Source organism: Gobio gobio (assembly GCF_949357685.1).
Source record: "Gobio gobio genome assembly, chromosome: 16".
NCBI lineage: Eukaryota > Metazoa > Chordata > Actinopteri > Cypriniformes > Gobionidae > Gobio > Gobio gobio.
The window spans coordinates 24,975,068-25,040,325 of NC_137109.1; the positions used below are offsets into that span (position 1 = coordinate 24,975,068).

At 40.6% G+C, this 65,258-nt stretch overlaps 3 protein-coding genes across 6 annotated transcripts; all 3 read right to left on the bottom strand.

Moving 5' to 3' along the window:
• Positions 1-8,860: 8,860 nt before the first annotated feature.
• Positions 8,861-17,977, bottom strand: emx3 (empty spiracles homeobox 3). Its single transcript, XM_079838261.1, has 3 exons — positions 17,116-17,977; positions 11,482-11,666; positions 8,861-10,116 (listed from the first exon to the last, which is right to left on the bottom strand). The coding sequence occupies exons 1-3, from the start codon at positions 17,462-17,464 to the stop codon at positions 9,949-9,951; spliced, it is 702 nt and encodes a 233-aa protein (XP_079694387.1). The 5' UTR covers positions 17,465-17,977; the 3' UTR covers positions 8,861-9,948.
• Positions 17,978-22,134: 4,157 nt separating this feature from the next.
• On the bottom strand, positions 22,135-35,670 carry b4galt7 (xylosylprotein beta 1,4-galactosyltransferase, polypeptide 7 (galactosyltransferase I)). 4 transcript variants are annotated; one of them, XR_013818104.1, is made up of 8 exons: positions 35,073-35,670; positions 30,048-30,377; positions 26,644-26,869; positions 26,459-26,542; positions 26,235-26,339; positions 22,734-23,129; positions 22,610-22,652; positions 22,137-22,399 (listed from the first exon to the last, which is right to left on the bottom strand). XR_013818104.1 is itself a non-coding variant. In XM_079838167.1 (7 exons), the coding sequence occupies exons 1-7, from the start codon at positions 35,123-35,125 to the stop codon at positions 22,974-22,976; spliced, it is 993 nt and encodes a 330-aa protein (XP_079694293.1). In that variant the 5' UTR covers positions 35,126-35,670; the 3' UTR covers positions 22,135-22,973. The 4 variants fall into 4 exon arrangements, 3 of the variants coding, with proteins under 3 accessions (XP_079694293.1, XP_079694292.1, XP_079694294.1); XM_079838167.1 differs by adding an exon at positions 32,942-32,980 and having other exon boundaries at positions 22,135-23,129; XM_079838166.1 differs by adding an exon at positions 32,942-33,010 and having other exon boundaries at positions 22,135-23,129; positions 35,073-35,268.
• Positions 35,671-36,215: 545 nt separating this feature from the next.
• Positions 36,216-40,268, bottom strand: tmed9 (transmembrane p24 trafficking protein 9). Its single transcript, XM_079839409.1, has 5 exons — positions 40,080-40,268; positions 39,307-39,407; positions 39,093-39,218; positions 38,080-38,226; positions 36,216-37,925 (listed from the first exon to the last, which is right to left on the bottom strand). Exons 1-5 carry the CDS (start codon positions 40,258-40,260, stop codon positions 37,776-37,778), a joined length of 705 nt encoding a protein of 234 aa, XP_079695535.1. The 5' UTR covers positions 40,261-40,268; the 3' UTR covers positions 36,216-37,775.
• Between the last annotated feature and the right edge of the window lie 24,990 nt (positions 40,269-65,258).

Here is a 65,258-nt window from a genome sequence, read left to right on the forward strand (position 1 = left end):
GTATATAGCTAAACGCGTATCCGTGTGGACGGGGCCTAAGAGTATGAGAATTACCAGAGTCAACAGTGTTTGGCAGCAGTGTCTCGACTGCAGAGCTGGGTAGTGACGAATTACATTTACTTCGTTACATTTACTTTTAGAGTAAGTTATATTTACAGATGGGTACTTTTACTCCTACTCAAGTACATTTCTTGTGAAAAAACTGTACTTTTACTTTGTTACATTCGGTGGCGTTCCTCCGCTACTGTCAAATGGTTAATTAATGAAAAAAAATATATATATTTTAAAATAAGTTAATATGACTTGTTCGCAAGTCTCGCGAAACTTTGGGGCTGCTTCGCGATTTGGGGTGGCTACGCATCACCCGCTTATAATTAGCGCGCATTTAGTCGGAAGATGATGGCCGAAGCAGAGGAAGAGGTGTGTGAGCTACGGGGCCTCAAGTTCAGTCTCTGTTTTCTCTTCAAGATGTCAAAAAGAATAGTTTCATAATGCGCTGCATGCCGTGTGCACCCAAACAAACTGACATCTCAGCATACAAGAATTCCAGCTCCAACCTGAAAAGAAAAAAAAAACATGTAGCGATAAGTGTCACAATGATGCCTATATTTGAACACTACTAATGGTCATTTAGTAACTATGGGCACTTTTCCCTTATTGTAATACTATTTCACACACTGTACGAGTGTTTTCCTCATATGTGCTCTTGTGCAAGCAATGGCAAATCGTTTGAATCCTCCAAACAACACAGGTCCACAAACAAACGTTCACATCTGCACATTTACATATCCTTTTTTTCACAAAACGAAACAAATTGAATAGCTTAATGTGACATCTTGCATGTATACACAAATCCGGACAGACACCTGTCTGAAGTGTAGAAAATACATACAAATAAAATAATTGTATTCCTACCTAAAGATGCTTATAAATATATAAGAACAAACTGTTTTAAAAAAAGCTCTGGTTAGCCCAGCACACCATTCATTTACAAGGAGAGGGGTGTGAAATCTCTCCAAGTAGTCTGAAATTCAGGGTTTTCGCTTCTTTTCAATCAGATCGAAAGTAACTAGTAACTAACTACTTGAGTAGTTTTTTCATCGAATACTTTCTTACTCTTACTCTAGTAACTAACTATTACGATTGTTACTTTTACTTGAGTAAATATTTCCGTAAGTACTTGAGTACAGGTTTTGGCTACTCTACCCACCTCTGCTCTACTGTAAGTTTATCTTCGCTAGTGAGAAATATCATATAGCTTTTAAGTTGATATTTACTGATAAAATCATTAGAGCATCGCTGACAACACATTTCTGTGTGAGAGTGTGTCTGTACTGTATGTGTGTGCGTTTGAGTGGGAGAGCGGGAGAGAGTGGGTATGTGCTTTCCGTACATAATAAAACATGGCAAAAACATGGAAATAATTTGTTGTTTTTAGGCCATGTCCACACGAAGCCAGAACTTTCCCAATCCGATCTTTTTTTTCCCTCATTTCAAGAAATATCTACGTACACACGAGAGCATGAAAACGGCTCAAAACGATGTAGTATACATGCCAGGCCAGTATGTGGCACTGTAATTCTGCCACAGAAATACACTAAAAACGGAGAAGAGTTGTGGCTAGAAGGGGTACGGCAACAGTCGGAGGTGAGGTAAAATCTCACAATAAAATAACAATAAATAAATTTGCTACTTACCAGATGTGTTTTATTAACGTATACACCTATCCCAACCCTAAACATACCCTTACTATAATGCAAATACAGCAATTAAACAACGCAGTATTGATGTGCGCATGCCCAGTGCCCGTAGTTGTATTCCTTTTAGTCTTCCCTGCGCAGGACGTGGTGTGATGACATCACTGTTTCACAAAATATACGGATTGGCTGTATACACGAAACCGCAAGGGTGTCGTTTTCAGATTTATCCACTTTAGGACCCGGTTTCAAAAAATAGCGGTTTCAGTCTCCCAAAACGCCGGATCCGTGTGGACGAAACGCCAATACGATAAAAAATGTATACGTATACAGTGATACGCGTCTCTGTGTGGACGGGCCCTTATACTATTGTTTGCTATATTTATTTGCTTGGCGCCGTATATTTCTTTTGCTGTTGTAGGCTGTAAGAACCTTTCAAATAACGGAAATCATTTGGCAAAGTGATATGGAACTGTAATGCGGTCAAGACTGGAACTAGCTGTCCGTTTACACCTTAGAATGTTCATCAACCAATCAGATTCAAGCATTCAACAGCCCCTTAAGCTATAACAATATATGCCTAATATGTATTATTAGGAGCTAAGCAATACATTAAGTATATGCTTTTCAGCAGCATATGATGACCCTCAGAAAGAAGTGTAAGTTCGGTGTAAAGTTCTCAGCCTGATGTGACTGTCAATGGTCAGTCTCTTTCTTTACTGTCATCCATAAATATAGGAATTGATAAATATAGTCACAGCAACCGGATGGCCGTGATGCTGATGCGCTGATTTTCATCATAACCAGAACCAGACTGGGCCCCTTAAATAGTAATGTGCTAGAACACAAATAGGGGATGCGTGATCACATTGGAGAAAACCTGCTGTCGGGTGTTGATTCGCGCTGTCTGGTGAGTGCCAATAGGGACGCGCGTCAGTTTTATAGCTGAGCTGGGAGGAGAGGCGTTGGCAGGGAAAGAAATGCGCTCATCAATGTTTATTAATCACCGGCGTGATATGATACTGTAGAATTGCGGTATTTTTACACGCGTTAAGCATGCACAATCGTCTTTAGCTACAAGTCGATTACCTTAATTAGTCACAGGTTTGTGTGAAAGCCATGCAAAACTGTTTCTAGTATAAGCAAAAAGCCCTAAGTGTCATTCTATCAGCTGTCAGTCAAAGTCATCTGCTGGGCCTGCTTTTTCTGTTTTTAACACGCACGTCGGAGTGTCTCAAGCTGTTTGCAAGGACTCAACCACTGAATTTTCTACATGAACCGCATGAAACAGGAGCAACAGCTCACACATGTCAAAAAACCCACTGTGTATCCATGCAAATGACAAAAAAAAAAAGGCAGGACGGAAGTGATGGGGTCAGGAAAAAGATAAAAGAATTAGGAATAGACCTACCTATATTTAAGAAATATCATAAATGCAAGTATGATATTACTTTTATACAATGGTTCAATAATCAAGAGGTTAATATCAAGTAACTGACATTTCTGGCAAAGTTAGTTATTCTTTGCAAATTAGAAATACCCAGATCAGGTGTAAGATTATGACCACCTTCCTAATATTGTGTTGGTCCCCCTTTTGCCGCCAAAACAGCCCTGACCGGTCGAGGCATGGACTCCACTAGACCCCTGAAGGTGTGCTGTGGTTTCTGGCACCAAGAAGTTGCGTGGTGGGGCAATAGATCGGACTTCTTTGTTCAACATACCCCATAGATGCTCGACTGGATTGAGATCTGGGGAATTTGGAAACGAAAACTCGTTGTTGTGCTCCTCAAACCATTCCTGAACCATTTGTGCTTCGTGGCAGGGCACATTATCCTGCTGAAAGAGGACACAGCCACCAGGGAGACCGTTTCCATGAAAGGGTGTGCATGGTCTGCAACAATGCTTAAGTAGGTGGTACATGTCAAAGTAAAATCCACATGGATGGCAGGACCCAAGGTTTCCAAGCAGAACATTGCCCAAAGCATCACACTGCCTCCGCCAGCTTGCCTTCTTCCCATAGTGCATCCTGGTGCCATGTGTTACCCAGGTAAGTGACGCACACGCACCCGGCCACCCACGTGATGTAAAAGAAAATTCATCAGACCAGGCCACCTTCTTCTATTGCTCCGTGGTCCAGTTCTGATGCTCCACTGTTGGCGCTTTTGGTGGTGGACAGGGGTCAGCATGGGCACCCTGACTGGTCTGCAGCTATGCATCTTCATACGCAACAAACTGCGATGCACTGTGTATTCTGACATCTTTCTATAAGAATCAGCATTAGCTTCTTGAGCAATCTGAGCTACAGTAGCTCGTCTGTTTGATCGGACCACACGGGCCAGTCTTCGCTCCCCACGTGCATCAATGAGCCCTTGGTCGCCCATGACCCAGTCGCCGGTTCATCACTGTTCCTTCCTTGGACCACTTTTGATAGATACTGACCACTGCAGTTTTGGAGATGCTCTGACCCAGTCGTCCATCACAATTTGGCCCTTGTCAAATTCGCTCAAATCCTTACACTTGACCATTTTCCCTGCTTCTAACACATCAACTAAATGTTCACTTGCTGCCTAATATATCCCATCCACTAATCGGTGCCGTGATGAAGAGATAATCACTTCATCTCGGTGGTCATAATGTTATGCCTGATCGGTGTATGTACTCTCCAAATCAAATTAATGTAAATTGTTTCTTGTTTCCGCTGAAAAATAGGCCTACTAGTTAAATCACTTTGGGTTATGCAAAATCAAATTCTTTATATTTGAGCGTTTATCAATACAAAAGGACAAAGTATATGAACAAATGAGTCATTGACTGATGAACAAAGGTGTCTACATATTTCATTGGCCCTGACATGTGAAAGACAAGATTTCGATCGGCTAAGACGTGAATGATTGTTATGATTCTTTTGACTCCCTCACCGTCTTTGTCCATTCAACACGCTATTAACTGATGTTTCTGTGTAATTACTCTGTCTGTGTGTTTTACAAACACACAGACACTCACAAAAGAAGCTGGTATGTTTTCAAAGAAGCGAAGCGGCATGTCTGCAATAATTCAAATATTTGTAATCAAAACAGAAAACTCTCACTGACTGTTTTGGGTACACAGAAAAGCCTCGCCAAACAAAATATTGTTGCGCAAGCACAAAGTCAGAAGCATTTTACTTTCAAAAGATCGATCTATTTAACCACTGATGAGCGTGTTTGGTTTAGCGCATGGATTTTGGATCGCAACAGTCATTGTGCGTTAATTAGAGCCCCTAACACTGATTCACAAAAACCAATCAATTACTCTTCTAGACTTGACTGGCAGTACCCTATAATTGGGTGACTGCTTTCCTTTTCTCAAGTGCCCCGCAGCCAATCGGTGCAGACCAAACAGGTGGCAGCAGAGGAAACAAGCTCTTCCAGTCCATAAAACTGGCTAACTAGCTCCTGAAAGTTGCCAGCCTGCAATTATCATATCATTTGTGTTGTAAATCACACTGCTTCTTGTCATGGTATCATCAGATGCAGCAATTTCATGCGGCACGTCTACCCCCCACCCCTCAAAAAAGAAAAAATGCTGAGGAAAAAAAAGAAGAAGACAGTCAACACATTTCAGGCCATTTTCGCAGATAATAAGAATCAAAAGTATGTACTGGATTATGGTTTCAGTTTCAATAAACGCAACTGGATTGAGTACGTGTGAAATGGTTCATAAATCGGACATTGTCCGATAGGCAAAATAGATCAGTAGGCCTCCCTACTGTACATTGCACAACTGACTCAAAAACGCAGCTAGCATGTACTTCCCCCTTCTCAAGTCTAAACATCCCCAATTCCAGCATACCCACCCACATACCACATTTTTACCCTGTCATCTGTACACAGCAAGGGTGTACAACATTTTTATAACGCCTTTTGTACATTATATCCCAAATAATTCTGCCTCAAGTAGGATCTTGCATCGTTTTCCAGTGGATTTCGTAATTATGACAACCCATTAACTAATAGCAGAAGTTGTTAAGTTTAGTCATTTGTTATTATTCAGATAATTGTATGAATACTTGTGATTAAAACACATACAGCATTGAACAGTGCCCCTGTTTATTGCCTCGCTGAGGTACTGTATGTTCTCACCCTCTAAACACATGGTAATTGCTCAGCTGCAGTTGATCCAGCCACAAATGAGGCAAATGAGTCACTGTTAGATAAACAACTAGATAGGTTTTTTTTAACCTTTCGAGACCATAAATTACACCAACTTATAAAGAAAACATATTTAAATCAATAATTTTAACAGCAACATTAGTCATTAAATGACTGTCTATTAATATCTTATGCGCCAGAGAAACGACCGCGCAGCCATCTTTAGAATGTTGCGTTTGAACTTCCGTTTCAGCGGTAACTGTATATTTTTATGGCATCACTGTCAGTAATTAGCTAGTGAAGTGGAGGAGTGGATTTACTTTTTGTAGAGTTAATGAAAGTTATTATAGTCATTGTGATGTTTGAAGAGGATTTCATAACAAATGCTTACCTTCATGCTATGGAAATATGAACCGGAAGACAGTACACCAAGACGAGCGCAGCGCTGAAAAGGGGCGTGGCAACACACAAATAGCTACATTTTAAAATGCACCTAAAAAATTATAATCTCTGTTGTACACTTTCATTAAAAATGCTGAAAAAATGATTAAGCACCACAAAAATATTAAGCAGACAAACATCATAATCAGCTTGAGCAGCAAATCAACATATTAGAATGTTTTCTGAAGGATCGTGTGGCATTGAAGACTGGATGCTGAAAATTCAGCTTTGATCACAGGAATAAATTACATTTTAAAATATATTCAAATAGAAAATAGTTCTTTTAAATTCGAATAATATTTCACAATTGTACAGTATTTTTGCTCAAATAAATGCAGCCCTGGTAAGCATAAAATCCTCTTTACCGACCCTTTTGAACAATGAAGTAATTTAAATGATAAGTTTCACTCAGATAGCACAAGTACATCTTGGAGACATCTATTTGATGTCTGCATTTACATCTGCAAGATGTATTTTGTTGTGTTTGCTCATCTGCAATATATATATAGGACATATCCTATTAGATGTCTAATAGACATTTACAAGAATGTATTTAAAACAGTTTTTCAGATGTTTTACACAGCAGATGCTTTATAGATCTTTAGCAGGCATCGTACAGACGTACATGTGCTATGCAAAAAAAATGAAAACTAGAAGTTACCTGCCATATATTTATTTCACAATGTAATTGTTTTATTTATTGCAATGAGTGACCAATTTTGCTTTCAACATTCATGAGGATTAAACGCAATGAGCAAAGCTTGCCAGGTGAATTTTAGTAACATTTCCCAGACAAGGACATACAAGAATTGCGATAACTGTCATGTTCTTGGTTTTTTAGGACAAATAAGAAGCAGCACTAGTTGTGATTTACTTGATGAAGCCTGATCAGTGGCCCACTCCACGCTTGGCATCAGTCCAGATCAAATTACTGTGAGTTAGAGGAATTATTTCACTTAACATAGTTGGGAAACATCACAGACTGCTCTATACACCTACATGCTTTCAACCATCTGTTCTTTTGTTTACACCTCTTCATATCCATGGCAACAACATGGGGGCAGGTAGCTAGTCGGAAATATTTGTAAGTAACATAGCCCTCATAAGATTAATGAGCATTTGTTTAAAGCAATGTGCTTTGACACAGAAGGATATTCTGATATTGTGGTTTCATAATAAAGCTGCATGCGACTCCAACAGTAAAGCAATCAGTCAGCCTAAAGTTTTCCTTTCTTGTGATTGTCAATAATGTTGCATTGCATCATATCTGTGATAAAATCCCTCTTGCAGTCTTCAGAGTTATCCCAACCTTCTATTGAGCATCATGTGTTCTGTTTAACACTGCTAGCGTCCTGTCTGCGCTACCATTACGCATACAGGCCGCCGAGAGTGGTAATTTTGCATACACAAACACTGTGACTTCGGTGGTTACGTTACATTAGTGTAAGTTTGACTATGCCCACACAAAATGTATCGGGAGGTACACACAATCATTTGCTATTCTCGGTTTTATTCCATTACGACACGCTCGTACACAGGACTAAGAAAGATTCGGTAAGATACTGTCTTTGTTTACACTATAGTGTTCGAGTGAGGTATGTTTTTCATGGCGTGGGTGTTTCAGAAGTGTTGTTTCCTGGATTTTTTCTTCAATTGAAGAGAATATGAATAAATTGTTCTTACATTATCCTTCACAGTTTATAGGCATTGAGACTGATAATGAGGCTATGTATTAACAAATGTAACATCTAAGGTGATGCAAATATGCTAATTTAATACATTTCTGTCGCTCAGGCCCTTAAGGATTAGCAGGTGTAAATTACAGTACATAAAGGTGACATTAATGCATTTTTAGCTGACTGAAATATATGCATACACAGTTAAAAAAGATTTCTCACCAAGGCTGCATTTATTTAATCAAAATTACTATTTAAACATATTTTAAAATGCTCAAGAAACATTTCCTATTATTATTATCAATGTTAAAAACAGTTATACTTCTTAATATTTTTGTGAAAACCATGATACGTTTTTTTTTTCAAGATTATTTGATAAATAGAAAGATCAAAAGAGCAGTATTTATTTGAAATAGACATTGCTGTCACTTCTTTTTTTTTTCTTACTTTTGAATTTTAGTGTATCACAGTTTCCACAAAAATATTAAGCACTTTTCAACATTGAGCGTTATCCATAGAAATGATTTCAATGAGCCAGCAAATGAGGTGTGACGAGATGCTGTAAGCGAACAGTTAAATGATACAAAAGACAAATTAAATCAACAAATTTATAAGTATTTTCACAGCCCAGTGAAGTAATTGTGTTTGATACTGCGCTGTTTTGCGCAGGTTTTGACGTGACACTGTTTGCACATGTAAATCCAGAGGTGGGGATGTTTGTGTTCACTTTCAAACACTTATATGTTCAGTGAGCATGTAGGTACGCTATTATTGGAAGGATTTCAGTCTAATGATACCTGTCTGTTTTATGTAACTGAACAAATTGCAAAAGCATAAAGCTACTAAATGCGGCTCCTGAGCTAATGAAATCCATCCGGTATAATAACTAAGGATAAATAATTTCCAAACAGTCTTTAAGTTAAAGTTTTATTATCTAATAGTCTGCAGGAAAAAAAAAAAAGTTAAACAAACACATACCAAAAGATTCCTGAACAATGAAGACAAACAGATGGGATTACAGTGCTTATCACCTTAAACAAAAACCCAAAAAAGAAACAATCTGCTATGAAGTGCTACAAACCATTCTGGGTCTTGGAGGTTAGACTGCATTTTTTTTCTTTTTCTCTAATCGAGTAAAGGAAGAAATTCAAACATTTCCTAAGCTTCTCTAGTTCACTGATATTTGATCTCAGTTCAAGAGCCGTTGTAGTAACAAACAGGAAAAAGAAAGAAAATAACTCACACAATACATGTAAAATCTTCAGTAAGCTTTCACCCAAAACACAAACTAAAATTTTGGGTTTAAAGCTCAAATGCATAGAAAGGTTCACTCATTCAGAATAAATAGAACCATTTCGAATGTATATCCGACTGTGAGGATATTTCACCATTTTGTGTTTACCTGGTTCGTAAAAGAATGACGTTTTGCAAAATACACACATCCAGTTGTAAAGTATCACAACATTTTTTAGAAGTACATCTATGAGTGACTTTTCATTCTCACGCTGGATCGACCTATTGTTGTTAGACTGTGGCCACTGAATGTCTTAATCAATTTAACACTACAAAACATGTATCAACCTATTCGTGAAGGTGTTATTTTTGTCATCCAGTATACTTCTTTATGATGGAAATGTTCTGACTGATAACAAAGGAGCAAGAGAGAAGTGAAAACGTACAAAACAAAACAAAAAAGCGTACAAAAAAAGTCTTCATTGCTCTGAGATGGAATGCGATCCAAAATGAAGAGATCCATGTGTATTGCATACATGTGTAAATCTTACAGTCAAGTCTTTATGAGCAGTTCAGCTGCTGACGTCCTCTCTTCTGTTGTGCATGATCAGAAGTCAGTGGCAGCCGACTGTGACTCAGTTCCTTAGTTTACACACCAAGTTCAATTCATGGCACTGTCTGTCTGAAAAATATCTTTCTTTCTTTTTTGTGTGGCAGAGATCCATCAACATGACTGATGTTTATTACCCGAGATAACGCAGCCGTATGATATCAGTCTTCTGAAATGACGTCAATGTCCTCAGGGCTGCCCTGCTGCGTGGCCACCCTCCAGCGGCTCACATGTTGACTACCCTTCCTCTTCTGCTGCGGGTCCGGTGACTCTTCCTCCAGCTTCTGTCTCTTGTGCTTGGTCCTTCTGTTCTGGAACCAGACTTTCACCTTAACGAGAACGAGAAAGAGAGGCCATTTCAATATATCAGCTTATCTAGCCACAGCAAAATAGTTACATAATATATAATAATAATAGATCATATAAATGAGAAATGAACTAATATGTTTTTAAAATGCATGTTTTATTTTATCCTTTTTTAATTAAGAAAAAAAAAAAAACATTTAACCAAAGTTACAAAACATATCTCCCCCATACTGTGTTTGCTATTAAAATACTTTGGCGCCACATTATTATGCCATATAAAAACATGCTTATGCCTGCTGCTCATTTGAAATATGATTGTTGACGTAATCTCTCAATCTGGTGAGGAAATCATGTGTCATGATGGCACGATATGTGGAAACGTATTCTAACTATGTGTACTTGATACAGATAAAATGGTATGTAAAAAAAACATCCAAAATAAAAGTAACCGTACATACAAAATAACTAATTGCAAAGGTGTCCAAAAGTCGCTAGTGAAAATGCTTTGCATTTTTATAATGAAAATCATTACAAATGATATTATCAGTATGAACATTTCAACAAAACTTTTAATTAAAGATGAATAATTGGACATTTAAAAATGTATCAGAATACGGATTAAACTGAACGTTAAAAAAACAAACATCCGAAATAAAAGTTGCTGTAAAACGTAATAACTAATTAGAAAGGTTTACAGGTTTCATTAGTTCACATGAACTAATAAGGAACTGCACTTATAAAGCATTTATTCATCTTTGTTAATGTTAATTTCAACATTTAATACTTTATTAAAATCTTGTTAACATTAGTTAATTAGCACCGTGAACTAACATGAACAAACCATGAACAGCTGTATTTTTATTAAGAAAGATTAACAAATACAGTAACAAATCAATTGCTCATAGTTATTTTGTGTTAGTTATTACATTAAGTAATGTTAACTAATGAAACCTTGTTGTAAAGTGTTACCTAATTGCATATTATATTAGCAGCATGAACATTTGAACTAAAGTTTTAAAGAAAAAAAAAAAAAAGTTTTATTAAAAAATGTATCCAGATGAAAAAAAAAAAAAACGTAAAGCAGGTTTTTCACAGCAGGTGTCCAGCTTCGGAACCCCACCGTATGTCACAACAACAAGTATTGCTCAAGCCTAACAATCCTACACAAGTACGTATGTGAATGTGTGTGAGGACGATTGTGAAAATAACCAATAAATGCACTGGAATTTATATGGCCTATCCCAAGGCAATAAATGATGAATTACTTCCGTCCTGTGAGGAAACTAGATGAGTAAATGCGTGTTCACATCCCATACCGTTAGCGAGCAGTGTGTGTGTGTGTGTGTGTGAGTGTGCGCGGTGGAATGCAGCCGTCTCTGCCGCCTTACCTGTGTCTCTGTCAGGCACAGCCCGTTGGCTAACTGCTTCCGCTCGGCTCCCACCACATAATGGTTCTTCTCAAAGGCACGTTCCAGCCGTAGCAGCTGCGACGGGGAGAAGGCCGTGCGGATGCGCTTGGGCTTGCGAGAGAAAGGCCCGTGTAGAAGCAGGTTTTCCGGGCTACTGTCGTCACCTGGAGACAAGAAGCAGGGGAATAAAAAGTGCATGTTAATTAGCCAGCGGATACTTTTATAGTGGGATTTCAAATAAATACATGAAAATCGAAAACTTTCAAACAAAAAGATTTTAAGTATCGTGCTGTTGAAATCCTAATGACACCATTGGACTGCTTCTGAAATGTAAGCATTTTCCTTTAAATTCCATATGTGTATGCCACATGCTTTCAGCGCTTTTGGAATAATAATAACTGTCTTATGACAGCCATTACATTGACATTTCTTCATTTAGCAGATGTCTTACCCAAAGTCTCTTATACTTTTATACAAAATAAGTGCTTTACATAGGCATAGCAATGCAGACATTAAGCTCAGGATTGCATGTCTTAATTGAGGCGCATGAGATGATTTGAATAATTCCAGGTCAGTTCCAGACACGGCTGATGTAAAGTGTGTTCACACTGCATCATTCATACCAACCGAATGTCTCTACTCTCAGAGACATTCAAAGACGAGTCTTTAACCTTTTGCCCTCATAATATATGGCATTACCCTGATTTTCATACAAATGCAAGGCTGCTAAAAAATAAATAGACATCCATGGTTGAGAAGATGCAAAAACATTTGTGATGAATATGTTAATTGTCAGTTAAGCAAATCTAAATCCCCTACATTTAGTCTGATTATATTCAACATGAGGCAATAGTAAAATTTTGCCTGAATCAGTATCAGGGCAGACGTGATCTTTTCTTGACCCCAGACAACATCTGCCGTTTATTGCAAACACACAAAGAGAGAAAAACATTTTTCATAAACAAATGGATGGGTAATTTGTGTGACCACTTTAGTGTTTGGAAAGCTATGCTTGAAAGAATCTTCAGAAAGATGATGACCGCAATCACGTATAAACAAAATATTCTCGCAGAGCGGTTACAGGGAGGAGAGAAGCGACAGACTAATGATCTTTTGTCAATGATAAAATAACCAAAATGTTTCAACGTTCGCATCAGGTGTGCAACCGCAAATGTACATCGGTAACATGCAAACGTCTCCAATACGTGTTTGCTTCAATAACGACTTTTTCTGAGCACGAAATTTGGCTGTGTCCATGAATGCGGTTGGTCCATGCCCACGCATAGGCCGAGAAGATGTTTAAAACATCAGTGGCAATTGCTAAAAGCATGCTAATATATTATAAAATATATTCGCTCACCCAGAAATACTGACTAAAGGTGGCTGACTAAATCCTCCGACCACAAATGTAGATACACACATTTAATCCAAGTTTGCACAGAACCCATTCACATTTTTAACACTGATCATCAAAGAAAGCACAATGATGTACCAATTCTGAGCACAAAAGCTCCCTAATGGCATCACCAGAAGATGAAAAAAGGGATTAGCATGAGGCTGTTCAGACTTTAAATCTTTAAAAACTCCAAAACCAAGCCTTTCTCTGCAGACAATAGCTTTGAACTGACTCCTTTCAGAGGAGCATTAAGCCATCACAGAGAAGCAACTTCAACTCCCAGCCTCAAACGCAGCAACTTCTCTTGCCTGCTTAATACCGGTATACGCACACATTTCTAGGCATCCCACTGCTGAAAAGACAGTTGCAACATTGCAGAGTGTTTGTTAGCCTGCACAGAATGACTCGTTCGTAATGGTCGCTGTCGCAAGCCTTCATTAGCAGAGACTTCCCAAAGGTCCTGATAATGTGTGCACTTTACTTCTATTTTACTAAAAGGTGCATATTTTCTGTCACAGCACTGTCATTGACAACTGCTTTCAGCTGGTGTGCTGAAAACGCTTTGAACACCAGAGGCAAAAACAATGGAGACATCTCCGTGCAAGAAGGTGGAAGAATGTAAATAATGAGTTCCACGCGGTTGGAAGGTGTTGAAAAGCCCTCCTTAAACCTTCCTTAAGGTGCACTGAGCGCCAACCGACCAAAACCGACCTCAGTGTTATACTTTTGGAAACTTTAAAATCAAAGTAAGATCGTATTCGTGCACGCTCTCTGTGCTCTCGGTCTGGCATCATCAGCATGTGTCGCATCACCTCCGTGTCTCTCGAGAGAGGTGGTGGATCAGACTAGTAGCAGGCCAGAACACTGACAGAGACTCGAGCCTCCTGAAGAGCTGGGAGACCCTCCGGGGGATTGGACTCAAACACACACACTGGCCTATCCACGGCAAGAAAGCCCCCAAAACGAGGAAAAGGGAACCAGATGGCACCCAGATCAGCTTTACTACCATTCCCTTGGCACAAACAAGCTTGGTCTTGTCAGTGCTGTTCTCATTAGAGGCAGGGAGAAGGGTGGCCTATAGTGGGAAAGAAAGAGACTGTACCCTTTTGGTCTCTCCTACAGAATGAGTGTTCCCTGTTGTTGCGGTGCTATTTTCCAAGCAATTTTGAAGGAAAGAAAAAAATCAACAAAATATATAAATAAATATATATATATATATATATATATATATATATATATATATATATATATATATATATATATATATATATATATATATATATATATATATATATATATATATATATATATATATATTCCAAAAATACTTCACTGTTATCTGCTATTATTGTTATTATATTAATATTACATTATTTTTTATTACATTATGCTTTGGAATTGAGGCCTCTAAAGAAAGACAATCAATCAATCTATACATCGTATTAAAAGTCTGCTGATAACACTGTTTATATACATATTAGTGCTGGGAGAAAATTATTCGTGATTAATCCCATAAAAGTGTGTTTACATAGGCTTGTGTTTACAATATATGTTTGTGTGTACTGTGTATAATTATATATAAATACGCACACGTGCATGTATATATTTAAGAAATATTTGCATGTATATACTGTATATATAATAATAATAATAATAATAATAATAATATATAATATATATAAATATATATTTTTTATAAAAAGATAACATATTTTTCTTAAATATAGGATATACATGCGTGTGTGTGTGTATGTGTAAAAAGTGATCAGTTGACATAACTTAAAAAAGTGAGGAAACCCATTGCCTTGAAATTATTAAGTAATAAACTTGGATCAAAATAAATTACTGTTATATTCCACATAACATAATTTTTTGTAAATATTAGTAAATAGTAAATATAGTTTATTTACTTAATAATTTTAAGGCAACTGTTTTTTTTAGTTAAGTCAACTGATCACTTTTTACAGTGTACTGTGAACTTGAATCAAAATGAACTTGGATTGTTTAAGTAATTTCAACTTAAATTGCATTAAACTGACTTAAAAAATTATCTGAATATTGTACAACTTATAGGCTAAAAAAAGTTGAAAACTGTTTAACGTATTTTGATGAGTTAAGGCCATGTAAAAACATATGTTGTATTGATCATAATTTTTTTTTACAGTGTGTGTGTATATATATATATATAGGCCTAACTTAACTATTATTTTTACATATATTATTACATTATTATTACGATGTTCCCATGCAGTATGTTTTGGAATGCGGCCTCTAAAGAATGACAGTCAACAGCGTTGAGTCTGCTGATGACACTGTTTATACATCTGGAACCTCACAGATTTTTATTGTAACCTGAGAGCGCACAAATCTCAGAAAAAAAATGCATCAGTGCCACTGTCAGAGTCTGTGAAACAAACCCATAACACCAAACCCTGCTCATGTACAACAGCAGGCCGGTCTGGGATCCTGTTTACCTTGTCCCGCATGACGGATTCGAGGACATGGACACATCTCTTTTCCCATTCAGAAAGTGGTAGAGTTAAAACCCATGGACACATTAGCGCTGACACTCTCCTCGATAGGTGATCCTTTCCCACCCAATCCCCACGGCTGCATTTAGTCTTGTCTAAACAGTAGTTTTCTAGGTTATTGGACACCATCAGTAAGTGGATCGGCTCTGTGTGTAAACAAAGAGGCTCTATCTGAACCCCGGATCTGAGTAATAGTGACAACAACCCCTGACTTCCACCAATTACCTGAGCAATGCCCTCGAGGACTGTGGTGCAGCTCAGCACCCTAACAGCAAATGTGTCTGTGCTTCCCATCACAGCCCTCCATGCAGGCAATAATTCAGACCGGCCAGAGCTACTGATAGCAGCTTTAACAAATTGCCTGGTAAATAGAAGCTCCCAGTATCAATTACAGTCCTTTTAAAGGACTCTACAAACAGGACTATCAAATGATATTCAATTTTAATAATAATAGTAATAAATTAAAGAAGTTTGAAGAAATATTCATCTCACAGAGATGGTGATAAAATGTAAAAAAATAAACCTCTTAAGGGAACAAACATTTCAAGGTTGATTTTTGAAGTATAAGTGCTTGTCCAAATAATTGTTTAAAAAAGCTAACATATCATTAACAGTGTTATAAATGTTTGCTTTGTATTATGGTAATTTTAAGAGCTGTTAATGAGCCGTATAATAACAAACGTGTTTACTCTGTGGAAGAATCACGAACATAAATTAAAGTTGTTGCATGAAGCACAGCGACTACCTCATAAAAATATTTACATTTAATTGTAATTAGTTTTGTCCACCCACAATAGTTTAATATAATTATTCAAATAGTTTATGTAAATCGTAGGCTACATAAAAAAAAAAAAACTGGAAACGATGTAGAAACCCGGTGCATCTAAGAAGATAGGCCTACACAAACAAATATTTACAAATTCAAATAACAGTAAAATGTCCTTTAGATATTTTTTTATATTTATTTAGACATTTACTATTTTTATTTTAATAAAATGATCCTAAAACGGTGAAAGTTTAATTTAAGAAAAAAACCTAATTAACAGCTTACATTTATCTTATCAATTTAGGCTACTTAAAATGTATATGCTTCTGAAAATAATGCTTTAATAATAAAGTATTTATATTATAATACACAATGGCAGCTAAGAATGTTTCGAACAAACTAACTAGCACAAAAAAAACCGATTTGTAGCCTATCGAACAACGTTCCCTTCTTTAATAACACGGGCTAAATAGGGATCAAAATAAATTAGCGGTCTTTCGTAACGTAGCCTAATGGCGACTAACCTACATAATTATTTTGCAATTCACGTTTATTGGTAATTTGGTCAGTCATTTAATTTAAAGTCAACCCGTTTTTAAATGGGCTAACTAACACACATCTCTCTAGCACGGCGTCGTTTTCTGGTAATCTGGATATAGCCTAGGCTACTTCTCTTTTTTAAAATCTAGCCTATATTTTGTTTTTTAAAATATATAATATTCATATGAGAGACATTTATGACATCGCCCGTGCGCATCGCCATATATAACATTTTTAAATGATGTTAAAATAAAACATTGAACTCAATATAGGCCCAGGAGCTGCTGAAAACATTGACTAATATTTTCAATGTTTTTGTAGCCTAGTTAATTAAGCTTTTCTTAACTTAATAACTTAACATAACAGAATCGGATCTTTACCTTGGAATCGATGTCCCAGATATCTGTTCCTCAACACCCAGGGGTAGAAGTTCAAGGTTTCCCTCTGATGAGGGCTGAAGAAGGGCTGTGTGGGGATCTGGAGGTGACGCAGAGACAGGCCGGGGTTGGCGGAATGAGTGGCCGGGTCTGTAAACATCATCTCTGGGCTGCTGCTGTACAGTGTCCTGCCTGAGTTCTGGAAGCAGCTCCCAAAGGGAGATGGATGGATGGATTCAGTGAACCTCAGAGCAGTGGGTCTGATGGGCTCGTCCGCAGCGGCACTTGAGGAATTGGAGTCTTTACCCACAAGAGATTCAATAGTGAAGCACTTTTTATTGTGCTGGAACATTGTGATGAGTTATAAAAAAAATGTATAATAATAAAACAGGAAGTCAACAAGTCACTATAACCGATGATGGAGTGAACTCACGTTTAAAAAAAAAAGTCAAAAAGACAATATTTATATAGTCCCTCTACCATCCATAACTTCATACGGTTCCTTTGGCTCCTTCAAATTCGTGGGTTGCAATACACTTCCAATCTCTGCAAATAGACGAGCGAGTTTCTGTCACCAGTTGTGTTCAAAGTCATTCAGAGCTCGTCTCATTCATGTCCCTGTCAGAGCAAAACTCGTGCACCGTCAGCTGTCTCGTGAAGCAGGCATCAGCTCCGCCGATGCAGTCAGAATCGCTGCGAGCTCTTATGATCGATGATCCGTCAGCTTGTGTGGCAGGGCTTGTCATGATGAGCCAACTTCAATACCTGCTCGCAGCTCCGACGGCGAGGTGTGGTGCGCATGCGCAGATCGGCGAGCGTCGCACTCGCAGTCAATTACAGCCATTTTGTGTTGTGTAAAGAAATTCTGTATTTGATCAGAAAGAGTTCAACAACATATGAACGAATGTGTCAAAACAGAATCAATAAAGGCTAGACCTATGCATTTAAAATGAAACAACAGGCGAAACTTCTAAACGGAATCTTTATGATTAGGCTACTTATTGATCAGCAGGTAGGCTAATTGCTCTACAATTTGTTTAATTTTATTACTCTGTCATTGTTGGTTTTTTAAAAACATTTTCATTTTATTTATTTAGCTATTTTGGTGAAATAGGCGGAAGCAGCTGAAATGGTTTCATAGATTTTTGTTTTGCTCGGCTATAGTTTAAATTAACGGCCATAATTCGTCCCGATTTTCGTTTAGGCTATTATTAGCTACTTTTCTTGTCTTCTTATAGCCTAGAAATAGCCTATTTATTTCCGTTTATAATTTTTCAAAAACAGTGATTTTTTTTTCTTTTTTAAATCGTGTCGTAGCCTATAGCATATTTAAAATATTCTGTTAGTGTTTCTTTGAGCTGCATTTGAATGATTTATATTGTGTGGCTATAGCTATGCTACAATAGTTTACAAAGTGCTAACATCGGTAGGCTACGACCAGTAAGAATTAAATAAAAAAATAAAAAAAATAAAAAATCGTTAATAGCAAATATTATTATTAATAATAATAGGATAAAAATAATACAATATTCCAATAATAATAATAAATATAATTAAAACCACACCACATGCATCAAGCCATTATCATTTGCAGCATATAGCCTACTATTTTTTATACCCTTGTTTTTGTAGCTATCAAATAATTATTATCTTAGAGGCTTAGGGTAATGAGGTTTATTAAAGGATTAAGTGAAGAAAATTATAGAGGAAATTCGATATTTTTTAAGTTGATAGATGTGTTTGATTTATGGGCTATTAGAGATTCACTAGTGAAATCTTGAATATCACATCAAACACTAATTTTTAATTTCATGGATAGAAATGGTCACCATATCAAGAGAACTCGGGAATCTGAACTCAGTTAAGGAGTTTATGAAGGTGTCTTAATGAAGCAGACATAGATCAAGGGAACCAGGCATTGATCTCTCGGCTTGACATGTCTCGAGTGCCTCTCCTTGTCTCATTTGTCAGTTACAAACGCAATAAGTTGTTGAGAGAGGATGGAGGCTAATGGGGTGGATCAGAGTCTCGGAAACCCTGGACAGATGTCACCCTTTTGAGAAGGAACAATCGTGGCTCAGGAGCCACACAAAAGCCCCCCTGCTCAGGCCTTTCACAATCCACCCAGCGGAAACCCATGTGAACCACGCAGGGCACAGACCCCATTGAGCCCCAAAGCAGCCCGTCTCCAGCCCTCTTGTGCCTCCCTTCTCAGTCCCTCTGCATATAATTAATAGCTTTCTCTGGCCAATTTTGTCCCCTTTGCCTCAAATACAAATGGCCATTAACATCTATTAATTTTGCCTCTGGCAATTGATTGCAGAGTGTGCACAGCTGAAAGGCTATAACAGTTGGAGTTTTTGTAAGCACTCTGGGTGTGAAGGCGAGTTAAAATGTGATTATTGTTCCCCTGCCTGGAACTAACTGGTGTTAAACCCTCTTTGAACATGGAGAAGCCAAGATTGGTTATTTTACTAGTCATTAGCTGACTCAGAGAGGGTAAATTAAATGGATGACCATCAATACCTATTGACTTGAGGAACATGATGAAAAAATAGCATGCTCATGAATTCCCCTATTCACGATAAAACAATTTTAGCAAATCAAAGATACGTTACAAAAAAGGTTGAATTAAGCTAATTGTAAAACTTCTCTTCTCAGACCGTGAATAGAACTCAAATCATTTCATTAGTGTTATGAGACAGCCACAGTAAAAACCTTTCTGCCGAATACATTATTTGCAATAATGTGAAAAGTATTTGTTTAATAGAATGTTAATATTTTTGCAATAATTCAGTTCTTGATTCTAGGATTTGGATCTAAAAGAAAGAGTAATAAATGCTAAAAAAAAAAAAAAAACACATTTAAGAGCTATTATATGATGATGATAGAAGATTTTCAGAATTTCAATTAAAAAGAAAAAAGTCCTTGTTGTAGATCAACTGTAAATATAATAAAAAATAGAAATATTATGACATTCAACAATACTTGCATGATGTAGGCTATGCATTTGGAAACTAAAAGAGTCAGTTAAAGATGCCAAGCACAATCACTGTTTACTTTACTGGCACTCAGAGTTATAATCGCTCATGTCTGTTTATTCAATATCTAATAGACTACACAAAGTAAATGTCATGTTGTACACGTCATAAATGCAGGGCAAATACAAGGATCTGATGCAGGCTTTTTGTAAGATACAGTTCAAAAATAAGCGACTGAAATGACCATGAGCACAGGCAGATGTGTGTGGAGATCCTCATTCTTTACAAACAACGCCCTCTAGTGCCCCAATGTGTAAAAGACACCCATTTACACACTAAATGTAGATATTTAAAAATAGGTAAATTGAAAATAGATATGGTCGGCACTTAAATGTTTAAAACTATTAAACAGTAAAACGAACGTGGCATGGTGTATAAGTAGCCTATATGAGCTGGTATTTTTAGTCTTTATCGATCATCTCCATCTCTGGACTGTCGAGCGCGCTGGGGCAAGAGATTTTCTCTCGGAAGATCGTTAACCACTTTCAGTTTCTGTAGCAGCTCCAGCCTCCAATTTCTTTGATATTTCTACAAATTCAGCAATACTTTACTAGCATGGCAGTTTATCATCTCCCGGTGCCAAGTGTAGTTTACACTGGATTAGGTAAGATATTTTATTATGTTGTAGGCCTACCTAACCTAAGCTATTTTGGAAGGATACCATGGTAAAATTATTTTCTATGACACCTGAAAATAAGTAGGGCATTACTTAATGGAAATAGCTTAGAGATCACAGAAATAGTTTTATGCCTGGTTTAAACCAGGACAGACAAATTCACAGACAGGGCTTAGGTCAGGAATTCAATTAGGACATTTAAGTAGCTTTTATAAGCTTGTCTTTAAAAACATTACTGGTGTGCATCTTCAGACAAAACCTGACATCATAAGATATGTCAGTGCAAGTTGCTTTCAGTTAAAACAGCTCAAACAGGCATTTAGACAGTGAAACCGGGGGCTAATCTATTCCGTTCCAGATTAGTCCGAACAAATAGGCTACATCCGCTCATGCAACATTATATAGTAGCCTGCTAGCTAGCCTATGTGAATCATCGTTGAAGCCCTGTTTCTGTTCAACATGCGACATTGTGCGTGTTAATCACTGAGGTTGAAGGCCAGAACGATGCTTTATTCTCTTTGACGAAGATACAAGTGGAGAATTAAGTGACCTTTTCCTTTTATAGCATTTTTATCACTGATATTTCAGCATTTTAGAGTAAAAGCAAAGACATTAAAAGTACAAAAAAAGATGATACATTTTCAAAATCAAAACTCCTATTAAAGCTTCATCAAAGACACACCCCTTTGACTCCAGCTTTACTTTGTACACTGTTTTCTCTCTGGTCACAAAGTATATTTAACTACTACTTTAAATATTTCAAAATGAGCTTTTGAATAAATATTCATGAAGTGTGTCCAAACGTTTGACCCTTAAGGACGCTTAATAACCCATTAAAATGACTATCAATAGACCAAATTAAGGAACAGTTCATGAAAGCACAGCAAACTTCATTAACAGTTCAATATTGTGGAGCTCAACAGGATGCACTAATGGCATGTAGCCTATACAAACCTCCCTTGAAATCCATTTTCTTTTTTCTTGAAGCAGCTCCACATAGAACGGAAGGAATCAACCGTGTTAAAGGGATAGTTCACCCAAAAATGAAAATGTTGTCATCATTTACTCACCCTCAAATTGTTCCAAACCTGTATGAGTTTTTTTGTTCTGCTGAACACAAAAGATTTTTTAAAGAATGTTTGTAACAAAGCAGATAAGAGCAACCATTGACTACCATAGTATTTGGTTTGGAACAACTTGAGGGTGAGTAAATGACAGATGAACTATCCCTTTAAAGAATATCCAAATAAACGGGGCAGGCATGACAAATTCTCTTTCCACACTCAAAACTAATTTTATTGCTCTGCTGGTGAATGTGAAGCAATACCTTGTATTTTAAAAAGACAAAGTAATTGTTGCATTGGTATAGTGTCATATTATCTTTATTTTTTTGGCAAACATGTTCTGTGCGGTTGGGTAGCAGTTTATTGCCACAGGCACAATAATTCATCTTAGTTTAGACAGAGCTCATTCAGTTTATGTTCAGGCATTGCTAATAAAAACAAGTATGGTGTGTCTGAATTATTAACATTTGCACCGAAAGCCATTTTTGGATATGGCTTCATGCCTCCAGTTCAATAGGTCTCTACATAATCCTGTGAGTGTTTGTTGTAACAGCATTCCATGCGTTCTGAAACATGGGGCAAAAAACAAAACAAAAAAAGAGACTTGAAATTAGGAAATAGTTTTTTTTATACAAATACTGAATATTGTGCAAATACAACCAAAGTACCCTTAAACCCATTTTTATATTATATTTTTATATAATATTGTCCTTTTTAAAGACATAAATTCAAGCAAAAAAGAAACTTTTTCAAGACAGGGCTGAGCAAATACTCACAATTGCACTAAGAGAAACCGTCCAAAACAGGCCACCGCTACAACTAAAATATTATAAACTCGTTAAAAATCTGACATTTGGATGATCGAATTTGCAAAGTTGATGATGAAACTCAGTGCAGTACCTGACATTGGTCCATAGAGCAATTCAAAAATGAGGCAGCTCTTCATCATGGATGAAGACAACAACACTGTTCTATAAAAATAAAACCTCAGAGAAAAGTTATTTCCCCCCAGTCACAAATTCAAGTTCTTTTGGTTAGACAATCACGGTGTGACTGGCACTGATAATCGGTGAAAGCTTTCCTGCCACCACAGAAGGACAATACGCGTCATTCTGGCGCTACATGTCCTGCTCGAGCATATTAGCTGGACTGGCACCATGGGGTCAGGCTGAGATCACACTCTAGAACGGTGCTGATGACAGTACATGGAGCTCCACTGATGGTCACTTCCTTTCTGGACTCCACCTTGTAGCGGAGGTTAGTGAGGCCACCCTCAGGGTCCACCTTAAACTGCTCCTGCCGAAAGACGACATGTATGAATCCAAACTTTTGGACAAGAGGCTGCATAATGACAATGCTGTCACAACAAAGACATCTACTGACATCTAATGAACATCTACTGAACATCTGACTTGGTTTCATTTTAGGAAGACTAAGTATATTTGTTTGTAATTTCAGTTAAGCTGTCGACAAACCTAGTCTTTATAATTATCTTCCCACACCGTACAATAATAATGATCCACAAAATAAATTGAATCATTGGAATTATGTAGTGACCAAAACAGCATTATATTTGATCATAGATATACATACATAAATACACACACACACACACCGATCAGGCATAACATTATTATTATTATTATTATTATTATTAATATTGTATTGGTCCCTCCTTTGCTGCCAAAACAGCCCTGACCCGTCGAGGCATGGACTCCACTAGACCCCTGAAGGTGTGCTGTGGTATCGGTCTTCTCTTTAAGCCCAGTAAGTTACGAAGTGGATGGACTCGTTTGTTCAGCTAAAATCAAGCACCTAGGCATGCAGACGCTTCTACAAACATTTGTGAAAGAATGGGTCGCTCTCCGGAGCTCAGTGAATTCAAGCGTGGTACCATGTTAGGTTGCCACCTGTGCAATAAGTGCATTCGTCAGATTTCCTCACTACTAAATATTCCACGGTCAACTGTTAGTGAAATTATAAAGTGGAAGCTATTGGGAACAACAGCAACTCAGCCACGAAGTGGTAGGCGACGTAAAATCACAGAGCGGGGTCAGCGCATGCTAAGGTGCACAGTGCACAGAAGTCGTCAACTTTCTGCAGTCAATAGCTACAGACCTCCAAACTTTGTGTGGCCTTCAGATTAGCTCAAGAACAGTGCGTAGAGAGCTGGAATGGGTTTCCATGGCTGAGCAGCTGCATCCAAACCTTACATCAAGTATGTATGCAAGTATACACGTATGTGTATGTGTTTGTGTATTTTTCACATACACATACATTTTTCAACTAAATATCCAAATAAATCTAATTATTAAACTAAATTAACCATATAAACTAAATTACTGATCTAATTACTGATCTAAAGCCCACACTGTCACTGTATGATAATTGAAATGAACTGATGACATCACCTTTTTCTCCGGAATGGCTATACGGCAGAATAAAATTCTGTTGCATTATTTTCCTGTTTAACACTGTGAAGCTACTTTGAAACAATCTGCATTGTTAAAAGCGCTATATAAATAAAGCTGACTTGACTTGTATGTGTGGGCATGTTTTTGTGAAATATCAGGTGTGTGTGTGTGTATACGTCTGTGCGTAGTGGTTCTTGAAGCACTAACTCCAGCTGCAGTCCACTCTTTGGGAATCTCCCCCACATTTTTGAATGGGTTTTGTTTCACAATCCTCTCCAGGGTGCGGTTATCCCTATTGCTTGTACACTTTTTTCTACCACATCTTTTCCTTCTCTTCACCTCTCTATTAATGTGCTTGGACACCGAGCTCTGTGAACAGCCAGCCTCTTTTGCAATGACCTTTTGTGTCTTGCCCTCCTTGTGCAAGGTGTCAATGGTCGTCTTTTGGACAACTGTCAAGTCAGCAGTCTTCCCCATGATTGTGTAGCCAACAGAACTAGACTGAGAGACCATTTAAAGGCCTTTGCAGGTGTTTTAACTTAATTAGCTGATTATAATGTGGCACCAGGTGTCTTCAATATTTAACCTTTTCACAATATTCAAATTTTCTGAGATACTGAATTTGGGATTTTCCTTAGTTGTCAGTTATAATCATCAAAATTAAAATAAATAAACATTTGAAATATATCAGTCTGTATGTAATAAATGAATATAATATATATCACACTTGACGTCATGCAGGTTCAACTGTGCATGTCGGCTGCAAAAGACGATCAGGAAAAAGTTATAATGTATGAAACATTGGTTTAAATCGGGCTTTAGGCTATACATATAACAACAGTTGAATGATTTCAGCAAATAAGCAGTTAAATTTGACTAAATGTTTGATTAAATTGCTGCCACTGAATGAAAATAATGAAAATTTGAAAGTTTAAGATATATATATATATATAGAGAGAGAGAGAGAGAGAGCGAGAGAGAGAGAGGTGCTCATATGCCGCTTTGCGTGGATAGGGATGTGGGACATGAGCAGGAAAGAGAGCATCGCTATTCTAATATTTTAATTTTTTTCTCCTGATGTTCCAAAACGAATAATTGTAGTAAAAGGTGCGAAGAACGGAAATATATTTCGCAGGGTCGAGAACTTTAGGCTTTGTTTGATTATGAGCTGCGAGAGAAAGCAAAACTAAAAATCTCCGGCGTGTATGAAATGCGCAATACACATAAACTTGACCCTTAAAGGTGAACTATGTAGGATTTTTGCAGTAAAATATCCAGAAACCACTAGGCCAGTGTTATATATTTTGTTCAGTTGAGTACTTAGAATATCCCAAATGTTTTCAACTATTTGTAAATCGTGAGAAAATTGCTATTTTAACCAAGGAACCGGGACGTTTGAGCTATGCTTGTGAGGGAGTCGCCTGTCGATTGCGTCATATCTGCGTTCCCCTCGGTCTCCGGTTTTATTCAGTGAAACACTTTACTCTCACTGCAGTGTGAACAAGTGTCATAGCAGCCGCTGAGTGAACGTCATAACTTCCTTTTCAACACACTCAGATATATCTAATACGATAAACAGAGTTGCGTAACCTCAAACTCATGACTGGAAAAGAGGAAGTGGCACCAGCAACCGTGTCATAATAAAAGTCCCGCCAGCGACTATGCCATAATAACAGTCCCGCTCTTCAATCGCTCCTGCGGCCTTGCTCAGCTCCACAACACTCGGTCCTGCTCTGCTTCACTACAGTAATGTTAATAATCGCATCCATGAACATGATTTCTGCCCGAGTCCTATCCTGACTGTTTCCCACCGGCTGTGAGGTGAAGACCACATGTCCCGAGATTCTGCGCTCAAACGTGCCGTCATCAAACTACGCCTTTTCTCAAACTACGAAAAGTTACATAGTGTAGCTTTAAATGCAGCCTTGTTAAGACTTCTGAGCAGGTCTGGGGTGTTTTTATTTTTAATAATAATTATTATTTTTACCTGCTTTTGTGCAGCAATCCGCTTCTGGTCTCTCTTCCTCCAGGCTGGATCATGGATGTGTCTAAATGTTTTAGTTCCTGTTGTAATACCGGTTGGCCTAAAAAGCTGCAGAGATTTGAACTGTTACGATTAACTAATAAATAAAATGGCACCTCAACTCCTTATAAATCCTATAATGAGGAGTGTAGGAATAAATAGTGTAAAAGTTTTCAGTTCTTCTGTACCTCAAGTTTAGCTGTTTTTAGTCTTCTGAAAAACTCATCATCTTCTCTTCCCCATCCCCAAAAGCGGTTTGACATCCCATTGCACTACAGGGGGAAAAAATAAATCACAAGCAATTGTAATTTGCAATGAAATTCTATAGTCCTGGAATCAGTGATGAATTTCCACACATATTCAGGTTTCTTACCATCTGATAATGTTTCTTGGTGAGCAGCAGGATCCCTCCCACATAAGTCTTATAGTGATATAAGGGATGGAGCTCTGGTGAGGCCACATGGAAGGGCCCCTCCTCTGGGAATCCATAGTCCAGATCATCATTTTGGGGCAACAAGTCCACATCATGCATTGCAATGTAGTCCGTGTCATTACCACTTTCCATGTAACCAACATTAATAAGAGAGGCACGATTGAACCTGACAAACATGAGAGTCAAAATCCAAATGGTTTTCCTCCATAATAATACAACTTGTGTAATGGATATTGCCTTCAACAAAAGTAACAAATATGTATCCTGCAATGATTAAAGTGCCCCAATTATGCTATTTTAAAGGTTATTAATTGTGTCTCCTACAATAGGTTTACATGCATCTAAAGTCAAAAAACACTTTTCTCATAATACACATTGTAACACATTGTATCACCTCTTTTCTCTCAGTGTCTAAAACGGTTCGATAAAGGATTCAGTCTCTCTAAACCCCTCCATTCCGAGTACCTACTCTGCTCTGATTGGTCAGATGGTCCAGTTTGTTGTGACTGGTCTACTCTGCTCTGATTGGTCAGATGGTCCAGTCTGTTGTGACTGGTCTACTCTGCTCTGATTGGTCAGATGGTCCAGTCTGTTGTGACTGGTCTACTCTGCTCTGATTGGTCAGATGGTCCAGTCTGTTGTGACTGGTCTACTCTGCTCTGATTGGTCAGATGGTCCAGTCTGTTGTGACTGTTGTGAAAAATTGGAATTTCGAATATTCGTCGAATTTACACAAAAAAAGTTTTACACAAAAACTTTGCATTCAAATTTTTGGTTGAGGCACGAGAGACATGATGACGTAACTGACGCGGTTTGTTTATCCAGTACAGCGGTGCGGCTGTAAAAAGGCGTAAAAATGGGCAACCTGTTCAACGCCGTATTCAGTCAGACTCAAAGCGGTGCAGAAGAAGGCAATCAGGGCTTAGGAGCATGAGATGGATATAAATGAAAGAAGAATCGATATCTGCTGACGAAAATCCTCTCAGTTGGTGGCAAAAATCATGCGGTATACATGTATCCACATATTGTGCAGCTGGCAAAGACATACTTTATCATACCTCACCAAAAAACGCTCAGCACTCGCTGCAGGTCAAGTTGACTGTTTGTTGTTTTTCATCACAATGTGTAGATGTTTAGTGAGTGGAAATGGATTGTTTCTGAATGTCCGTTTGCTATTTTGTGTCCACATTACGTTGCCTGTTGAAGCATGTCTTCTCAGGTAGCAGTTTTATGCACTTTTGTTACCCAATTTTCCTTACATGCTCATTAATGAAATTATATTTTATTTAATAACAATTAAAGTTAAAAAAAGATAAAAAAAAAAAGTTAATGCACTGTAAAAAGTGAATGTCATTTAATTTCAATAAAATATGCGATGCTTGATTTGGTTTACATTTGCTTGTTGCGCTCGCTTGTGCCCTCTTGTGGCCATAGGAGACAATACAGCACATTTTCCGTCTAACATTTAAATATTGCCTTTAGAATTCGAATATAATTCGAATTTTAATAATATTTATGAAAGAATTTCGAATTTAGCTTTTCAGACATTTTGACAGCCCTAGTCCAGTCTGTTGTGATTGGTCTACTCTGCTCTGATTGGCAGTCTGTTGTGATTGGTCTACTCTGCTCTGATTGGCAGTCTGTTGTGATTGGTCTACTCTGCTCTGATTGGTCAGACAACCCAGTTTGTTGGCCCAGTCTATTGTGATTGATCCACTGCTTACAGTGCCAGTCGGAAACTAAATGGCCATTTCTGAATTTCATCTGCAGAAGCTTCCTCAGCACTTGTATACGCAGTGATATGAATAGGGTTGGGCACCGAAACCCTATATAACCGTTATGTAACAGGACTGAATCAGAATGCAGATTTCGGTTTACACGCTTTCACGCTTTGGCTGGCACCGAGCCAGAGACAGACTGGCTCAGTGCTTGTCACGTATCACAACTACTCAGTGTTTTCAACCGCATGTTTATTTTAGGTTTCAGACATTTAAACGTACATATGTACCAGCAAAAAATAGACACACTGTTGTCTATGGAAGCAGCAATGACAAGCCTTTCAGTTATAATTTGGCTTTGTGTCTTGTTTATATCAGATAAACATTATATAGTCAACTATATAGTTTACTCTATTCTACTCCCAGTTCAGCGGTCACTTACTTTCATGTAATTTCGTGAGACGTGGATGAATTTACGTGATGTAAATCCGACAGATCCGATTCTATGAATTGCGGCGCAAACTAATATGGCCGCACCCATCGCGCATTATAGGTCAAATAACATGAGGGTTTTAAAATGACAAAACACATTCACTTACAGCTCATGACGGTTAATACGTTTTTGAATTTTATAAAAAAGTTGAAAAACCAAATAAAAGCAATACATCTGTCATGCAGCACTATTGTGGCTGCTATGTGTCATGTAAGACGCATGACGCGTCACCATGGAAACAATCAGGCGATGCGTTCTAAAATATTTAGCCAGAGAATGCAATATGGTCATATTTCTGCAAAATAATTGCTGAAACTTGAAGCTGATTTGTAGCATACCAAGAATACCGACTACATTGCTGTTATTAGTACTGTAACTGTTATTTAGTGTTAAATTAGGCCTGTTGTAGTTGGGTTAGATGGCTTAGATTTTATTGTGAATTTGTTAAGTAAATATGTTGCGTTTTGCATTTATTTTTATTTAAACTTTTAATTGTTCAATTTGAAAGATTTTTTTTTCACTAAAAGGCCATTCTAACATGTCATCATCACCATTGTTTTTTTTTTTTTTTTTAATTTTTTTTTTTTTTTTAAGTATTGGTTCAGGCACCGATACAGTTTTAAAAGTATCTTTTTTTGCACCGGTATCATAAAAAAAACCAAAAAAAACATACCCAACCCTAGATATGAACAGTAACGATGGCGTTCGTGCCCTCATCCATGCAAAGGGGATTTGCTTTCGCAGTGAAGAAAACTGCATCTTCTCAATATGATGATAACACAAACCAAGCTCTTCCAGTCTCAGCTACAACGATAGAGTTTGAGGGCGGGTCAAAGTAGATGGTGTTCTCAGGCAGCCAATGAAGACTATAGGCTGACATTATGCAAATTTGTTGCAACCCTGCGACCGTTCAAGAATGAAGTGAGACTGGAATGACTGAGGACTCGTTTCAGCAGTTCAGAATGGATTCTTTCATTTGGGAGACAATAACTCAATTTATCCTCACTTCGATTATTGAAACTTACAAAAAGCTAACACTACATGAAAGGCAATATCTGAAAAAGTATAATAGGGGCACTTTAAAGAATCACTGGCAAACACAAAAGGTTAAGACAAATAGTAAAAATACTCACCGAAAGCGATCCACTTGGTTTATAATAAATATTTTATGACGTATTTTCTTTTTGTTGAGGAAAGTGTGCATGTAAGGGACAAATACAAGCAGCTCTTCAAAGCGCTCTCTGAATGGCACGATGAGGGCCAATTTGTGAGGGCCCCATGAGGGGTCATCAGCAGAGGAGGACTGTCTCTCTATGGGACAGGGCTGATGAGGGAGGTGGCTGTATCCGACAGTCTGGCTCATGTCTCCTGAACAAGTCAGCTGTACCCAAAGAAGGGACCCCAAAACCAACACCATGCAGAACCCAAAGAGCTTCCAGACAGTGCATTTCCTTGACAGAAAACTGAAAGCACAAATGCATGTGTGTGAAAAATAAAAAATTGAGGTAAACCTGATACATCACCTGTAGCACTCAATACAGGGACAACAATAGTCCCTACAAACCAGAAAGTCAGGGGTCAGCATTTTGTGGTTGTGTGGATGCAGTTACAGACACACTCAAACCATGTTAAATAACCCATGAAATTGCTTAACTGACATATTTCCCTTTAAACCAGTTAGTAAGTGCTGCAACAAATCAAAGTGCAGGTTAGAATTCAGGTGAATACAGGAAGTATTAGAGGGAGGGACACTCTCAAGGCCTGTTCACACCGGGACGATTTTCGCGCGCGTTTATCGCCGACGTTTAACGCTTCGTGACTAAAAAATGGGCGCCAATGTGAGTGTTCACACCGACGCGTAAAACGCCAGGCGTAAAAGCGTCATTTAAAAAAAAACGCCTCGGGTTCGTTTTTTTATTTTGACGCGGCGCGTTAAAAACTGGCCGACCAATGAGATCAGCGCTTTTGTTCACGTGCCTGGAGCTGCTGAAGTGACAGTAAAACACGACTTGGTGGCGCTCAAGCACAAAATCGGTCTTGCCGAGCACACATTGATACGACGAAGAAGTAGTAAGTAGACAAAGAAGAAGATGGGCTGCTAATGCTGCTTGCCAGTTAGCAAAAAGTGTGTGAATGCTTTTGCCATAGACATAATATATCTGTGGTTTTGGCAAGCACGTAAATACTGTCTCCTCTTCTTCTGTGTGACAAGCGAGTGTCAGAGGCTTAAAGTGCCGCAGCACCACCTTGTGTATCGGGAGCGCATCTACTGAATGTGCACGTTCACTCGGCGCATCGCCAGTGGAAATCGCTTAGGTGTGAACACTCAAGACGCGCCGAAAAACGTCACGGAAAATGCTGGCGATAAGCGCGTGCGATATTCGTCCCGGTGTGTACAGGCCTTCATTCTTACGAGCAGTTGATTGGACAAAATGAATAAGTGCAAGATGAGTCATCAATACTTTTGGTTGTTTTTCATAGAATAAATACTGTCAATTTTAAATGTGTATGTCTACTAAAAGTGCAAAGCTAACAGACATTGCCTAAAAGTCATACAATAAGAGTTTCAGAGATTAAGCTTTCAGTTAGCCAATCAAAAATAAAAATAAACTTACAATATACACCAGCAAGCATTAGATATACGTTAGATATAGATCATACTTTAGATGATTGACAAACGTGCTGTTGGTACTCAAGAAGCCCATGCATCTGTAAACAACTTGTCTTGCTCAACCAGACTTAACCCCATAAAGTCTACTGCATGTTTGATCATTTTCCAGCATGATAAAACCTGTACTGTAAAAACTCTCGTTATGTAGTCTGATCGATGGTTCACACTTTTTAGTAAGTAAATGGCCTTTTAGTATAATTGTAAACACATCTGCAGTCTGTAAGTTTTGCCTCTTTGTCGCCATCTCTATTTGAAGCCTGCAATTGCAGGTATTTGCGAAATTATCATCTTTACGTGGTTTGTGCATCGGCACAGCTCCTCAGTGCGGATGAATCAAATGTTTTGAGGAGTTGTGTGGCTGTCATTTATTCACCGCAACGGAGTGGATACTGTTCTTCGGAATCACAGATTCTACGTCTTGGAGTATGACCAAAAGAAGAATTTAAGAATTTAGATTCAAACAGTGATTGAATCTAACGATCGCTTGGCTCATATCACATCAAACCGTGCAAATTATTATTATTATTATTGGTATAGTTTGTTCTCAAATTGTTAATGTAAACAACATCAGCATTGCGTGACTACGTGTATTTAGTGTGTATTAGTGTTACCTGTTGATTTCTAAACTTTTGCTTTTGACTACGGGTGAATCTCCAGGTGTCACTGGCGATTGTCGTTTGGTCCTTTCTGGATAACAATCCTCCATCAAAATGATACGTTTAATTATTCCAGCTGCTGTGAGAAAAGGCTATAAATTATCCGCCACCTGCAGCATCTTCATATGCAATTCTACAACTAGCCGTAATGATGCAAATACATGCTAGAATTTCCCGTGAAAATTCCCCAGTACCACTCAAATTATAACTATTATTATTAGAATCTTACCATTGTGAATTGGGCTAAGGTAAGATTATCGTTTTGAACACTGGCTGGATGTGTACTTGCTTAGAATTATTTTGGATAATTTTTAACCAAAAAAAGTCACAGACTGCAGCTTTACATATCATCTTACTAAGCGGTATTATTGGGAGATTAGAGTGACTACTGATATTATTTCTCATCATGCTATGTGGGAAGTCAGTTATAAAGATCTATTAATTTTCATCTTACTTTCTGGCCCTATAAACATCAGCAACTGCTCCAAACGGTTTGTTTGCTCAGTTTGGGTCTCTGAATTGAATGAGTTTTATTAACCTCCTAGAGTGTGAGCTCCATATTTAGCCATAAAAGCTTGATGCATCAAATATTATACTCTATTTAATATGTTTATTTGTTCGTTTTTATTTCAAATGGCAGGCTTTACAGGGTTAAAATTCTTCACACTTAACAACTTCACACTATGCCTCTCATACTCACTGAATCTCTCCATGCCGCTGCACCCTTTGACTTTCACTTCTTGAAATTTTGAAACACATGAAACAACTACTGGCAAATGAAAATACTTTTTTTTCCACACACACTTGAGATTTTTTACAAACCCACTGACCAACATTTCAAAATAATTACAGCAATTCAGCTAATTTAAATGTGTTTATATGGGTTGTTGACGTGACATGGCATTTTCACGGTCACACAAGATAGAAGTTAATATAATTAGTATTGTCATCATTTAAAATGAAGTAAATGGTTAAACATTTATTTGTCTTCCATGGACCAGTTCATATAAAAACTGCTATGTCTTTAGATGTTTTACATTTTTGAGCCAAATCTGAAAAATTGTCCTACACACCTACAGGGAGTGCAGAATTATTAGGCACGTTGATTTTCTGATCATATTTTTTTTCCTGGCACATTTGACCAATTCCAAACCACAGTAATCCTAATAACTACTATTGATTTAGTATTTAAAAATGTATAAGTGATATATAATTGTTCATGAAGGCTGGAAATGAAAATCACCTTATATTCAGGTGTGCAGAATTATTAGCCATGTTTTCTTTTACAGATAAATTGAGCCAAAAAAGAGATTTAACTCAGACTGAAAAGTCAAAAAGTATTAAATGCCCATGAGAAGGATGCAATACTAATGCAATACTAGACATTGCAGTTAAGGCATGACCATTGGACAGTGAAATGCTCGTTGGGTCAGCAGGATCTGACAAAAACAGGTGGTGAAGAAAAGACACCTGTTAACTGCAAAAGAATTAAGAATTAAGGTGAAGAATTAAGGGTGAAACCATCAGGAACCCTTTAGTCTCCAGCGCCACCATTTTCCAGAGCTGCAACCTACCTGGAGTCTCCAGAAGTGCAAGGTGTCAGGATCTCTGAGACTTCAGTTAGGTAAAGAATCCTAAAAAATGACCCCCACTAGATAAGAATCACAAGCTGAAGTGTTGTAAAATACATGAAGAAGGTTTTTTTATAGGCTTTATGGACAGATAGGTTGAGAATGACTCTTGAAGGACCAGCACCACATCCTCTAGTACCACTGTTTGAAGAATTCATCTTCCAGAATCTGGCAGTACGTTTTGGGAGTTCATTTTAGTCCATCCTGAAGTCCGTTTTGCAGAGATGGACTAAAAATGAACTCCCAAAACGTACTGCCAGATTCTGGAAGATGAATTCTTCAAACAGTGGTACTAGAGGATGTGGTGCTGGTCCTTCAAGAGTCACTCTCAACCTATCTGTCCATAAAGCCTATAAAAAAACCTTCTTCATGTATTTTACAACACTTCAGCTTGTGATTCTTATCTAGTGGGGGTCATTTTTTAGGATTCTTTACCTAACTGAAGTCTCTTGAGATCCTGACACCTTGCACTTCTGGAGACTCCAGGTAGGTTGCAGCTCTGGAAAATGGTGGCGCTGGAGACTAAAGGGTTCCTGATGGTTTCACCCTTAATTCTTCACCTTAATTCTTAATTCTTTTGCGGTTAACAGGTGTATTTTCTTCACCACCTGTTTTTGTCAGATCCTGCTGACCCAACGAGCATTTCACTGTCCAATGGTCATGCCTTAACTGCAATGTCTAGTATTGCATTAGTATTGCATCCTTCTCATGGGCATTTAATACTTTTTGACTTTTCAGTCTGAGTTAAATCTCTTTTTTGGCTCAATTTATCTGTAAAAGAAAACATGGCTAATAATTCTGCACACCTGAATATAAGGTGATTTTCATTTCCAGCCTTCATGAACAATTATATATCACTTATACATTTTTAAATACTAAATCAATAGTAGTTATTAGGATTACTGTGGTTTGGAATTGGTCAAATGTGCCTGGAAAAAAATATGATCAGAAAATCAACGTGCCTAATAATTCTGCACTCCCTGTATATTCTTTCTGTCACACCATAGGACACATTTCAGTAAAAACTTTAGTGAGTTAGTGACCCCTTATATTTTCCCCTATCATCAATCTTCACACTACATAATATGCATTTTCTTTTCTTGAAGAAATTTTTTTTTTACTGCTTATTTGTCAACTACCCATACATAGAGAGATTGATGACAGGTTGATATGCTTGTATGTTATGATTAAAGCGTTTACCTTCTATCATCTTTGAAATACAGCACAGGTTTTCTCCGTGACGAGTACATCATCTTTGTGCCTGTCAGTGCAACACTGTACCACGCCGAACTGGGCAAGCAGATCCTAAATATCTTCACATATACAGCCTTGGGCTCAAAACGATGGCGTCTACATGATACAAAATCAAATTTCTCGTTTGCAATAGTGCCCTTTGTCTCTTTCCATCATAAACGACCTAAAACTTTAAACCACATTTTCCCTAGTTGGCTGTTTAAACGTTCTCTTGCATAGTAGGCACGACGCCATTCACTCTAACAAACGTAAAGCACAATCACAAACCTAATTCATCCTCGTTATGTCTGATTAGAGAAATTCATGAGTTCAGTTACACGTCACTCATAACGGTTCGACAAATGAAACGCGAACGGAACGAGCTCGTGTAATGATGTTAGGGCGACGCGTGTTACAAGCCGCAAACATAGTTTGCCCTTATTTTATACGGCGCGTCATTGCCGATAAACGTTCAAAAACTTAACAGAGAACTGTGTCTGTGACAAAAGAAAAAAAATTACACGCTGGCTGGAATCGTCCGGCTTTAAAATATTCCTCTGGAAACAGCGTACGGAATAAAGTTCCTAGGATTTTCTGACCTGACAGGTAGCCCACATTTAGTTTAGAGACATGATTAGACAAATATTGTGAAATGTTTAGTTATATGGACAAAGCGAAGGTAACCAACCAAACAGTGGAAATATGAGTGCAGTGTGTAATGTAATACATGTACAAATATGACTAACGTTACACTAAAGAGCAATTGTTATGTGAAGTTCGACTCTTTTCAGCGAATCGGTTCTTTTGAATCGTTCGTTTTAATGAACCGCTTAAAAAATATGTTCTGTAATTATTTTACGCTATCGCATGGTCACCGCCATTCCCACACAGTATTATTACAAGCTGTTATGATGCCTTCACGTGCACTCGGAATTATTGGTAAAAATTGCACATGAATTTCCCATTTCAAAATTTGAATGCGATGAGCTCGTAATCACTTCAGAAGTGGGAATTATCAAATTTCCGATAGCACGTGAAGGCGGTATTAGGCACAAACTAGCCTACCTATTCGGTAAACGGGTGATGCAACTATAACATAACTCGTTGCTTGGATAATTTGTCTTTTTATTTCTAAAGGCAAAGAGTCAACTCATCCCTCCAATTATTTTAAGGTTTTAAATAGTTTACATAATTATTTTCTAGAAACCCTTCTACATCATGAAAATAGCATCAGTTAATTTGGTCTAAACGTTTATGTTTGGAATGTACTGTAATGTCAACACAATAGTGTTTCATATTATTAGCCAATTTGACCAATGTGTGTAGTAGCAGAGAAAAAAAAAACTTAAGTAAATTAACAGACAAATGATGTGTACATTAAAAAGGAGCCAATGTTGGGGGGAGTGGGAAACTTTATTTCTGAGTGCAAGTATGGGTTGATTTCTCACCAACAAACTTTTCCCTCCCCTATCCCCATTTAAAAAGGTAAACCCATTTCCCTGTGGCTGCTTATGAACTAAAATTACCAAAGAAAAGAAAAAACAATAAAATGTGAGGGCAAAGCAATTCAGCGAGCAATAATATGTGTAACAAAACACTCAAAAATGCCAAGAAAATACAGCTATGGTAACTGAAAAAGCAAACAAATCACAAATATTTTTTTCAGATTTTTACAGTGTATTCTAGGCAGATCACTTTAACGGGCAAATAATCTGTGATATCTCTACATCAACCAGAGCAATTGGCACCAGAAAAGAAAAAAAGATGTGAAATAGAAAAATTACGATACTGTATGTGCAAGATGGCAAAACTGATTTCACAGGGAATTGAGGAAATCTCATTCATTTAAAATCTGTCAAAACTTAATAGACAATTGGGGATTTAAGTATTTGTGAGAAAATAACTTTTTGATATAATTTCTTTCAATGTGCCAAGTACTCACAATTAAACATTTTACCTTTTGATAACTACATTTTGCCATTTATTTAGATATATACACTTTAAACACATGTACACTTATTCAAAATCATTGAGGTCACTGTCAAATTGTAGCCATCAAAAGGGAAGAACGCCCAATACTAACATGTTCTTGTTCACAATGATGCTTAAAAATAAAGGGGAGGAGGAATAAAAAAGGAAAACACCAAGAAACATTCACTCTGACCAAAACTTTAAATATCATACTAATTACTGCATAACCAAACAGAAGAGAAAATTTACACCTGCCACCAGGATAAACGCAGTTATTTTTGTCTTGTAAATGTTTACGCAAATAATCCAAGGTAATTTAGGAAAACATAACACTCACATCCCAGTTAATATCTTCATTAGCTTTCTGAAACAAATATTACTCTTAACAACATATGGGGATATAAAAAAAAAAAAATGGCAAGGCAACCACTATGTAATGTGTTTTGAATCCAGTAAACTATCACCTCCAAAAAAACTGTAATGCATTTCTGAACAGAAACTAGATTCACATTACATGGGGTGCGGCACTGAAACGAGCAGTGTAAAGCTAAAGAAATCGATGCAGTATAAACCAGGGGGATTTAGGGTGGGAACTGAACAGAGTATGTTGAGTTTTCAGCAGTCTTGACCACAAATGAAGCAGGCGATCTTCAAAATTGTGTGTACTCTATCAACAATAAAAAAAATCCAAATGCAGTTCTATACTAATTTCTTGGCCTCGAAGAAGCTCTTGAGATGTCTCATTTGCCAAAAGCCAATGGCCACCAGGATCAGCGTCTGGACGATGGACCACCACAGAACCCTCTGATTGGTGCTCTCACTGGTTTGCCTGAAGCGCTCCTCGCGATACTGAAAGTTAAAAGAAAAGATTCACGTAAGGATCATTCTTGTGCACAGAAAATAAGGCAAAGGCAAAAGTGGTGCTTATGCATGTATTGTAAAATTTGGTCGCGGTGGATCTGAAGCAGCCAGATCTCAATTGCCAAACCTGCAGGACACTCACCCTCTGATAGTTCTGCTCTTTCTGGACCTGATCCACCTGCTCCATCAGCTGTCGAACTCTCAGCTGCAGCTCCGTGAGCTTGTCTTTGGCAGCAATTTCTGCATAGTTGTTCGTATGCTCACCAACTTGGATGTCCAAGTGAACACGCTGTATTGAAAATTCAAAAGAAAAAGAAGCCAAAAATTACTCAGACACTTTGACCTGACCATGTTTTGGTTAAGTGTTTTTTTCTTTAACTGCTAATGTGACCTTTTACACCACTGACTGAACACAATTAAGCATTGCTTGGTCATTGGTTGACCCTAAATTGGTATTATCTAATTGTGTACTTAAATTTAACAGCTGATTGGTTGATTGTAATCCATTACATACCTTTCTATCAAAGTTATCTGACATTATCAAGATGAATTTGTTCTGACAGTTTAACGGAGTTCTAGTCATATTTTATAACCATTTTCTAAACTATAGCAAATAAACTGTGATAATGTGAGAAACTGTTGAAGAAATTTTGGTTTGACTGTATATACACATGTATATAATAATTAGTAGATTAACACATCCTTACTTACAATAATGTTTTGTCGATTTATGTGGATTCCACTTGTAGCAATATACTTTAAATTTGGCATGAAACATAGGTTGTGATAGACTTTCCTTCAATATTGTGACGTCTGAATGAAACGGCTTCCCAGACAAGAAAAATTGTCAGGCGAGGTTTGATTTTGTCCATCAGGAATTGACAGGATGGTTGTGGTTTGATATTGCTGTGATCTCGTGTAAATGACAGCAGTGCCAGTAAACACATCATCAGAGAAGAGATGTTGTTCCAATAGGGAGGGGAAGTTATTTTGATTAAAGATTATGAGGGCACATGAATTTAAAAATGTTGTGCACCGATAAATCATGTATAATAAATTCTTCAATATTCCATAAAATAAATAAAAAAATTGTCAATTTTAAGTTCATGGTGACTTTAAGGAAACCAGAAGATGTGATGCACAAACTGAACTCACAAGCATCCCACCAGCAAACAGAGCAAATTTGGAGGAATTTGAGTGCAAGCAGATTTGATGCTCTCCGGGTGTGTGGGAGGTGAAAATAAACCTGCCCTCAGATCCATACTGCCGGGACAGGATCACCTGAAACCCACAAAAGATAAGCAAATGAGCATGATGAAAAACACACACACTGGCCTTTTATTATTCACACATGTTTAACCTAACAGACCTTCTCATCAGGATCTTTCACTTCCACGAACATCCCAAGTCCTTGAGTTGCAGGCAAATACTCTTCTTTCTGCTTGTCATAGAGCTGCGTTCGGTAGTTACCTGTTTAAAACAGAATTACATACTTGGAAGGAAATAGAGCAAAGCAATTTCATTCTGTTCAAAATAATCCAGTGATAGAAATGCACTAAAAACAAGAAATCATTAACATTGAATCCAGTAAACAATTGTGTTGAGTACCTATGCCTAAACAGGTTAGAACAAACTGTAAGAAACACACTAAATTAATTATCTTTGAATTCAACCAATTACTTTGTTGAGTTCAAACTGTTTAGACTAGAGCAAACTGTAAAAAGGTGCACTAAATTGACAGAAATACACTAACACAATTTATCTTAAAGTTAGATGAGGAGTTGTGTCATATTAACTCGATGCTGCAATATATAATGTCACTTGGGTATTCAGGATATATTTCAACATCAGATTCTTCTCATAAGTCACCTCCTCGTCTAACTTAGTCAAAGTGGCAGCAGGACGGATCACTGTAGCGTTACAGTTACAAAAGCGCATTAGGTAATGTTGCTTACCCAAACCAGTAAACCTGTAGATGTCTACATAAATGTTAATTTGTGTAAATTATCTTTTGTAACTTCTTTTTTGTTAACTGAAGTAAAGCTGGTTATCATGAACTCTACCTGACAAACCTGCTAGTTAGCACTAGGCTAAGCATTAACGTGCACTGCAAACTTGGCTTATTCTGCTTCTCTTACTTACCTATTATCATGGTTTCGTCTGGTATTTCTTCTATGAAGCATTTCTTTTCAGTCTCGCCGATATGAAAGTACAACGCAGACACAAAACTGTTGTAAATATTTAACAACACCACCAAATAAAGTGTAAACTGCATTCTGATTGCCACCATCTTGACACTACCGGCGATTAGGACACTGCGCATGCGCAAAGACTCCAGTGCCACGTAACCCCTCGTCGGCCATCGTCCAATCACGAACGGGAAGTGCAATGCCGAGATTGTTCATGGTCGTTGTAGTTTCAGTAAGTGCTGTTTTTTTTATACATTTAACTCAGTGAGTCGAATCTTTTGAATCTTTCAAAAGGATTTGTTCAGATCAGTGGCCGCTTTACATCGTTACAGGAAAAAGCAATAGATGACACAAATTCTCATCTCATCACTTTTGATAAATGGCTACACTATATGTAATTTTATAATTTCATCGGAATATCAACATTTGTGAGATTTAATCAGTAAAAACAGTTTTGAGGTTAATTGATCTAGTGTCTCCGGAAAATATGATTGTATGTTGAATATCAAAGTTTGTCTATTTGTTGATGAGGGATTTGTGGACATATTTTTTTTTAGATTTGTGGAAGTGACATATTGTAACTTGTGTTATTATTTTTTAATTATTTATTTTTTGTAATTAAAAGAGTTTATTATTCAGTATTTCCATTAATTAGATTAATATTTCCGACATCTTTGCTTCCATTAAAACCTATAGTTGAGTGAAATCATTCGATTTGCATTCATAGTGATGCTTTTATGACATTATCTTCAATTAAAATATATGAGCAATTAAATAAGTAAATATTCAAATGCTTGTAGGCTACATAAGTCACAGAATAATTTTACCTTCAAGATGAATCTCTTTTACAGGGATTCTGCTTTGTCTGTCATCGGTTATTCGATTATTATCAACTAAATTGTCAAAATTACATTTTAAATAGAATAGCTAATTTAGTATTTTATTTTAATGACACTTTAAAAATACATCAAAAGTCATTTTAGGCATTCTGTAAAAGTTTATGACGTATACAAATCTATTACTTATGGACTAATAAGATCATTCAGTGCATTTGTTTAGTCATTACAAAAGTGAGTTCTCCGGTCTTCGGGGTCTTTTCTGACCCCAAAGGATGTTTGTTCAAATTTAAAAAAAATTTTTCCCTTTATCCAAATGGCATTAGACTTTGTACAGTTGTCAACACACTCTAGATCTACAAATAAAAAAATAAATTGGATTGATATCTGTTTTTATGTTCGTGTGACAAAAAAGATCACACTCAGGGTCTCTGGAGACCCCGCTTAGAAAATGGACAAAATTCATCCTCAAAAACAGAAACAACACAGAACATGCATACAGAAATGAAGTGGCACACTTCCAAAAATGCATAAAACATCCACAATGCAAAATGATCATGCTCACACACACACACACACACACACACACACACACACACACACACACACACACACACACACACACACACACACACACACACACACACACACACACACACACACACACACACACACAGGAATACATTTGTTATTGCTTGTTGTTGCTGTTCAGTTCATTGCATTTTGATGTTCATGTTGTGTATTTTTTACTCAATATGTAAACTGTTCATTTCTGTTCATTGTTGTTCTGTTACATTTAGTAACTGAAGTGTAGATTAAACTTGTAGAATTATAAGAAAATCAGATGTTTGAAATAAATGATAACCTCTAAAGACTTTTCTGCAGGTTTGATTCTAATCATAATGTAACATCATTGAAAAAAAAAAAATTTCAGTACAAAAAAAATGCTAAACTTTGACAAATTTAATTAATTTTAATTGTTATAATTGTGATTCCATAACATTGAATCCAACAGAAAAATACTTGATGAAAAGATGTCTTTCAGTCAGTCAAATAGCACTTAGCAAATAGTGGAGCTCTGCAGTCATTTACTGGTAAAAGTCTTTTTTTAATTTTGACTGTATTTTCCAAAAGATGGGCAAAAATCTTACACTAAACCATGTCAAATTATCCATGTTATCCCCACGAATGCAAATGTAGGAATTTGAGTCTTTTATAAAGTGAATTTTACATTAAAAAAAAAATATTTTGTGTGAAAATCCATAATATTTTTTTTTCTTTTTATTTATTTATTTATATACATTTAAAAATTATTACAAATACTCCAAAAACTGCACAGATGTTGAGTAAAAACATTAATAAACAGAGTAAAATTACATTTGTTCTAAAAAAAAAACAATTGTTTTGTTACAAAATTACATTTTGTTGCCTGGGGTCTGTGGAGACCCCAAAGACCCTGAGTGTAATTCCCAAACGAAGACCGTACAAGGGTTAAAAAAATGAGTTAAGGGTTAATATGCTTTAATTAATTAATGATCTTATTTTAGTGACCTATGTTGTATCATATTTAGGCTGTAAATCAGAAAGTAAAACAAATTTAAAAGATAACAAAATAGGCTCTGACCAAACTACACCTTTTGCCACACAATGTAAAGAGTATTTTTTTAAATATAAATGACTACGACATCTAGCTGACTAGCCAATCAGCGTGGTAAAGTTAAAATTTCCAAAGAGAGCATTTACGTTATCATCGGCTTAAGTATTTTGGTCGTTTGCATTATTAATACGAAAATATATTGTTGGGCGTCATTGATTTTTAGTTGATTTTTAGTAACATGTATCAAAAACTCACTCCAGCCAGGCAAGCCAAGATTACAACCTTGCAGCAAAAAAAAAAAAATCTTTATGTAATTGTGCAGGAAATGTCAGTTTTTCTTGATTGCTTTGACCTGGTTAAAGAAACTAGGATCCACATTCCACTCAGTTTTCATCATCACAATCTCAGCAGAGCAGAAGACATGTCTTGCAAATTTGTTAACCCTTTCTCATTGCTTGACTCATTTTCCCCACCCTTTTGCAAAACAGTTAGCACGGATGTCATTCAAGCGGTCCAAACTCCATTGTTTTAGCTATGGTAACCAAACAGAAACCATTTATTGCTAACTATTAGAAACTGTCTGCAGGGCTTATAAAAAAAAGGTGCCACGTCAATGTTGTTCTTTGCCGGCATGGATGGAGGAGGTCTAAGGCAGATGAGAGTGAGAGGAAGAGGTCGAGGGTTCCGAGGAAGAGGAGTCTGTGTGCGAGGTTGAGGTGTAGTTGGAAGGGCAGACCAGATGCCAATATGTGGAGGTAAGGAAAACAAGGAGGTAAGGAAACAATACTAATGCAGGGCCGTGCACAGACATTTTGAGGGGCAGTGGCCCAAACCAAAAAAAGGTGGCATTGGGGGCGAGGATTGGTGCTTGTCCATACAAATTATCCATCTTCTTACTAGTCAGTCAAAACAGTTTTGATCTAATTTTGTGTCTATCGAAAATAGTGATACAGGCCTATATGCCATTGTATTATGTTGAATATCAAAGTTTTTGTGTCTATTTGTTAGAGGGATTTGTGGACACAATATTTTTTGGCTTTGTGGAGTAAATGTTATAGCTTTTATTTTGAAGTAAAAAGATAAAATTAGACTCTTGGGGTAAGATGACCCAGCCATATTTGGCACAGAAGGCCCCAAGTGGCATGATGTTACTGGTGTTTTTGTTTTTAAATGTAATATACCTATTGTAATTAATGGGGCTATTATTTAATATTTTCATGAATTAGATGTACATTTCAGGCATCTTCACTTTCATTAAAACGCTTAATTGAGTGAATTCTATTATGACAAAATCTATTATGTGTTTATTTTTTATTATGACATATCTTCAATTAAAATATGGGCAATTGAATAAATAAATATTGATATGCTTGTACATAAGTCATAACATTTTTTACCTTTCAGATGATTATCTTTTAATGGGATTCAGATTTTTCTGTTATCAGTTATTCAATTATTCAACTAAATTGATAAAAAAAATGTAAGTAGAAGATTTTTTGTATTTTACATTAATGACACTTTAAAATATATAAATAGTAATAAGAATTATATCAAACGTAATTTATACATTCTGTAACAGTTTATGGGTTACTATATGAAATTAGGCCTATATATATATATTCTACAAAGTGTGCCATCAACAGCAAAGTTGATGTTATTTATATTAGATCAGATCGGGTACAAAAATTTGGTTAGACAAGAATTATAATTCTCTTCCAAGAACGTGTATTTTGTACAAGTTGTTAGCACTATTAGAAGATCAGAAGCAAAATAATACCACCAGAAATACAAAAACAAACTACCAAATTACTAAGTCCTCGGATTGTAATGCATACCGTTAATGCGACGACATTCTGGAACTGTCATCTCCGACTCTGAGGGACGCTGGGGAGCGAGCGGGAAAACACGGGAGCGGATTCCCGGAATTTAAAGGAGGGAAAACGGAACACTTTTAGCAGGGATGGGTAGAGACCATAGACTGCGAGAGGGGCACCTCAGCTGATGAGGGCAGAGGGGCAGTGGCTCTAGCCACCGGGCCACCCCCCTGTGCACGGCCCTGCTGTAATGCCTTGTCATATCATGCAGTTAGAGTCAACTGGAGTCACCTTTCATTGTCATTTTGCTTTTTTTACTCAGAGAATAATGGAGCTTGAAGTTGAGGGGGCACATCATGTCTTAATTTATGTTGATGAAGCCGGCTTCAATCTCAGCAAAGTGAGGAGACGTGGAGGGAACCTCATTGGGTACAGGGCCACTATCAGTTCCAGGACAGAGGGGTGCCAACATAACCATGTGTGCTGCCATCTCCAATGATGGTGTCTTATGCCATATCCCCGCTCATACAACACCGTACGCCTCATAACATTCCTGAATGCACTTCATGAGAGGCTGATCCCACCTGAGGAGAGAGGGCTGTTGAGGCCTGGCATGCCACTCTTCGTCATTATCTGGGACAATGTGGCGTTCCACCACTCTCGCCTTGTCAATGAGTGGTTTGGGGTACACCCTCGTATGATGATGCTGTTCCTCCCAGCATATTCCCCATTTTTGAATCCCATAGAGGAGTTTTTCAGTGCTTGGAGGTGGAAGGTTTATGATCACCATCCCTATGAGCAAATGCCCTTGCTGAATGCAATGACTGCTGCTGCCCAAGAGATAGGTGCAGAGGAATGTCAAGGTTGGATAAGGCAAGCAAGAAGATGTTTCCTTAGGTGCATTGCAAGAGAGGATATTGAATTTGATGTGGATGAGGCCATGTGGCCCCGTCGTCACGACAGAAGAGACTGAGTATTAATAGTGGCTATGTCTTATACTCCAATAGATTTTACTGTATTTTGGTTTCTTATTCTGGATCCAATTCTTTGCAAAAAGGCAAATTTGACACAGCCTATGTAGAAAGACAACAAATGGCACTGGTAATAGGCTACAATGACAAGCAATGGTGCACTGAGTTCTGTATTTTGTTGTCCTTTGTGTAATGATTGACTGAAAGAGCTCATATACTTGTTTGCAAGTTGTGGTGTTTGAAGGCAAAATTTGCTTTTGTTGCATATTTTAAATGTTTGGACGCGGTTACAGCCTTTTGCAAACAAAATGTGTCATTTTTGACCACAAGTGCCACTGCTTAGGCCTGTGTGTGTTAACGGTTTTGAAAATGTGGAGTTTGAGTTGACGGCTGCATCAAGAAACTGTCACAGATGCATCAGCGTCAGACCTCTACACTCCGCCCATCCGCTCCACTTCACCCGAGTTCTGATTCATCGCACCTGTGTTCATCACCTGTCCCTAATTCCCCATCACTGCACTTCCTGTTATAAGCACCTTCAGTTCCTACAGTCATTGTCAGGTCTCGTCGATACTACATCGCCATACTGACTCACTCACTCGATCCTTACCTTCAGAAGACTTACCTGTGTTCCTTCATCCGACGATCCTTCCTCAACCAGCCTGCCTTCTTCAGATCACCAGCCTTGAACTTTCACCATCCCGACTTCCATCCTGCATCAGATAAGAGACTCATTCAGAACACTTCATCAGTTACCGCTCCAGTTTATCTCATCACTTCTTCCTGTCTGCCGTGACCATTATATGTTTTGTGTTAAATAAATATCCTTTCAACTTACCTGTTTGTGTCATTCAGCAACCCTGACAGAAGACCTGACCAAACATGCACGAACCATCTGGTCACGGCGACGGAGAAGCTTCCACGCCGATCTTCACCACTGGATCCTCACCTGTCACTTCATCACCCGCCATCAATTCTTCTTCGTCTGCCTCTGTCAGTCCCATGGCCCGGCCAGCGCCCTTCTCTGGCGAGGAGGGGGAGTGCAGCGGATTTCTCCTGCAGTGCGAGCTGTTCATGGAGATGAACGCATCACAATTCGCCTCCGAGAGATCTAAGGTAGCTTTCTTCATTTCCCTTCTCACTGGAAGAGCATTGCTTTGGGCACAATCGCTTTGGGAAGCGAAAGGAGCTGTGACTGAGACTCTGAACAACTTTATTAGTCACTTCCGGGTTGTATTTTCTCCAGTCGCTAATGCTTTATCAGTTCATGATCAATTATTTCATCTACGACAAGGCAAGTCATCTGTTTCTTCATATGCCCTTCAGTTTCGAACCCTAGCAGCCTCTAGTGGATGGAATGAGCCGGCTTTAATCACCGCCTACCGGCAAGGGTTAGATCATGAGATCCGGTTACAACTCACCATTCATGATGATGCCATTGGTTTGGAAAGTCTCATTCAGCGTTCCATCAGAGTGGACCAACGCCGCACTGCCTGTCTGCTCGCTCAACCTGCACTGCCTCCTCCTCGTCCTTCCACCACAGTCAACCCTCTAACACCAGAACCCATGGACCTCAGTTCTGCACATTTATCAGCAGTTGAACGCCAGAGACGTATCTCTAACAACCTGTGTCTATACTGTGGATCCGCTGGCCACCTGCTAGTCTCTTGTCCAGTTCGTCCCCCACGACCGGCGGTGAGTACAGTACATCTTCCATCACCCATTTCTCAACTGAAATACACTACTGTTCAGATCTCACATCGTCAGCACTCTCTTCCAGCACAAGCGCTAATCGACTCTGGGTCCGCTGGTAACTTTATCTCCCGTTCCACTCTTCAAAAGCTACAAGTCCACCATGAATCCATCCCGCAGTCTCTTCAAGTGCATTCCATCCTCGGCAGACCGCTCGGTCGTGGGAGGATATGTCACCGCAGCCCCTCTGTAACAATGAAAGTTGGTTGTCTTCATCAAGAGGAATTGTCTTTTCTGGTGTTGGAGGGTTCTACGGCAGATATCATCCTGGGACGCCCGTGGTTGGAACTTCATTCTCCAGATATCAACTGGTCTACGGGAGAGGTTCGTCAATGGGGAAGTAACTGCTTTTCACGCTGTTTATCTCAGGTTAAAAGGGTGTCTCACCATCACTCATTACCCGTCCAAAAGATTTCCATGTGTACTACCTCAATTGAAAGCCCAGCTATTAACGACCATCATGAGATTCCTCACAGTTACCGGGCGTTCCAGGATGTCTTCGATAAGCAGCTGGCCACGAAACTTCCACCACATCGGCCATGGGACTGTGCGATTGACCTACTGCCTGGGGCGGTCCTACCGCGTGGTAAAATCTACCCACTGTCCATCCCAGAACAGAAGGCCATGGAGGAGTACATCGAGGAGGCACTTCACCAAGGATACATCCGACCTTCTACTTCCCCTGCTGCTTCAAGCTTCTTTTTCGTCGGTAAGAAGGACGGAGGCTTGCGCCCCTGTATAGATTACCGGACCCTCAATAATTCCACCGTCAAGTATAGGTATCCTCTTCCTCTGGTCCCAGCCGCCTTGGAACAGCTTCGTGGTGCAAAGGTATTCACTAAACTTGATCTCCGTAGTGCTTATAATTTAATTAGAATTAGAAAGGGAGATGAGTGGAAGACCGGATTCATCACTCCTGCAGGCCACTATGAGTACCGCGTCATGCCCTTCGGGCTGTCCAATGCTCCAGCGGTCTTCCAGGGGTTTATGAATGAGATATTTAAAGATTATCTGAACCAGTTCGTTATAATCTACATCGATGATGTCCTTATATATTCTACCAGCCTGTCTGAGCACCGCCTTCATGTCAAGTCAGTTCTCCAACGTCTTCGGGATCATCAGCTGTATCTAAAACTTGAGAAATGTGAGTTCCATCAAGAAACCCTCCACTTCCTAGGGTATGTGATCACTCCTCAGGGAGTCACCATGGACCAGAGGAAGGTGGATGCCGTTGCCAACTGGCCATTACCCATCACCATCAAAGAGCTGCAACGATTCCTGGGCTTCGCAAACTTCTACCGTAGATTCATTCAAGGTTACAGTCAAATCAGTGCTCCTATCACCTCACTCCTGAAAAAAGGGGCCAAGTCTCTGTCCTGGACCTCTGAAGCCACCCAAGCGTTTGATGTGTTGAAGCAATCATTCAGTTCCGCTCCTACCCTTGTGCATCCCAATCCAGATCTTCCTTTCACCGTCGAAGTGGATGCGTCCAACACTGGGGTAGGAGCGATCCTCTCTCAACAGCAGGGGAAGCCTCCTCGACTCCATCCATGTGCCTTCTTCTCCAAGAAGATGTCCCCGGCGGAGCAGAATTATGATATCGGCAACCGGGAACTGCTGGCTATCAAGCTAGCTCTGGAGGAATGGAGACACTGGCTGGAGGGAGCGAAACATCCCTTTATAGTCATCACAGACCACCGAAATCTGGAATACCTTCGAGAGGCCAAAAGACTCAACACTCGTCAAGCTCGCTGGTCCCTTTTCTTTACAAGATTCAACTTCAAGGTAACATACCGTCCAGGGGACAAAAATGTCAAGGCTGATTCACTATCTCGTATACATCAACCCGATACCTTCACTCCAGAACCAGAACCTGTCCTCCCTCCAGCCTTGATTGTTAGTCCCATCCAGTGGGGTATAGATGACCATATAGCCGACGCCACCCGAACCGAACCTGCTCCGCCGGGAGGGCCAGTGGGACGGACTTATGTTCCCACGCGTCTACGTCCGTCCCTCATGGACTCGGTCCATACTTCGCTGGGCTCTGGACACCCAGGCAGTCAACAGACCCTCTCGCTCCTTCAACGTCGGTACTGGTGGCCCAGTATGAGCCAGGATGTGTCCCAGTACGTTAAGGGCTGCTCAGTCTGTGCCATGGCCAAGGTCCCTCGTCGGCTCCCAGAAGGTAAATTAGTACCCTTGCCTATTCCAACCAGGCCGTGGTCCCATCTGGGGATAGACTTTGTTACCGATCTCCCTTCTTCTCAATCTCAAACATGTATTCTGGTGGTTGTTGACCGTTTCTCGAAGGCCTGTAAACTCATCCCTATGCCAGGTCTACCCACTGCCTTCGAAACGGCAGAAGCATTATTTAACCAAGTCTTTCGTCACTTTGGGTTACCAGAAGATATCGTCTCCGATCGCGGACCTCAGTTTATATCCAGGGTATGGAGAGCCTTCTTCAACCTTCTGGGAGTCACAGTCAGCTTGACGTCAGGATACCATCCCCAGTCCAATGGCCAGACTGAGCGGAAGATACAAGAGGTCGGACGGTATCTTCGATCCTACTGCCATGACCATCAAGACTGCTGGAGCAGGTATCTACCCTGGGCCGAGTATGCACAGAATTCCCTTCAACAGTCTACTACTGGTCTCACGCCGTTTCAGTGCATACTCGGCTTCCAGCCGCCCCTGTTTCCCTGGTCAGGTGAGCCTTCAGATGTTCCAGCAGTCCATCATTGGTTCCAGGAGAGCGAGAGGGTCTGGGACTCAGCTCATGTTCATCTCCAAAGGGCTGTTCGGAGACACAAGAGTCAGGCCGACGCTAGAAGATCTGCGACTCCGAGGTATCAACCAGGGCAAAAGGTCTGGCTCTCCACCCGGGACATCCGTCTCCGTCAGCCCTGTCGTAAGCTGAGTCCCCGATATATAGGTCCATTCGCAATACAGAGGCAGATCAACGACGTCACCTACCGGTTATCACTCCCTGCACACTACCGCATCTCACCTTCATTTCATGTCTCCCTGCTCAAACCCTATACTGATCCTTTGTTTCCTCACTCCTCAGAGCCTGGCGCTGATGAGGTACCTCCTCCTCCCGTGGACCCCGCTGACGAGAACATCTACCAGGTCCAGGGCATTCTCGATTCCCGACGACGGGGCAATCAACTGGAGTACCTCGTGGACTGGGAGGGTTTTGGACCTGAGGAGAGATGCTGGGTTCATCGTGATGACATACTAGACCCTATGCTCCTACAGGACTTTCACTCATCTCATCCCAATCGTCCGGCGCCGAGAGGTCGAGGTCGGCCCCGTCGTCGGGTCTTTCGGCCCTCAGGAGCTGGCCGTGGAGGAGGGGGTACTGTCACAGATGCATCAGCGTCAGACCTCTACACTCCGCCCATCCGCTCCGCTTCACCCGAGTTCTGATTCATCGCACCTGTGTTCATCACCTGTCCCTAATTCCCCATCACTGCACTTCCTGTTATAAGCACCTTCAGTTCCTACAGTCATTGTCAGGTCTCGTCGATACTACATCGCCATACTGACTCACTCACTCGATCCTTACCTTCAGAAGACTTACCTGTGTTCCTTCATCCGACGATCCTTCCTCAACCAGCCTGCCTTCTTCAGATCACCAGCCTTGAACTTTCACCATCCCGACTTCCATCCTGCATCAGATAAGAGACTCATTCAGAACACTTCATCAGTTACCGCTCCAGTTTATCTCATCACTTCTTCCTGTCTGCCGTGACCATTATATGTTTTGTGTTAAATAAATATCCTTTCAACTTACCTGTTTGTGTCATTCAGCAACCCTGACAGAAACACTGTAAACCTGATCATATTTGGGATTATGCTATTAGCAGAAATTAATTCAAATATGTTAAATGCGACAGTGTAAATGCTTGCAAATAAAGCTTTAAATTTTTTTACAAAAAACAAATTAAAGGGGTGGTAAAACACATTCTTTTGAAGGCTTGGCTGTGTTTGTGGGGTGCACTGTAACATGTGTTCATGCTTCGTTTTAAAAAAAATTGCCTTATTTTTCATATATTTGACCTTTATTCTACACTGCTCTGTCCCTCCTTGTAAAACGGTCTGATGCTTTCCCGGTTGTATGAAGCCAGTCCCTCAAAAATACGCAGTGGGCTCAGATTGGTTAGCTGGCCCAGTGTGTTGTGATTCGCTAACCGCAGTGCACGTCGGAAACGTCATGCCCCTTACCGGAGGCTGTTCAGTATTAGAAACAACGGCGTCAATAAAACCATATGAGCTCGAATCAGACCCAGAACATTTGAGTGAAGATGATCGAGCAGAACCTGCTCAGTCCTCGAGAGTAAAGACTGCGGATCTATAGTGATCGCTACTGAATGGCACTTTAACTTTTGTATTTTTAGAACGATTATAGCCAAATATCTGTCGCAAGAACTAACGTTAACCCAAAACGAACACTAAGCACTGGCTTTAACTAGTAAGTTAGCCAAATCACACACATACCCCTTTTCCACCAAAGCAGAGCCAGAGCTAGATCGGAGCCAGAGCCTAGTTTCTAATCGGTTCTTTGTGTTTCCACACCCAAAGCCCTAGCTCCGAGCCAGGAAAAGTGGTTCTTAAGTAGCACCAAAACATTGCTGGGCTAGAACAGGGCTAGAAGTAAGAACCGATTACGTCAGGCGCTGGGGGCGGGGTCAACAAGATGAACACAAACTTGAGATCCGCCATTGTGAAATAGCAGCTAATGGAGCTAACAGCTACTGTTCGTTTGTAATCTCCGTCTATACAAATTACGGCGAACTGCATGAATGCGTTGGATTCGCTGTGTTTGCGTTGTGTTTTGATGCCGATGTAGGATCGTAAAGCCATGTGAATCAATAGTAACGCAACGTTTGCATTGTTGATGGAAGGCTTGTTCGCAGCGGTGCTGTGCAGAGACCGATCGCCGTATGATAACGAGTCCAGCGAGAGCACATGACTCCTTATGCTTTTGATTCACTCATGCGTTTTTATATCATATGTGGATCGGTCTGGCAAGCGCTGATGCGTCTCGAACAAGCCTGGTGTGTGTGTGTGTGTGTTTCCCGGCAGGGTTGCTAGGTTTTCACAACAAACCCGCCCAATTGCTACTCAAAACAAGCTCAAAACAAGCCCAATCGCGTTCCAGGGGGGATTCCCCAGTAAAAATCACATTTGGGGGTAAAATATGTGTTTTTTGGCATGGTTGCCTACTAAAATTCGCAATATGGGGCTAAATATCACATAATTGGGGTCGCTTCATCCCGTGGACATGAAAAAACAGCCCGCGGCAAAACCACGGACTTGGCAACATTGCCGCTGCCTCGCTAGCTTTGCTGAGAGAGATGAGATGTATACAGTGACGTAAGACCTGGCTCTGTTGTGGCTCTCAGCCCGTGGAAAAGCAAACGGTTCTTAGAAAGCTCCACAGTCGAACCAACTATGAACTGGGACTAGCTCTGGCTCTGAATTAGCTCTAGCACTGCCTTGGTGGAAAAGGGGTAACAGAAGCATGTTTAGCAAGCCTGTAGATAAACAATACATAAAAGCTCTAATCAAAGAATCATTTACACTAATGCCAGGTTCGCTGTTGAGATTTTAACGTTAATGTTTGTAACGTTAGGTGTTCGTCGGATAACGTTAAGTATGAATGAGCATTTAACAGACTGGTTTGCAGAACAGCGCTGTCATCTGTTTACTTCCTTGCTACAACCTATTACAGGAAAACACATCGATGAAATATAAATCAGACTTACAGGTTGTGGCCCGTAAACAGCTTCTGTTTGTAAATCCAGCTTTCAGGACAAGCCGTTGTGCATATCCTGTATTGAACTCGCGAAGTTTGTGGAAGTTTGTGTTGTCCTCCGTGAAATGTGCAGCGCGCGTCGTGCATCCACGCACCGGCAGTGTTTTTTTCACGCAGCTGACGTTGTGCAAATCTGGCATTGAAATCGCGAAGACGGTGGATGTTTCCCTCTGTTAGATGTGCTGCAGGGAGCCCTGCGCGCGCCTGATTCCCCGCTGTCTCAAACACACGTGCATATAACATGCTGTATGTTAAACGCTCTGCAACGCACCCCCGTCCCAAGGAAGGCTGAACAGAGCAAGTACCCCAGACCTGCAATCCGGATGAAAATAACAGCGTTTCCTTAGCATCGCGGCAACAACACTCCAGCCTACTAACCACAACAGCGCCGCGATACAAAATGGCCTCACCCCCCTCCCCTTATTTAATATTCTCGGAGGAGGGGTTTATGTAAATATTGAGCCTGTTGATGTCACCAACCCTGGAGGAATGTGTGTAGTCGCCTACTGGCCGTTTGCTGTAGTTCTTAGAAACTGATTTCTTTAAAAGCAAATATCTCCCTTTGCTTTAAACTTTGAACGTTGTAACTTTGCAGATGTTGTTTATGCTCAAGCAGCAACATTACACGTTAGCTAAAGTTAGAATAGTGAAATCGTTGTTTACCACCCCTTTAACTCTCTGGCAGTTAGAAATATGTCTGTTGCCAAAGGTTGCCTTGGTTACCTCTGTAAAAATAAAGACAGCAGCTTTAACATTTGCAATGCGTTGAGGTATCCCGTCCGTCCGTAAATCAGATATTCACTACTGCATATGATTTGCAGTATAGCCTATATGAACGTAACTTTTTAATAACCCAACTTTTACATGCTTAGGATGTTTACATTGTAAGAATATACAGGGAGAATTCAGATACAAAACAGTGACTGGTTAGGTAATGTTTTCTCCTTAAAATCAGATGATTTTCTATTGATTCAGTGGAAATTATGGGAATAGCGACGCAGTGGCTTCACATGCTGTCTGAGACACGCAAGTTGTGAATTGTGACCTCAACAGAGTGGAATGTTCAGTGCAGCATATAAAAGAAGCAAAGCTGTCAGTATCATTAGCTTCAAGATTGATTTGACTGAGGCATCTACACAGCGGTTGTGCTACACAGAGCTTTTTGAGAATAATCTTCTTGTAATGTTTTTTTATTTTATTATTAAATGCATAAAATAACAGTAACAACAATTTTCTTGTAGTGGGTTTGTAGGCCTAGAATGCTCAGGGGTGACGTCTCGGCGGTACTGGTGAGCGTGGAGAGCTGCTGCACACGGAGTGTAGGCCTAAGTTCCATATTGCATCGTCCGCATCTTTCTTGTTTGCGCTGCCGATGCTATTTGGGTAGGTCGTTTGATTTATGTGCAACAAACAAGACTAGCAAATGTTTTTGAGTGTCTGTTTTCTTGGTTTGTTGTAACCATTTCGGTTGTTGATTGGGAATTGTAGCTACGTCTCATATCCTTTGTCGTTTCCCTGTTCATGTTGCCGATGGTGTCCAGGTAGGTCGTTTGATTTATGTGCAATAAGCAGTGCATTGTTTGTTCTTGAGCGTGTATGTTTTGTTTCGTATTAGCAACAAACTTGGCATCGCGGTCGCTGACATGACGTGAAACATTGTGGAGGTAATTAAAGGTTTTATGTAGATTGGGTAAACCCAGCCTGGTCTCCCAGCAATTTGATTTCACCCTGCAACTCCGTCTGGAAACCTGTACGTTAATTTCTACTGCTTCTGTTACACATTTTGACGGGAACCAATCACAGACTGGCTTATCCACCTGGCACACTATTGGCGGGTTTAACACGATGACGGATAGAGAAGCCATAGATATACATAATAAAGGCTAGATGTTTTATGTCTCTAACATCATCACCGGCGGCCATCTTGTCACAGGCAAGCTTTCTGGCGAGCTCTGTGGTACCTGATTTTGACGGATTTACAAATGGTTTGGTTTCTTACAAACGTTATTAACGTGGCTATAATTCTGGATGCTTGAACAAATTATGAATGATTATTCATAAGTATGCCGTGTCATAACTGTATCTCTGACGTTTATAACAAAACAAAGTTTGAAAATCGGTAGAAAATTGAGCAAGTTATGGTTATTTAAAAAGTACATGCACCATTAAAACACAATGTTACGAGTGAGCGAGTTGACTGTGACAAGATGGCCGCCAGGTGCGGACGTCGACCTCCATTGGCCAGCAGCGCGGACGAGACATCTAGCCTTTATTATGTATATCTGAGAGAAGCGATGGGTCGTTGCCCGTTGATCACGCCTCTTGTGGTCTGATTGGTTGAAGGACTATCCAATTGCATACAGAATAATTTAATTTATGCTCGTTGATCACGCCTCTTGTGTAGTAGAAAATGCGTAGCAGACTCCCCAGACGTTAAGGGTTTATGTAGGGTTTAAATGCAATTTGTATATTTTAATGGTTTGTGAATGTAGATGTATTGAATATGTGCATTGTGTTTTGGCAGACTTATCTGGAGATGATCATGAACCATTGTTTTTCCCAGTACTCAAAGTTTGTACAGTTGTGTTCGTTTTGTTATGTCAATATTGTATTGTTTATAGCTGGTCTATTCAAGAGTTCTTCGAGGTGCTCGGCCCACCTCTTCATCTGTGCTCGATCTCTTCTTTCCATGTTTGTCTTTGACAAGCCACTCTGGCTTGCTTCAGCTGTCAGTCAGTCCCTCCAGAAAAACGCGATTATGCGATCGCGTGATTTAACGCATAATCAGCCAAAGTCCGCATATTCATGCGGGGGCCGCATTTTTTCAAATACGCCGCACTTTCGCCGCATAAATTGCCTATTTCCGCGTGCAAAATATGCGGGGCTATCATGATTTCATAATCCCCGCATTTTCGTTGCAAAAAAAGTCATATATATTAGCAGAAAGTTGAAAATTTTTCATTTACTTCACACAAGAGCCGCCATTTCCGCCGATTGCCATGGGAACGTTTTGAAGTGACGTGATTACCCGACGCGAACGTCATCGAAAAGCTTCAAACCCCGTGGAGAAACCATAGATACCGGTGAAACCATGATGAAGCACAAACTCCCATTGGCCAACAAAAATAACAGCAAAAGAGCAAAGCAGTTTCCCTGTGTGCTGACTGATTTCAAAACACAGCATCATGAAGCTTTGAAGCGTTATGAATCAATGAGTCGATTCAGCGGTTTGAAGCGTTATGAATCAATGAGTCGATTCAGCGGGTTGGATCGCCAAAGTCACGTATTTCAGCAGTTTGACACGCGATCCGAATCATGAATCGACTCGATGATTCATAGCATCATGATGCTGTGTTTTGAAATCAGTCATCACTATATAAGTCGTTATTTAGTTTTTTTTGCACACAATAACTATTATCGTCGCTTCATAAAGTTATTGTAGAACCACTGTAGTGAGATGGACTTTGTAACGACGTCTTTAGTAGGCTACCTTTTATGGGTCTTGAGAGTGTACATTGTGCCAATGGAGGCCTTTCTGAGCCATCGGAATTCAACTAAAATATCTTAATTTGTGTCCAACAACATAAAGGGAAGTCATTAATTACAGAATTTTCATTTTTAGGTGAACTAACCCTTTAAGAGATTGCACTTTGTGCATTGGAAGCACTCAAATGTCTGTTTTGTATAGCGACATCTGTAAAACAGGAAGTTATTTATAAATTTTTTCAGAAGTTGTAGCATATTCCTTTTGTAAAGCTACAGAACTTGATTGACTAAATGTTTTGTAAATTTGAGCCATTATTAAGGTCTTCAATAAAACAAGATGAGAACTTAAATATTCCAGCACTTTCTTTGATGTAGTGCTTTTTTTCTCTCTCATCAAACCGCAGTTTTTGCAAGTTCCCGCAATTTTATCGCATAAAATTGCATAAATATCCCGCATTTTTCATCGCATTTTTTAAGAAAATGTGCCGCATAATCAAGGATTTTTGCCCGCAACAATCACAAAAAAAAAGCCGCATTTTTCTGGAAGGACTGGTCAGTCCTCTCACATAGTCTTTCATATCCTTCTTGATACTCTATTGATTCTTGTCATGGAACAAATCAAAACTGACCTTCCTTCGGGAAAGAGTCATTCTTTTCCTCCTTTACATCTTTGTCTGTCTCTCGCTTCGCAGGGGATCTTTACAAGGTATCCGTCTTTCTAGTTTGTCTGGATCTTCTCTTCTTCCCAGATCATCTCAAAGAGGGGATACTACATCTGACTCCGAGTACTTCCTGCCTGGCATACTGATCTGAGTGCCTCTTTTACTGGCTGCCATCTACCGAGTATTCTTCGTGCAGTTCTTGCAGTACTTCAAACCTGTTCCTGTCCAACAGGGTGATGGCTTTCTTGATTTCCTCTCTGGTTGGCTTGTTACAGTTGATGCTTTTTATCTCCATACTTATCATTTCTCTATAGATTGGACTATCCCAATCAACTGACTCAAATTTGGGTTTGCCATTTCCAAACCTCATTATCTCACACACCCCAATTTGCTTGAGACGTCTCTAACTGCACTCAGAGGTCGTCACCACAGAGCTCTCTGCACACTGGGTCTCCGATCCGCACACACTTTTACAGAGGTATTTCTCCCCCTGAGTCTCCTTATTCTGGAAATATCAAATGTATTTAAAATGGTTTAAAAAAAAAAAACAAACAAACAGTCCAGGCCCTCAGATATTTGTCCCTCCTCCCTCAAGTCTTTGGGGTAGGGAACCAGTCTTGGAAAACCAGGGTGGTCAGCCTCAAACGTTCTCAGCTCTCGCTCTCTTTTTTTGGTCTTTTTGTCTCTCTTTTTTGTCTCCTCTCTCTTTATGTCTCCTCCTTTTTGTCTCCTCCTCTCTTTTGTCTCCTCTCTTTTTTGTCTTCTCTCTCAAATTTCAAACAAGCTTTATTGGCATGACCTGTACAGTATTGCCAAAGCATTGGCCATTACATAATGAAAAAAAACAACAAGTAAACAAATCCATGAATACATTTTTATAAACAAGAAAATTGTTAATAACAAGGAAATAATTAAGACAATTAAAAATAATTAAATAGATAAAAGTATCTCCCTCTCAAATTAATAAGAGATTTATTGGCATGACAAATTGTACAGAATATTGCCAAAGCATTCATATGAGCATGATAAAATAATATAATAAGTATTGAACAAGTGTGGAAAAAAAGGGGGTGGGGGAAAGAGAGAGGGGAAAAAAAAGTGTGTACTTTAAGTGGTGTAAGTGTGTGTTTAAGAATGTGTGTGTGTGTGTGTGTGTGTGTGTGTGTGAGTGTGAAAGAGAGAGAGAGTAAATGGACGCATCACTGTTTGGTCGACTCTTCCCTCTTTTTGTGGCAGGAATTGTGTTCATTCCATGGTTAACGGCTTTAATATGTTAAGAGTTGGGGTCACTCGGTTTTAGATGTTCCCAAAATTTGATGGCTCATTTCTCAATGTGGATTAAAGGTATTGGCCTAATTCTGCCCTGCATGTGTTGTTCTGGGTGTTCCTCTGTACTCTCAGGATACTCTTACAGAACTCAGCATGCAGAGCGTCAATCAGATTTTGGTCCCATTTGTCAAATTCATGGTAGGAGAGGTCCCCAGACTTCACTGCCATATAATGCAATAGGTTTTATGAACAATTTTAATATTTTGAGCCAGATTCTGATTGGCATTTCAAATTGGAATGATTTTTTTTGATGGCATAGAAAGCCCTTCTTGCTTTCTCTTTCAGTTCAATCACAGCCAAGTTGAAGTTTCCGTTTGCACTAAATTTTAACCTGAGGTATGTGTAGTTGGTGACATGATCAATTTTGGTCATACCAAGGGTGAAATTGTCTCCAGAATTGTCTGCCCTGACATCTGGGTCTTTTCTGAAATGTTAGTACTTTAGTTTGAGCCGTGTTAACAGTCAGGGCCCAGGGGCCTGTACCATGAGGGTAGTTTAACAAACTCAGGGTTACAGGATTAGTTTCGAGTTGACAAAACCAAACCAATCAATTCAGGCTTTGTTGGTCCCATGATGCTGATCATCAGCTTTCTCTGTCAACTCAGGCTTTGATCCTGAGTTTAGGAGTTTAACTGTGACATCAGTAGTGAATAGCCAATCACATGCTTTTGATCAGTGAAACTGAGATCTACTTCTCGCGAGAGAAGCAACCAAATTGATTTCTCTCTTCTGCCGAATATTACAAGATTGAAAAATATTAAGAATTTAAACAAATTTACACAGGAAGAAGAAAAGAGCGGTCTATAAAAGAGGACAAAATATTCACTACGTTTAGTTGATATATAGAGAGAATTGAACATTTAAGCTCACATGTAGTAATTTTTATAGCTTTATTTATTGATTTTAAAGCTTATTTGTATGACCTTTATATACGCTATTTATATTAATTTGAACTATGTGCCTATTAATGATTGATTAACTAAAATGATAACCGTGTAATTGATTAAGGGTATAATAATTACATAAATTATATCTAAATCATTTAAAATTATTATTATTATAAATAAGCATTGTTAAAAGCCAGACGCTTTAGTCTTTAAAAACCATTTGCTTTGTAGTGACCTTTAGTTTGGAGTAGAAACAGGGGGAGGAGTGACTTTATTGCGTCAGAGGTGTCACTTGGCTCACAGCTGATTGGTCCAATTTCAGTTTGATCTCTTACCCAGAACATTACCAGCCCTGGAGCAGGTTAGCCGTGGAGCGTAAGTTACTATGGAGATGAACACAGCTAAAAGCCAAACCACTTTAAATGGTACCTAAAACCCAGGATTGGCACAAACTAAGCTTAAACATATCTGGCAAGCCAGCTAAACCGGCTTCATGGTATAGGCCCCTGGTCTGAGAGAACTGATGCAGGACCAAACATTTGGATCTCTGAAAAGCCATGAATGTGTTCTTTACAGTACACCCTTAAAACGATACTCGGTTACTTAACGTAACCTCGGTTCTCTCTAGAGAGGGAACGAGTATTGCGTAAGTTCCTTACGCATCGGGAAAGTTTTCTTTCTTCGAGATTACTGAAAAACCCAAAATTATCCTTAATTTTGTAATATTGTCAACGCAGTGCGGCAGCCTGGCAGACCATAGCAGGCTATTCCAGCGTGCTATTGGCTGCTCTGCTGGCAACTGCAGCAGCCTATCGGTGAGCCCGCGTGACGTGGCGACCAATGAGGGCGCTTCGCGCCCACCTGGCTTCATTTGCCTACAGGTGGGGCGTGGCCACGTGTATATAAGCGGGGCTCACGGGCTGCATATTCGGTTTTCGTAGTTCTGAAGCGTAAAAGCCCGCGGGGCGCACGGCAAGGAACGCAATACTCGTTCCCTCTCTAGAGAGAACCGAGGTTACGTTAAGTAACCGAGTAACGTTAAGTAACCGAGGAAAAAACACTGCTCGGGCAGGGTGGCCGGTAAGGAAACGGGCCACCGCATATACGGATACTTCATTTGAACTGACGGGTGGTTACGACGGGTGGTTACAACACCCTGTCCCATGAATGACGGAACAGCACCTGCCGGACTCCTTCAAATTCACCACACCTGGTCTCATGAATGAGGGAACGGCCACGCCGGTCGCCTTCAAATCCACAATATCTTGTTATATGAGTGAGGTAACGGCACCGCCGGCCACCTTCAAACTCACAACAGCTTGTCTCGTAAATGAGGGAACAGCACCGCCGGTCTCCTACAAATTCACATAAGCCTAGTACCGAACTTACTACCAGTATGTGAGCTATGTCTGCGCAGAATCACTGGGCAGAACCAACAGCCCTATTGAACTGATAACACTTTGGCCTGTAAGGCAGGAACTTCCAGATTGTAAAATCTCACGAACGTAGACGGGGAGGCCCAGCCTGCCGCCATACAGATATCGTGGATGGAAATTCCTCTGGCCCAAGCCCACGAATTGGCCATGCCTCTAGTGGAGTGTGCTCTGACACCTAGCGGGCACTGCAGGTGTTTGGAAGCGTATGCTGTTGCAATCGCGTCCACTATCCATCTGGACAGGGTCTGTTTCGAGGAGGCGAGACCTTTAGTACGCCCACCAAACGAAACAAATAGCTGCTCAGAACGCCTGAAGGCGGCGGAGCGTGTGACATAAACCCTCAATGCCCTGACAGGGCAGAGGACATTGCCACCGTCCCCCTCGTCGGATGCTGGCAGAGCCGAGAGGGAGATAATCTGCGCCCTGAAGGGAGTGCCGATCGCTTTGGGGACATAACCATGCCTCGGTCTGAGAATGACCTTGGAGTCATTAGGACCGAACTCCATACACGTCGGGCTCACTGAGAGCGCGTGTAGATCCCCCACGCGTTTCACTGAAGCCAGAGCTATCAGGAACGCGGTTTTGAGCGATAGGAACCTCGGTTCCACGGTGTCAAGCGGTTCGAAGGGATGAGCCTTCAAGGCCTCTAGGACCAAGGCCAGATCCCATATAGGAACCAATGGGGGCCGCGGGGGATTCATCCGTCTGACTCCTCTGAGGAAACGGATGATGAGCTCGTTCCTTCCTAGCGTGCTGCCCAGCGTCGTCTGAGCGAACGCTGCTATAGCCGCTACATACACTTTGAGCGTGGAAGGGGCCCTGCCCAGTTCCAAAAGCTCCTGGAGGAAGGAGAGCACTCGCTGGACCCCACATTGCTGTGGATCCAAATCCTTGGAAACACACCACTCAGTAAACACCGACCACTTAGAACTATATAACCGCCTCGTCGAGGGGGCTCTAGAGTGTGAGATCGTGTTCATAACCCCTTCGGGCAGGTCAACGGATATCCGTTGGTCACCCATACATGCAGAGACCATCGCTCTGGATGGGGATGCCAAACTGACCCTCCGGCTTGAGAGAGGAGGTCTGCTCTCAGCGGAACTGGCCATGGGGGTGAGTGCGACAGCTTCACCAGCTCTGGGTACCAAATCTGGTTCTCCCAGCGCGGCGCTACAAGGAGCACCGGGCGGCGCGTCTCCCTGATCTTCGCTATAACCTGGGGCAATAGGGAAATCGGCGGGAAAGCATACAGCGGGAGGCTGGGCCAAGGCTGGGACAGCGCATCCTCGCTTTTGGATAGAAACTTCGGGCAGCGAGCGTTTTCTCTCGTTGCAAAGAGGTCGAGCTCCGCTCTGCCGAATAGGCGCCATACCAGCTGGACTGTCTGGTTGTGCAAGGACCATTCGCCTGGGAGAATGAGGCCCCTGGACAGCTTGTCCAGGCCCACGTTGAGTTGGCCCGGTACGTGCGCGGCCCTTAGCGAGCGCAGCGAGCTGTGTGCCCACGTGAGCAGGCGCTCTGTCAGATTGCCCAGACAACTGGATCTGACACCGCTCTGCCGGTTCACGTAGGATACCACCGTGGTATTGTCCGACCGGACCAATACATGGTGGCCTCGTATAAGAGGGAGAAACTGCTTGAGCGCGTTCTCTACCGCTATCATCTCCAAACAGTTTATGTGTAGATCTGTGGAGATGGTGGTCCAGTGGGTTAAACCACTGATTTGATATGCATAAGGTTGCTGGTTTGATCCCAGTAGTCGCCACCAGTGTGTCCTTGAGCAAGGCACTTTACTCCACGTTGCTCCAGGGGAATTGTCCCTGTAATACAGGCACTGTAAGTCGCTTTGGATAAAAGCGTCTGCCAAATGCATAAATGAAAATGAAATGAGTGTAGGAGTTTTTCCCGGCTCGACCAGAGGCCGAAAGCCGATTTGCCCTCGAAAACGGCGCCCCAACCCGAGGTGGAGGCGTCCGTCGAGATAACCTTGCGGTGTGAGATGGCTCCCATCGTCACTCCCTGCCGGTACCAGTCGGCTACTAACCAGGGTTCCAGAGCTGAAACACAGCTCTGAGTCACTCTGATCCGGAAGCCCCCGGACGCCCAGGCCACTCGAGCGTTTCGAGCACTCGAGCGTTTAACCTGACTGAGGCCATGTGTCCCAGCATCCACTGAAAAACTTTGAGGTGCGATTTTGCCCGGCTGGAAGTACGCGGCCATGCGTCGAACTCGACGCGCGCGTAGGGGTGACAGGCGGTCTAACATTGCCACAGTGTCCAGATTCAAGCCCAGAAATGAGGTTGATTGCGTGGGCACCAATGAGCCCCAGGCTGTCCAAATGGCTGAGCAGCACTGCCCTGTGGGCGAGGAGCTCGGCCTCTGACTGTGCCAGGATGAGCCAATCGTCCAGATAATTCAAAACTTCTCAGGGGAGGGAGGGCCGCGTCCATGCACTTCGTAAATATACGGGGTGCTAGTGACAGGCCGAATGGCAGGACGGTGTATTGATAGGCCTGACCGTCGAAGGCGAATCATAAGAATGGCCTGTGACGCGGCGTTATCTTGATTTGAAAGTATGCGTCTTTCAAGTCTAGGGAAATTAGCCAGTCTCTCGGGCGAATATGCGCGAGGATCTGCTTGGTCGTGAGCATCTTGAACGATCTTTTCATAAGAGCTTTGTTCAGACGCCTCAGATCCAGAATCGGTCTGAGCGACCCATCCCTTTTCGGAACGAGAAAATACCGGCTGTAAAAGCCTGACTCGCTCATAGAATGGGGAACCGGTTCTATAGCCCCTTTGCACAGCAGTGTGGCTATCTCCGCTCGAAGTAGATGTGCTACTTCCTCGCTCACTCTCGTCTCTGTACGCGCACAGAAGCGCGGAGGGCGGCGAGCGAACTGCAGAGTGAAGCCGTGCTTCACTGTTCTCAGCACCCATTCTGATACACCTGGAATGGCTTCCCACGCTCTCGCGTGTGCCACACGGGATAGAACGGCCTCCGGGCTCGAAACGCCGCGCTTCGCGGGTTTGACGGCCTGTATAGGAGGGGCGGGCGCAATGCGCGCGCTCTCTGTGCTGTGGGCCAGCCGATCGCTCGCGATGGCTGGCCGCCCTACACACTGTATCTCTGCCGCTTCGAGCGGGGAGTGACTTGTGTGCGGCCCTACACTCGTCGTTTCGGCCACCTTGGGCGGAGAACAAATGGTGTGTAGCGCGGCGTGTGGCGCCGGGGGCAGAATGTTCACGAAAATGTGTGAGCGCGTTAGAGCGGGCACAACTCTTACGCGTGGAACATGACCGGTTAGGGGTGGCTGTGTGACAGCGCGTGTTGTGATTAGGCGTGGGCGCAAATAAGCGGACACATGACCTAACTTTGGCACTCGAGCGGCCGGTGGCCGCTTTATGTGAGTGAGAGACATTTGTGGATTTGTGGTGCTTGGGTGCAGAGGTGAACACAGACAAGTGGGCACGTTTACTGCATTTGAAACGCATACGGCGTGAGCCGTGCAACCAGAAAAAATGCTACTTTTGTGAATTATCTGGTTCGCCGTAAAAACGGCGTTTGTAGACAGGCGAGAGGGCAGTTTTGCCGGCTCGTTGGCTGCGTGAGAACCATCTGCAGCAGCCACAGTGGTGGGGGCTGACAGGGAAAATAGTTTTGGCGGTGGTCCGGCCGCGGCGGGACTTAACCGTCGTTTCCCCCCTCTGGCTAGGAGGACTTTGGAGGCTCGGGCTTCAGCGCGATCCTAGGCCGGGGTCCCCTGGGGGGAGGCGGCTTGCCTCTGCTGGAAGAGCGCGATCTGGCGCGGCCGCTCGGTCTTCGCTGAGACGAAGGGGGCCGCGCTGGGCGCTGCGCGGAGCTCGGCGCTGGCTGGTCACGAGGACGGCGAGCGGCGGAGCTATTGCTAGCGCCGGGGAGTCGAGGCAGAAAGAGGTTCATGGCTTGAGACGTCTTCTGTACCTCGGAAAAGCGATCGACGATCCCCTTTCTCAGCAGCGCCGTCAACTTGTGAGAGCGTCGAAGATGCTTGAGACGAAACCCTCGCGGAAAGTGGCGCGTTCCAGGACTTCGCGAGCTCCTCGTGAAGTTCAGGCAGGAAAGGTGCAGTCCTGGAGGTGGGCGCGCGGCGGCGACTGTTGAGGAAACATCCGTCGAGCCGATTCGGTGCTGCCACCTTCGGCGGAGACCAATCGAGGCCTAGCTGCTCGACAGCCCGGGTGAGAAGGCGCAAGAGTTCCGCGTCCTCACCCGCTCGAGAGCGTCCGAAGGCCCGGACTGAAGAGGCCGCGGAGGACCAATCCTCGCTGTCGGATGCCATGATGGAGCAGCTGTCGGCGCGTTCCTCAGCCGCATCCGCCTCATCCCCGGAGGCGGCAACAGACATGGCGGCCTGGGGTGGGGGCGGGGAAGGCGAGAGAGAAGCTGGCGGGAAAGGTTCCGGCGAGCTCTTCTCCGTGAACTCCGGTGTCCGCTGCGAGCGGCGCTTCTTCTTGCGCGGCTTAACAGGGACAGAATGGATGTCATCCTCGAACTGATCGAG

Excerpts from the sequence above, each read along its gene's own strand:
- emx3 (XM_079838261.1), bottom strand. The coding sequence starts at position 17,464 with ATGTTCCAGCACAATAAAAAGTGCTTCACTATTGAATCTCTTGTGGGT. Across the intron at positions 11,667-17,115 it reads TCTGGGACATCGATTCCAAG|GTGACGACAGTAGCCCGGAA; the intron begins GTAAAGATCCGA and ends TCTTGTCTCCAG. Across the intron at positions 10,117-11,481 it reads TGTGCCTGACAGAGACACAG|GTGAAAGTCTGGTTCCAGAA; the intron begins GTAAGGCGGCAG and ends GTTCTCGTTAAG.
- b4galt7 (XM_079838166.1), bottom strand. The coding sequence starts at position 35,125 with ATGATGTACTCGTCACGGAGAAAACCTGTGCTGTATTTCAAAGATGAT. Across the intron at positions 30,378-32,941 it reads CAGCGGCATGGAGAGATTCA|TTTTCTGTCAAGGAAATGCA; the intron begins GTGAGTATGAGA and ends TTGTGCTTTCAG. Across the intron at positions 23,130-26,234 it reads GGATTGCTGCACAAAAGCAG|GAGCAGTTTAAGGTGGACCC; the intron begins GTAAAAATAATA and ends GTCTTTCGGCAG.
- tmed9 (XM_079839409.1), bottom strand. The coding sequence starts at position 40,260 with ATGCGCAGTGTCCTAATCGCCGGTAGTGTCAAGATGGTGGCAATCAGA. Across the intron at positions 39,408-40,079 it reads AGACGAAACCATGATAATAG|GTAACTACCGAACGCAGCTC; the intron begins GTAAGTAAGAGA and ends TGTTTTAAACAG. Across the intron at positions 39,219-39,306 it reads TGAAAGATCCTGATGAGAAG|GTGATCCTGTCCCGGCAGTA; the intron begins GTCTGTTAGGTT and ends TGTGGGTTTCAG.